The sequence below is a fragment of the Oncorhynchus kisutch genome, linkage group LG21 (assembly GCF_002021735.2).
Source record: "Oncorhynchus kisutch isolate 150728-3 linkage group LG21, Okis_V2, whole genome shotgun sequence".
Lineage (NCBI taxonomy): Eukaryota > Metazoa > Chordata > Actinopteri > Salmoniformes > Salmonidae > Oncorhynchus > Oncorhynchus kisutch.
Genome location: NC_034194.2, coordinates 360,689 through 432,777, shown reverse-complemented (window position 1 = coordinate 432,777; position 72,089 = coordinate 360,689). Strand labels below are relative to the sequence as shown.

The window sequence follows — 72,089 nt, the reverse complement described above, 5'->3', positions numbered from 1 at the left end:
GGTATCCCCCTGTATATAGCCTCCACATTGACTCTGTACCGGTACCCCTGTATATAGCCTCCACATTGACTCTGTACCGTAATACCCTGTATATAGCCTCCACATTGACTCTGTACCGTAATACCCTGTATATAGCCTCCACATTGACTCTGTACCGGTACCCTCTGTATATAGCCTCCACATTGACTCTGTACCGTAATACCCTGTATATAGCCTCCACATTGACTCTGTACCGGTACCTCCTGTATATAGCCTCCACATTAACTCTGTACCGGTACCTCCTGTATATAGCCTCCACATTGACTCTGTACCGGTATCCCCCTGTATATAGCCTCCACATTGACTCTGTACCGTAATACCCTGTATATAGCCTCCACATTGACTCTGTACCGTAATACCCTGTATATAGCCTCCACATTGACTCTGTACCGGTACCCTCTGTATATAGCCTCCACATTGACTCTGTACCGTAATACCCTGTGTATAGCCTCCACATTGACTCTGTACCGGTACCCCCTGTATATAGCCTCCACATTGACTCTGTACCAGTGCCCCTGTATATAGCCTCCACATTGACTCTGTACCGTAATACCCTGTATATAGCCTCCACATTGACTCTGTACCGGTACCCTCTGTATATAGCCTCCACATTGACTCTGTACCGTAATACCCTGTATATAGCCTCCACATTGACTCTGTACTGGTACCCCCTGTATATAGCATCCACATTGACTCTGCACCGGTACCCCCTGCATATAGCCTCCACATTTACTCTGTACTGTAATACCCTGTATATAGACTCCACGCCCCCCTGTATAGGAGGCTATATCCCTAGTCCAGCTACTCCTCTCCCTGGTCCAGCTACTCCTCTCCCTTGTCCAGTTACTCCTCTCCCTGGTCCAGCTACTCCTCTCCCTTGTCCAGTTACTCCTCTCCCTGGTCCAACTACTCCTCTCCCTGGTCCAGACATTATTCTCATTATTCATTTTTCTCTCTCTGCTCCTCTGTGTTGTTCTGTGACCACATTAAACAAAATCCATCCAAAAAGGTACCTTTTTACCTTTTTACTGTGTATTTCCATGAAATTGAAACAACTTCAACACCTGGCTATGTCTCCGATTGAGATTGGAATCCATCATTTTGGTATTGGGTAAGCTTGTATGTAAAGAAAATGAAAGCTTTTTAGAAATGTGTTAAGTGACTACATATTCTGTGAAAACAACATGAATTATGTTGATGGTATGGTCCATAATAGACAGATGTTGTGCTAATTGTGTTTAAAGTTTTGAAAATGTCAATACAGATTGGACAAAGGTGTCACATCTGTTCCTGCCACACCCCCTAGTGGACATCTGGTGTCTCCTTGACCTGCAGGCGCTCCTCCAGGACACACTCTCTCTCTCCCCCTCCCTTTCTGTTTGTTTGTGATTGTGTGGTTGGAGACAGGTGTGTTGGAGCCAGAGCAGATCCCCACCAGCTGCAACCCATTCCATAATCAAGACCTCTACAAATACTCAGTCCTGCCACTTCCACTCTGCCAGATAGTAATCTCTGCTCATTTTTGCTGCTCTGACGCTGTCTCCTGTTCCACATCGCGCTACCCTGTTCTGGATTCACCATACCACTACTCCATTGGATTCCTCTCTGGACCTGTTTACCCTGTTCCAACCCAGCTCACTCCAACCTCAGCCTCCACATCTACCACTCATCTGAGCTTCCCCAGATCTGCACTCCATATCTCCCTGTGTTACAATAAATACCTTGGATCATTCATCCCTGTTTCTTGGTCTGAGTCTGCTCTTGGGTTCCCCTGTGCTGCTCTGCCTAACAAAAAGGATGTTAGCGATTGAAAAATATATATTTAACTAATGTCTCTATGCTGTACTATTAAGGAATTACTTAGACCTTTGCCTTGAGTTTCCAATATTTGTCCCAGCAGGACTTGGAAGCTTCTTGCAATATCAACTTACACTTAGAGAATGTGCCCATTGAACACACATTAATGTGAACACGCACGCACACACACACACAGTCCTAAAGAGGCTTAGGGATTATAGTCTGGCCTGTACAGTACAGAGTCATGTGACACACACATTGAAACGCACATATTTTATTTTTGCATGTGAGTGCATTTGTGAGTGTTTGAAAATATAGGTTTATGTGTAAATGTATACATGCAGTATTTGTTTGAGTTGTTGTGTGCATAGATGTTACGTGTAGCGGAACTGTGTGTGTGGACAGGCTTACCTTTGCACTGTGGGGGGCAGCCCATTAGGGCCTTGATTTGAGTAAGCAGATAAGGAAAAGTGAGCAGCGTCTGTGTGTACAACCTGGTCTTCAGACAGCAGCACAGCCACTTTACCCTCACCTCCATTTTGACATGCCATAGATCAAGGTGACCAGAGACGATCCAGTGTGCGTGAGTAGATCCTTTTAACATGACAGACGGATCCCTACTGTGACACATATAGAGGGCCATTGAGAAAACACACTATCGTGCCACGGTCCAAGCCGGTCAATGACCCCCCCCCCTTCATTTTCCCGCGTTGTAGGGTTTCAGCACACAAGACAGTGACAATCCTGCCTTACACTTCACCCAGCATCCTGGGTGCTAGAATACACATCGCACCACCATGACAGCTACACCTAATATGGCTCTCATATGCACTAGCTACAGTAAGGAATAGATCGTATCACATTACAGTTTTATCCTCACTTGCAGTTATAATGCTTTATAACTTGTTATAAGCACGTATGATCCTTTGTAATGCCTTATTAAATCATTGTGTTGATAAACCACATAGGGAGCAGAAATTACAATGGATCATGTTCACGTTCTGTACGCGTCTCGTGTTTGGTTCATTGGTAATCGTTTCATTATTAAACTCATCTTCTGTACCTGCTTCCTGACTCCCAGCGTATATGTTACAGAATACTACCTAGGAAAAAATGGAAGTAGCTGAGGATAATACCATCTTCCAGACAGTTAAGGACCAGGGTCACCTACTCCACCAATACCACAACCATAACCAGCTGGCGCAACTGGGTACGGCCATGGAAGAGGTTCACCACGTTCTCCACTGCCTCGACACCACAAGCGAGGCTATCCATACCCCTAACAGAAGGCATCTTACCACGGCTTGTCACAGTGGGTCAGCCCCAAGGCTTACCCAGCCGTCCGGCCAGGTCAGCGATACCAGACTGTCCCTTCCGGAGAAGTATGACAATACTCCTTCGAAATATCGTGGCTACCTACTCCAGTGATCCCTCTATTTCACCTATCAGACGGGAGCCCCACCACTAAGGGGCCACAATCATTTCCCTGCTGACCGGGTGGGCGTTGGAGTGGGCTACAACCGTCTAGGAGAGAGGAGAGGAGGAGAGGATAGGAGGAGCTGTGTTCCTATGGCAGGTTCTTGGCTCTGTTCAGGGTGGTATTTGACCTTCCTCCAGAGGGCAGAGAGGGAGGTGAGCAACTTCTCCAACTCCAGCAGGGTGCCCAGATCGCTGCAGAGTACGCCCTCACCTTTCGGACTGTGGCAGCTTCCAGTGGATGGAATGAGCCAGCGCTCCACACTCTATTCCAGAGAGGACTGCGCAAAGTGGTACAGACGGAGTTGGCATGTTGGGATGACAACATATCCTTTGACACAGTCATTGCGCTGGTCATCCGTCTGGATAACCTTCTTCAGGAGCACCAGTGCCCACCTCACCTCTCGCCTCCCTTCTTTGGCTGTCCTGAGGCCGAGCCTGAACCCATGGAGGTAGGGGCCACACACCTCTCCGCGGCAGAGTGGTATCGCCGGATACAGCTGGGGCTCTGTCCCTATTGTGGCCAGGAGGGGAACTAGTCTCAGCAGTGTCCGGTGTGTCCTAACCCGGGTTCCACTATTCCTGTTCCCTCCCTCCGGCGCTCGACTTTGCCGATCTACTAACCACCGTCCATGGCAACTATTATGCAATTGGCCCGTCTAACTCTGCCCCGACTTCGGCAGCTGCACCTGGCTCATCTGACAGCGCTACCTCTGGAGCTGCACCTGGCTCATCTGACAACGCTACCTCTGGAGCTGCACCTGGCTCATCTGACAACGCTACCTCTGGAGCTGTACCTGGCTCATCTGACAACGCTACCTCTGGAGCTGTACCTGGCTCATCTGACAACGCTACCTCTGGAGCTGCACCTGGCTCACCTGACAACGCTACCTCTGGAGCTGCACCTGGCTCACCTGACAACGCTACCTCTGGCGCTGTACCTGGCTCATCGGACAACGCTACCTCTGGAGCTGCACCTGGCTCACCTGACAACGCTACCTCTGGAGCTGCACCTGGCTCACCTGACAACGCTACCTCTGGCGCTGTACCTGGCTCATCTGATAACGCTAACTCTGGCGCTGCACCTGGCTTTTCACCCAGAACCTGGCCCTCTGCCTGCCCTGACCGACCTGCACAGCATCCCTGTGGTCGACCCCGAGGCCGGTGTTGTCCCGCTGCCATGTCCGTTGGTCCTGTGAATACCTGTCTTGTTGTTTTGGGTTTCTTGCTGTGTGTTTTGTGCAATTGTTATTATGGGTCTCGTCCAGTTCATTGTTATTACGGGTCTCATCCCGTGTATTGTTATTACGGGTCTCATCCCATTCACTGTTATTATGGGTCTCGTCCCATGTGTTGTTATTATGGGTCTCGTCCCGTATGTTGTTATTACGGGTCTCGTCCCGTATGTTGTTATTACGGGTCTCGTCCCGTATGTTGTTATTACGGGTCTCGTCCCATGTGTTATTATTACGGGTCTTGTCCAGTGTATTGTTATTATGGGTCTCGTCCCTTGTATTTTTATTACGGGACTCATCCCGTTCACTGTTATTATTGGTCTCGTCCCGTGTGTTGCTATTACGGGTCTCGTCCCATGTGTTGCTATTACGGGTCTCGTCCCATGTATTGTTATTATTGGTCTCGTCCCGTATGTTGCTATTACGGGTCTCGTCCCATGTGTTGCTATTACGGGTCTCGTCCCATGTATTGTTATTATTGGTCTCGTCCCGTATGTTGCTATTACGGGTCTCGTTCTGTGCACTGTTAATACGGGTCTCGTCCAGTGTATTGTTATTACGGGTCTCGTTCTGTGCACTGTTAATACGGGTCTCGTCCAGTGTATTGTTATTACGGGTCTCGTCCAGTGTATTGTTATTACGGGTCTCGTTCTGTGCACTGTTAATACGGGTCTCGTCCAGTGTATTGTTATTACGGGTCTCGTCCAGTGTATTGTTATTACGGGTCTCGTCCAGTGTATTGTTATTACGGGTCTCGTCCAGTGTATTGTTATAACGGGTCTCGTTCTGTGCACTGTTAATCTGTGTCTCGTCCAGTGTATTGTTATTACGGGTCTCGTTCTGTGCACTGTTAATATGGGTCTCGTCCAGTGTATTGTTATTACGGGTCTCGTTCTGTGCACTGTTAATACGGGTCTCGTCCAGTGTATTGTTATTACGGGTCTCGTTCTGTGCATTGTTATTACGGGTCTCGTCCAGTGTATTGTTATTACGGGTCTCGTCCAGTATATTGTTAATACGGGTCTCGTCCAGTGTATTGTTATTACGGGTCTCGTCCAGTGTATTGTTATTACGGGTCTTGTTCTGTGCACTGTTAATATGGGTCTCATCCAGTGTATTGTTATTACGGGTCTCGTTCTGTGCACTGTTATTACGGGTCTCGTCCAGTGTATTGTTAATACGGGTCTCGTCCAGTGTATTGTTATTACGGGTCTCGTCCAGTGTTTTGTTATTACGGGTCTCGTTCTGTGCACTGTTAATCTGGGTCTCGTCCAGTGTATTGTTATTACGGGTCTCGTTCTGTGCACTGTTAATATGGGTCTCGTCCAGTGTATTGTTATTACAGGTCTCGTTCTGTGCACTGTTAATACGGGTCTCGTCCAGTGTATTGTTATTACGGGTCTCGTTCTCTGCATTGTTATTACGGGTCTCGTCCAGTGTATTGTTATTACGGGTCTCGTTCTGTGCACTGTTATTACGGGTCTCATCCAGTGCATTGTTATTACGGGTCTCGTCCAGTGTATTGTTATTACGGGTCTCGTTCTGTGCACTGTTATTACGGGTCTTGTTCTGTGCACTGTTAATATGGGTCTCGTCCAGTGTATTGTTATTATGGGTCTCGTCCAGTGTATTTATTAGAGGTTTTACCTCGCTCTTTTGTTTGGGTTTCATCCCTGTGTGTTTTGTATACGTTTTGGGCTTCGTCCCCGTGCCTTTCATGGAATGTTATGTAAGTTGGGTGGAGTATTAAAAAACCCTATTACGTATTCCTGCACCTGTCTCCAATCATTTATACAACGTGACATCCAATGCCTTGCAAAGAGGGGCACCTATTGATAGATGGGTTAAAAAAAAGAAGAATTTGAATAACCCTTTGAGCATGGTGAAGTTAGGAATTACACTTTGTATCAATACACCCAGTCACTACAAAGATAAAGGCGCACTCAGGGATTTCACCATGAGGCCAATGGTGACTTTAAAACAGTTACAGAGTTGAGTAGCAGTGATACAAGAAAACTGAGGATGGCTCAACAACATGTCTCCACAATACTAACCTAATTGACAGAGTGAAAAGAAGGAAGCCGTACAGAATAGAAATATTCCAACATGCGTCCTGTTTGCAAAAAGGCACTAACGTAATACTGCAAAAATTATTATCCTGAATACAAAGTGTTATGTTTTGGGGCAAATCCAATACATCACTGAGTACACTCCATATTTTCAAGCAAAGTGGTGGCTGCATCATGTTATGGGTATGCTTGTAATCATTAACGGACTGGGGAGTTTTCCAGCGAAAAAAATAAATGGAATGGAGATAAATACAGGCGGAATCCTGACTCAATCTCAATCTGAATCAAAACCTGACTCAATCTGCTTTCCACCAGACACTGGGATATGAATTCACCTTTCTGGAATGCCTTTCGAGAAGACAGTGAATATTCCTGAGTGACCGAGTTAAAGATTTGACTTAACATATGCCTGAAAATCTATGGCAAGACTTGAAAATGGTTGTCTAGCAATGATCAACAACCAATTTGACAGAGCTTGAACAATTTTGAAAAGAATAAGGGACAAATGTTGCACAATCCAGGTGTGGAAAGCTCTTAGAGATTTACCCAGAAAGACTCACAGCTGTATTCTCTGACAAAGAGGACTCTAACATGTATTGACCCATGGGGTTGAATACTTATGTAAATGAGATATATTATATGTATATTGTAATCAAGATACTGTATATTAGTGTTAAGAATTTTTTACAAATGTTAGAATTTTAACCCACTAACATTTACAGACAATTTTCTATAGATTGTAAACAAAAACATGACAAATCCATTTTAATACCATTTTGTAATAACATTTTTGGTAAAAAATCAAGAGGTGTACTTTCTGAATGCACTGTAGTTGTCATGTGGTTGTTGTTAGCAAATATATATATACACTATATACAGTATCATTCAAAAGTTTGGACACACCTACTGATTCAAGGCTTTTCTTTATTTGTACTATTTTCTACATTGTAGAATAATAGTGAAGACATCAAAACTATGAAATAACACATATGGAATCATGTAGTAACCAAAACAGTGTTAAACAAATATATTCTTCAAAGTAGCCACCCTTTTCCTTGATTACAGCTTTGCACACTCTTGACATTCTCTCAACCAGCTTCATGAGGTAGTCTCAAATGTAAAATATCTTTTGATTTGTTAAACATTTTTTTGGTTACTACATGATTCCATGTGTTATTATTTCATAGTGGTGATGTCTTCACTATTATTCTACAATGTAGAAAATAGTCCAAATTAAGAAAATGAGTAGGTGTCCAAACTTTTGACTGGTACTGTATACAACAGTACTGCATGTGGACACCCCTTCCAATGAGTGAATGTGGCTATTTCAGCCACACCCGTTGCTGAGAGATGTATAAAATCGAGCACACAGCCATGCAATCTCCATAGCACAATTTGGAAGCATTTGGTATTTTATTAGGATCCCCATTAGCAGTTGCAAAAGCAGCAGATGCTCTTCCTTGGGTTCCACACAACATTACATATTACAGAACATCAATAGACAAGAACAGCTCAAGGACAGAACTACATGAACTCCATCCATCCAATAAACCTCCCTCTCCTCCATTCTCCTCCCAATTCCTCCTCTTTCCACTGGCTTGCTCCTATACCGACTAGAGTCCTGTCCCAACTAGGTAAGTGAAGATGTTGCCCGGGTCAGAGAGTGCGAGGCTGGGGAGAAAAGGAGCCGGGGGGTGTTGAATTGTGGACACACTGTTCCCAAAGCAGAGCGATCGCACAGCCTTATCTGTGCACTCTAAATCATTCATACAGTACAGCTCGGCCTGGGAGCACATGGGGTCTGTGGCGAAGCTCTGACTGCCTAATCTGCTCCTATATGGTAAAAGCCATCTGTATCCTCCAGCACTGTGAATTATGTAAAAGGCCACAGAATGAGAGAGAAAGAGAGAGGCCATGAGACATAGAAAGAAAGGTAGAGGGAAATGTAAATGGAGAGGGAGAAAGAGGGAACTATAGAGTGAAGAGGGAGGAGTATAGGAAGAGGGGGAGTGAAAGAAAGAATGAAGATTGGAACAAGGAAGAGTGAAGAGAAAGGGAGACCGAAGGAAAGATGTTCAGATTAAAGATAACGAGAGGGAGTATTTTGAAATAGAGACAGGTGATCTGAGAATATTAAGAGATGTACAGATTAAAGGGAAGAGAGGGAGAAGTAGCCTTCAGCAAGGGATAGCTTGAGATAAGAAAGAGGCTGAAATAGAGAGGAAGGGTGATGTATAAGTGAGGGAGAGGTAATGAGAGAGAGATGGATAGAGAATCTGTTCACACACTAACCCCCCCCCCCCCCCCACAACTCTCCTCCATGTTAACAGCCTTACAGCAAGCAACAGTGATCAATAACTTGTGACAGCCCCGACCAACCAAAGCATCTGCTAAATGACTCAAATGTAAATGTAGTGTTCTCCAGCCTCTGAGTGTGTATGTGTGTGTATGTGTATGTATGTGTGTGTGTGTGTATGTGTGTGTGTGTGTGTGTGTGTGTACGTGTGTGTGTGTGTGTGTGTGTGTGTGTGTGTGTGTGTGTGTGTGTGTGTGTGTGTGTGTGTGTGTGTGTGTGTGTGTGTGTGTGTGTGTGTGTGTGTGTGTGCGCACACCAGCCTCCCGCGCACACACACACACCAGCCTCCCGCACTGGCCTCCTGTCATTCAAAAGTAATTATGAAAGCCAAACGCAAGAGCCGAGCCAAGGAGATCCATCATTTATACAATGCCAGGCCCTTTAGTCAGGCAGTAGAACATTTTAAAGTGCATGCACTGGGATTACCTGTAAAACAGCTATCGTTAGCTGCAGCATTTGTTGAGTGGCATCAACGGAGCTTTGAAATCCTTCTGTGCATTTGCTTCCTCTGCTGCTGCTTAGTTGCACAGACACAGGTGGAGAGTGTTTAGGGGGAGGAGGAGGGCAGGGTGGGAGACTAGGAGAAAGTGTGAAGGAGGGAGGAAGATTTTGCTTTGTTCTTCCTTCGCTTTGAAGAGAGAACAAAATGGCTGACAAGTGCTGACACGGCTGGTTGCCATGTGGAGTGGCCAACGCGGATGCCAGGGCTCTGTGTGCCTGCGTTTTGAGGGCTCTTCCGATGTTGTTGGTGTTCTGAGGTTGGTTCTGGGGAAAGAACATAACCTGTCCTGTGTTACTGTGGTTTTTCATCAGGCCTGATCTGAAGCCCGGGTTCAAGGTCTAGTAGGGTTGTGTTCCAAATGGCACCCCGTTACTGAACTATAAAGGGAATACTTTTGACCAAGGCCCATAGGGCTCTGGTCAAAAGTAGTACACTATAAGGGGAATAGGGTACCATTTGGGAAGCACAGAAATTCAGGGCTTGAGAATGTAGGGCATAATAGGGCATAGTAGTAGGGTGTGTACTGAGTAGAAACAAGCAGGTGGGAAGAGGAGGAGGGAAGAGAGAGAGCCAATCAGAATGTCCTTGGAGGAGGCGGGCAGAGCAAATGACAGCGATGGATGCTTGGTATTAAAAACATCCAAAGGTACGGGGCAGTGGCGCATAACTCAGTGGGAAAACACCACTAATACAAGGAATGTCATCCTACTTTTCAGAGGTTTCAAGTTCTACAAACAGTCACCAACACCAACCACCAATTCTGATAGCTCAAACACAGATGACCTTATAGCAGGTAGAGGTGCTCACAGACACAAACAAGATATGATGCTACAAACTGTATTTTTGCATCCAACAGAGACAAAATGGAGGCACTTTGATAGATAATCTCTTAGATTATGCAGGGCTCTTAAAGATTAATGTTAACTGCATAACCAAAATGGATTACTACTTCTGGGAAAGAGAAAGCAAGGCTAAGAGACATGGAGACAGAAAGAGTGACGCTGCTGTACTGAACACATACATTTGTTCTTGGTTTTCTGGTTGTCATAGATATTGAAACTAGCCTGCAATATGTTCTTAGCTGTCGTGGAAATTTCCTGTATTTACCAAATCATGAGAGCAAACCACACACAAGTCAGAGTTATCATAAAGTCCATCTTTAATTATATGAGCTCCATCACAACCCTGTGACTCTCAGATCAATTCAATGTCTATAAATGAATTATCTGAGAGTCCCTTACACATTGCAACTGAGATCCTTTATAGCAAAGACACACATAGCCAGACAGCATTGGCCATGATTTATTGTTCATCTTTGTCTCCTAAACTATGTTCTTTTCTCAAACTCAGAACCATAAAACAAATCCTCATATCAACAGGCATATATCAAATCCACCCCTCCTTGACAAGATCACAGAGACACATTGACTGGCACACAGACATTGTGGAGCCAAGAGATACACGCTTGACCTCTCCCCTCTCTGCGGCCCAAGTAACTTAGTCCTGACAGAGAACAGATAACTGCAACCCTGCCACAGTATTATACAAATATAAACATTCTGATGAGAAGTAACTTACAAAAATATGATGAATATAAAACATCTTACCTATGTTACCAACTAATTCTGATTATTCCCCAACATAGCATTGATGGCAAACAGTAAACATCTTACCTATGTTACCAACTAATTCTGATTATTCCCCAAAATAGCATTGATGGCATACAGTAAACATCTTACCTATGTTACCAACTAATTCTGATTATTCCCCAACATAGCATTGATGGCAAACAGTAAACATCTTACCTATGTTACCAACTAATTCTGATTATTCCCCAACATAGCATTGATGGCATACAGTAAACATCTTACCTATGTTACCAACTAATTCTGATTATTCCCCAACATAGCATTGATGGCATACAGTAAACATCTTACCTATGTTACCAACTAATTCTGATTATTCCCCAACATAGCATTGATGGCAAACAGTAAACATCTTACCTATGTTACCAACTAATTCTGATTATTCCCCAACATAGCATTGATGGCATACAGTAAACATCTTACCTATGTTACCAACTAATTCTGATTATTCCCCAAAATAGCATTGATGGCATACAGTAAACATCTTACCTATGTTACCAACTAATTCTGATTATTCCCCAACATAGCATTGATGGCATACAGTAAACATCTTACCTATGTTACCAACTAATTCTGATTATTCCCCAACATAGCATTGATGGCATACAGTAAACATCTTACCTATGTTACCAACTAATTCTGATTATTCCCCAACATAGCATTGATGGCATACAGTAAACATCTTACCTATGTTACCAACTAATTCTGATTATTCCCCAACATAGCATTGATGGCAAACAGTAAACATCTTACCTATGTTACCAACTAATTCTGATTATTCCCCAACATAGCATTGATGGCAAACAGTAAACATCTTACCTATGTTACCAACTAATTCTGATTATTCCCCAACATAGCATTGATGGCAAACAGTAAACATCTTACCTATGTTACCAACTAATTCTGATTATTCCCCAACATAGCATTGATGGCAAACAGTAAACATCTTACCTATGTTACCAACTAATTCTGATTATTCCCCAACATAGCATTGATGGCAAACAGTAAACATCTTACCTATGTTACCAACTAATTCTGATTATTCCCCAACATAGCATTGATGGCAAACAGTAAACATCTTACCTATGTTACCAACTAATTCTGATTATTCCCCAACATAGCATTGATGGCAAACAGTAAACATCTTACCTATGTTACCAACTAATTCTGATTATTCCCCAACATAGCATTGATGGCATACAGTAAACATCTTACCTATGTTACCAACTAATTCTGATTATTCCCCAACATAGCATTGATGGCATACAGTAAACATCTTACCTATGTTACCAACTAATTCTGATTATTCCCCAACATAGCATTGATGGCAAACAGTAAACATCTTACCTATGTTACCAACTAATTCTGATTATTCCCCAACATAGCATTGATGGCATACAGTAAACATCTTACCTATGTTACCAACTAATTCTGATTATTCCCCAACATAGCATTGATGGCAAACAGTAAACATCTTACCTATGTTACCAACTAATTCTGATTATTCCCCAACATAGCATTGATGGCAAACAGTAAACATCTTACCTATGTTACCAACTAATTCTGATTATTCCCCAACATAGCATTGATGGCATACAGTAAACATCTTACCTATGTTACCAAATAATTCTGATTATTCCCCAACATAGCATTGATGGCATACAGTAAACATCTTACCTATGTTACCAACTAATTCTGATTATTCCCCAACATAGCATTGATGGCATACAGTAAACATCTTACCTATGTTACCAACTAATTCTGATTATTCCCCAACATAGCATTGATGGCATACAGTAAACATCTTACCTATGTTACCAACTAATTCTGATTATTCCCCAACATAGCATTGATGGCATACAGTAAACATCTTACCTATGTTACCAACTAATTCTGATTATTCCCCAACATAGCATTGATGGCATACAGTAAACATCTTACCTATGTTACCAACTAATTCTGATTATTCCCCAACATAGCATTGATGGCATACAGTAAACATCTTACCTATGTTACCAACTAATTCTGATTATTCCCCAACATAGCATTGATGGCAAACAGTAAACATCTTACCTATGTTACCAACTAATTCTGATTATTCCCCAACATAGCATTGATGGCATACAGTAAACATCTTACCTATGTTACCAACTAATTCTGATTATTCCCCAACATAGCATTGATGGCAAACAGTAAACATCTTACCTATGTTACCAACTAATTCTGATTATTCCCCAACATAGCATTGATGGCAAACAGTAAACATCTTACCTATGTTACCAACTAATTCTGATTATTCCCCAACATAGCATTGATGGCATACAGTAAACATCTTACCTATGTTACCAACTAATTCTGATTATTCCCCAACATAGCATTGATGGCATACAGTAAACATCTTACCTATGTTACCAACTAATTCTGATTATTCCCCAACATAGCATTGATGGCATACAGTAAACATCTTACCTATGTTACCAACTAATTCTGATTATTCCCCAACATAGCATTGATGGCATACAGTAAACATCTTACCTATGTTACCAACTAATTCTGATTATTCCCCAACATAGCATTGATGGCAAACAGTAAACATCTTACCTACGTTACCAACTAATTCTGATTATTCCCCAACATAGCATTGATGGCAAACAGTAAACATCTTACCTATGTTACCAACTAATTCTGATTATTCCCCAACATAGCATTGATGGCATACAGTAAACATCTTACCTATGTTACCAACTAATTCTGATTATTCCCCAACATAGCATTGATGGCAAACAGTAAACATCTTACCTACGTTACCAACTAATTCTGATTATTCCCCAACATAGCATTGATGGCATACAGTAAACATCTTACCTATGTTACCAACTAATTCTGATTATTCCCCAACATAGCATTGATGGCAAACAGTAAACATCTTACCTATGTTACCAACTAATTCTGATTATTCCCCAACATAGCATTGATGGCATACAGTAAACATCTTACCTATGTTACCAACTAATTCTGATTATTCCCCAACATAGCATTGATGGCATACAGTAAACATCTTACCTATGTTACCAACTAATTCTGATTATTCCCCAACATAGCATTGATGGCATACAGTAAACATCTTACCTATGTTACCAACTAATTCTGATTATTCCCCAACATAGCATTGATGGCAAACAGTAAACATCTTACCTATGTTACCAACATAGCATTGATGGCAAACAGTAAACATCTTACCTATGTTACCAACATAGCATTGATGGCAAACAGTAAACATCTTACCTATGTTACCAACTAATTCTGATTATTCCCCAACATAGCATTGATGGCAAACAGTAAACATCTTACCTATGTTACCAACTAATTCTGATTATTCCCCAACATAGCATTGATGGCATACAGTAAACATCTTACCTATGTTACCAACTAATTCTGATTATTCCCCAACATAGCATTGATGGCATACAGTAAACATCTTACCTACGTTACCAACTAATTCTGATTATTCCCCAACATAGCATTGATGGCATACAGTAAACATCTTACCTATGTTACCAACTAATTCTGATTATTCCCCAACATAGCATTGATGGCAAACAGTAAACATCTTACCTATGTTACCAACTAATTCTGATTATTCCCCAACATAGCATTGATGGCATACAGTAAACATCTTACCTATGTTACCAACTAATTCTGATTATTCCCCAACATAGCATTGATGGCATACAGTAAACATCTTACCTATGTTACCAACTAATTCTGATTATTCCCCAACATAGCATTGATGGCATACAGTAAACATCTTACCTATGTTACCAACTAATTCTGATTATTCCCCAACATAGCATTGATGGCAAACAGTAAACATCTTACCTATGTTACCAACTAATTCTGATTATTCCCCAACATAGCATTGATGGCATACAGTAAACATCTTACCTATGTTACCAACTAATTCTGATTATTCCCCAACATAGCATTGATGGCAAACAGTAAACATCTTACCTATGTTACCAACTAATTCTGATTATTCCCCAACATAGCATTGATGGCATACAGTAAACATCTTACCTATGTTACCAACTAATTCTGATTATTCCCCAACATAGCATTGATGGCATACAGTAAACATCTTACCTATGTTACCAACTAATTCTGATTATTCCCCAACATAGCATTGATGGCATACAGTAAACATCTTACCTATGTTACCAACTAATTCTGATTATTCCCCAACATAGCATTGATGGCATACAGTAAACATCTTACCTATGTTACCAACTAATGCTGATTATTCCCCAACATAGCATTGATGGCATACAGTAAACATCTTACCTATGTTACCAACTAATTCTGATTATTCCCCAACATAGCATTGATGGCATACAGTAAACATCTTACCTATGTTACCAACTAATTCTGATTATTCCCCAACATAGCATTGATGGCATACAGTAAACATCTTACCTATGTTACCAACTAATGCTGATTATTCCCCAACATAGCATTGATGGCATACAGTAAACATCTTACCTATGTTACCAACTAATTCTGATTATTCCCCAACATAGCATTGATGGCATACAGTAATCATCTTACCTATGTTACCAACTAATTCTGATTATTCCCCAACATAGCATTGATGGCATACAGTAAACATCTTACCTATGTTACCAACTAATTCTGATTATTCCCCAACATAGCATTGATGGCAAACAGTAAACATCTTACCTATGTTACCAACTAATTCTGATTATTCCCCAACATAGCATTGATGGCATACAGTAAACATCTTACCTATGTTACCAACTAATTCTGATTATTCCCCAACATAGCATTGATGGCATACAGTAAACATCTTACCTATGTTACCAACTAATTCTGATTATTCCCCAACATAGCATTGATGGCATACAGTAAACATCTTACCTATGTTACCAACTAATTCTGATTATTCCCCAACATAGCATTGATGGCATACAGTAAACATCTTACCTATGTTACCAACTAATGCTGATTATTCCCCAACATAGCATTGATGGCATACAGTAAACATCTTACCTATGTTACCAACTAATTCTGATTATTCCCCAACATAGCATTGATGGCATACAGTAAACATCTTACCTATGTTACCAACTAATTCTGATTATTCCCCAACATAGCATTGATGGCATACAGTAAACATCTTACCTATGTTACCAACTAATTCTGATTATTCCCCAACATAGCATTGATGGCATACAGTAAACATCTTACCTATGTTACCAACTAATTCTGATTATTCCCCAACATAGCATTGATGGCAAACAGTAAACATCTTACCTATGTTACCAACTAATTCTGATTATTCCCCAACATAGCATTGATGGCATACAGTAAACATCTTACCTATGTTACCAACTAATTCTGATTATTCCCCAACATAGCATTGATGGCATACAGTAAACATCTTACCTATGTTACCAACTAATTCTGATTATTCCCCAACATAGCATTGATGGCAAACAGTAAACATCTTACCTATGTTACCAACTAATTCTGATTATTCCCCAACATAGCATTGATGGCATACAGTAAACATCTTACCTATGTTACCAACTAATTCTGATTATTCCCCAACATAGCATTGATGGCAAACAGTAAACATCTTACCTATGTTACCAACTAATTCTGATTATTCCCCAACATAGCATTGATGGCATACAGTAAACATCTTACCTATGTTACCAACTAATTCTGATTATTCCCCAACATAGCATTGATGGCATACAGTAAACATCTTACCTATGTTACCAACTAATTCTGATTATTCCCCAACATAGCATTGATGGCAAACAGTAAACATCTTACCTATGTTACCAACTAATTCTGATTATTCCCCAACATAGCATTGATGGCATACAGTAAACATCTTACCTATGTTACCAACTAATTCTGATTATTCCCCAACATAGCATTGATGGCATACAGTAAACATCTTACCTATGTTACCAACTAATTCTGATTATTCCCCAACATAGCATTGATGGCAAACAGTAAACATCTTACCTATGTTACCAACTAATTCTGATTATTCCCCAACATAGCATTGATGGCATACAGTAAACATCTTACCTATGTTACCAACTAATTCTGATTATTCCCCAACATAGCATTGATGGCAAACAGTAAACATCTTACCTATGTTACCAACTAATTCTGATTATTCCCCAACATAGCATTGATGGCACACAGTAAACATCTTACCTATGTTACCAACTAATTCTGATTATTCCCCAACATAGCATTGATGGCATACAGTAAACATCTTACCTATGTTACCAACTAATTCTGATTATTCCCCAACATAGCATTGATGGCATACAGTAAACATCTTACCTATGTTACCAACTAATTCTGCTTATTCCCCAACATAGCATTGATGGCATACAGTAAACATCTTACCTATGTTACCAACTAATTCTGATTATTCCCCAACATAGCATTGATGGCATACAGTAAACATCTTACCTATGTTACCAACTAATGCTGATTATTCCCCAACATAGCATTGATGGCATACAGTAAACATCTTACCTATGTTACCAACTAATTCTGATTATTCCCCAACATAGCATTGATGGCATACAGTAAACATCTTACCTATGTTACCAACTAATTCTGATTATTCCCCAACATAGCATTGATGGCATACAGTAAACATCTTACCTATGTTACCAACTAATTCTGATTATTCCCCAACATAGCATTGATGGCATACAGTAAACATCTTACCTATGTTACCAACTAATTCTGATTATTCCCCAACATAGCATTGATGGCAAACAGTAAACATCTTACCTATGTTACCAACTAATTCTGATTATTCCCCAACATAGCATTGATGGCATATAGTAAACATCTTACCTATGTTACCAACTAATTCTGATTATTCCCCAACATAGCATTGATGGCATACAGTAAACATCTTACCTATGTTACCAACTAATTCTGATTATTCCCCAACATAGCATTGATGGCATACAGTAAACATCTTACCTATGTTACCAACTAATTCTGATTATTCCCCAACATAGCATTGATGGCATACAGTAAACATCTTACCTATGTTACCAACTAATTCTGATTATTCCCCAACATAGCATTGATGGCATACAGTAAACATCTTACCTATGTTACCAACTAATTCTGATTATTCCCCAACATAGCATTGATGGCATACAGTAAACATCTTACCTATGTTACCAACTAATTCTGATTATTCCCCAACATAGCATTGATGGCATACAGTAAACATCTTACCTATGTTACCAACTAATTCTGATTATTCCCCAACATAGCATTGATGGCAAACAGTAAACATCTTACCTATGTTACCAACTAATTCTGATTATTCCCCAACATAGCATTGATGGCATACAGTAAACATCTTACCTATGTTACCAACTAATTCTGATTATTCCCCAACATAGCATTGATGGCATACAGTAAACATCTTACCTATGTTACCAACTAATTCTGATTATTCCCCAACATAGCATTGATGGCAAACAGTAAACATCTTACCTATGTTACCAACTAATTCTGATTATTCCCCAACATAGCATTGATGGCATACAGTAAACATCTTACCTATGTTACCAACTAATTCTGATTATTCCCCAAAATAGCATTGATGGCATACAGTAAACATCTTACCTATGTTACCAACTAATTCTGATTATTCCCCAACATAGCATTGATGGCATACAGTAAACATCTTACCTATGTTACCAACTAATTCTGATTATTCCCCAACATAGCATTGATGGCAAACAGTAAACATCTTACCTACGTTACCAACTAATTCTGATTATTCCCCAACATAGCATTGATGGCATACAGTAAACATCTTACCTATGTTACCAACTAATTCTGATTATTCCCCAACATAGCATTGATGGCATACAGTAAACATCTTACCTATGTTACCAACTAATTCTGATTATTCCCCAACATAGCATTGATGGCACACTGTTCCTTTGTTTATATCTAGGTCTTTGCTATGAATATGCATTAGCATCCAATAGCCCCCGTGATATGCAACTTTTCAGGGAAGTTAGGAACCAATATACAAAGGTAGTTAGGAAAGCTAAGGCTAGCTTTTTCAAGCAAAAATGTTCATCCTGTAGCACAAACTCAAAAAGGTTTTGGGACACTGTAAAGTCCATGGAGAATAAGAGGCTATGAAACACTGTCACCACCGATAAATCCACGATAATTGAGAATTTAAATTAGCATTTTTCTACGGCTGGCCATGCTTTCCACCTGGCTACCCCTACCCCGATCAACAGCCATGCACCCCCCCACAGGAACTTGCCCAAGCCTCCCCATTTCTCCTTCACCCAAATCCAGATAGCAGATGTTGTCACGACTTCCGCCGAAGTTGGCTCCCTGCCTATTCGGGCGGTGCTCGGCGGTCGTCGTCATCGGGCTACTAGCCGCCACCGATCCCTTGTTCGTTTGTCTGTTTGTTTTGTCTTATTAGTTTCACCTGTGTCCTGTTGTATGGCTTAATGGGCTTCCTTATTTAAAGTATGTGTACCCGCCCTTGTTTTGTGCGGGATTGTCTTTGTGTTACGTGTGTGCGTTTAGGTAGAGGTGTGTAATTTTCTGGACTTGGCACCCTGTGTTTTGGGTAGTCACTTTAACTGTACGCGCCCTGTGTTGTTGGGCTTGTCTATTTTTGTGCCATATTAAAGAGCACTTTTTCATAGTGGAACTCTCTCCGCCTGATTCCTTCCTCACCCACCTAGTCCCGCGTGACAGAATCCCGCACCAACGCAATGGAATCAGCAGGAGCAACCGCACCTCCTCTCCCATCGATGGAGGAAAGGGTCTTCCATCATACCAGTGTTCTCCACCAGATTGGATCAGCGATGGATCAAATGATGGAGAGGATGGATAGATAGGAGAGGAGTGGCCTTCCCACCTCATCTCCAGCACCCCCTCCTCCAGCACCTCCTACCCCTGCTACCGCATCTGGCTCCGGGGCTCTTCGGCTGGCACTCCCACGGGAGTATGATGGAACGGCGGCTGGGTGTCAGGTGTTCCTCCTACAACTTGAACTTTACCATGCGACCGTTCATCCTACTCTCTCAGGAGAGGAGAGCGTGAGCGTCCTCGTCTCCTGTCTGACGGGACGAGCCCTAGAGTGTGCAAACGAAGTGTGGAATGGCCCAGACTCGGCGAGGGATCACGACCCCTAGTTCACCCGCCAATTCCGAGCTGTGTTTTGTCCTATATATTTGTATTTAATTTATTTGTATTTTTAATCCCAGCCCCCGTCCCCACAGAAGGTATTTTGCCTTTTGGTATGCCGTCATTGTAAATAAGAATTTGTTCTTAACTGACTTGCCTGGTTAAATAAAGGTTCAATTAAAAATACATACAAAAATTGGTTCATAAAAATAAGACACCCAACTTTTTACCTCACAAAATTCAAACACCCCCGTTTCTTGTCTATGCGGTAATACTGCCATGGGAACCAAGTGTTTCTATTCACTTCATTTTCAATGGAAATATGGACAGGGTCTGTTTAGTTTTTTTTGTAGAGGACTTCCAGGTAGGCTCTTCCAGCCAATAGTTCGCAGCTAGCTAGCTAACTAACTCAGTATCGTTTCTCACAACTTTCCAAACATGGATTCACGCAAAACGGGCATTTTATGTTCGGTAAGAGGACGCCACAATAACTGTCAGAAACAGAAGCTGTTCATGCAGCAGGAGTGTTTTGACCACCTGATGTTTTTGAGGAGAGAGTGCAGTTGTTTGATTTTCACCCACCTACTGAGGACGTCGAGTCTCTACGGGTTTGGGTCAAAGCATTGAACTTGAAGAAACCACCAAATCAAAGTAAAATGTATTTGTCACATGCACCGAATACAACAGGTGTAGACCTTAAAGTGAAATGCTCACTTACAAGCCCTTAACCAGCAATGCAGTTTCAAGAAGAAAAAAGATATAACAAACAATTAAAGGGCAGCAGTAAATAACAATAGCTGGGCTATGTACAGGGGGTGCCAGTACAGAGTCAATGTGTGGGGGAACCTATGTCGAGGTAATTGAGATAATTATGTACATGTAGGTAGAGTTATTAAAGTGACTATGCATAGATAATACCAGAGAGTAGCAGCTGTGTAGAAGAGGGGCGGGGGGGGGAATGCAAATAGTCTGGGTAGCAATTTGATTAGCTGTTCAGGAGTCTTTTGGCTTGGGGTGGAAGCTATTTAGAAGCCTCTTGGACCTAGACTTGGCACTCTGGTACCGCTTGCCTTCCGGTAGCAGAGAGAACAGTCTATGTCTAGGGTGGCTGGAGTCTTCGACAAATTTTAGGGCCTTCCTCTGACACTGCCTGGTATAGAGGTCCTGGATAGCAGGAAGCTTGGCCCCGGTGATGTACAAGGCCGTACGCACTACCCTCTGTAGTGCCTTGAGGCTGGAGGCCGAGCAGTTTCCATACCAGGCAGTGATGCAACCCGTCAGGATGCTCTCGATGGTGCAGCTGTAAAACCTTTTGAGGATCTGAGGACCCATGCCAAATCTTTTCAGTCTCTTGAGGGAGAATGGGTTTTGTTGTGCTCTCTTCACGACTGTCTTGGTGTGCTTGGACCACGTTAGTTTGTTGGTGTTGTGGACGCCAAGGAACTTGAAGCGCTCAACCTGCTCCACTACAGCCCCGTCGATGAGAATGGGGGAGTGCTCGGCCCTCCTTTTCCTGTAGTCCACAATCATCTCCTTTGTCAAACTGACCCGATGTGTGTTCCTATCACGTCGTGGACAAGAGACCATCTGAATAGCAACCTTTCCCTGAGATGTGGCTGGGCTATGATCCTCGGGCTGCTACTCGCTAGCTATCGTCACAGATAGGTGTCCTGAATCAGCCAGAAGTTATCTAACTTCTGTCTGACATTGTCTCCCCCATGCCATGACTATCCCCATCATTGCTGTGGCTGGGTTATGATGCTCCAGTACAGACCAGAAGGCTAGCTTGAGGGCAGCCCATCTGATACAGTGTTGCTAGCTAACTAGCCTAGCTAGTTATTCCCTACATTGTTAGCTATCCCCATCATTGCTGGCATGCCACTGGTGATGCTCATGAAATGTCTAACTAGCAAAATGATTAAACGTTCAAGTGTTTTTTTTTAACTAACCTAACCATGACCAGTAGGCTGTCTGTGTATTTAATTCAAATCAAATCAAATTTATTTATATAGCCCTTCGTACATCAGCTGATATCTCAAAGTGCTGTACAGAAACCCAGCCTAAAACCCCAAACAGCAAGCAATGCAGGTGTAGAAGCACGGTGGCTAGGAAAAACTCCCTAGAAAGGCCAATACCTAGGAAGAAACCTAGAGAGGAACCAGGCTATGTGGGGTGGCCAGTCCTCTTCTGGCTGTGCCGGGTGGAGATTATAACAGAACATGGCCAAGATGTTCAAATGTTCATAAATGACCAGCATGGTCGAATAATAATAAGGCAGAACAGTTGAAACTGGAGCAGCAGCACAGTCAGGTGGAAGTTGAAACTGGAGCAGCAGCATGACCAGGTGGACTGGGGACAGCAAGGAGTCATCATGTCAGGTAGTCCTGGGGCATGGTCCTAGGGCTCAGGTCAGTTGAAACTGGAACAGCAGCATGACCAGGTGGACTGGGGACAGCAAGGAGTCATCATGTCAGGTAGTCCTGGGGCATGGTCCTAGGGCTCAGGTCCTCCGAGAGAGAGAAAGAAAGAGAGAAGGAGAGAATTAGAGAACGCACACTTAGATTCACACAGGACACCGAATAGGACAGGAGAAGTACTCCAGATATAACAAACTGACCCCAGCCCCCCGACACATAAACTACTGCAGCATAAATACTGGAGGCTGAGACAGGAGGGGTCAGGAGACACTGTGGCCCCATCCGAGGACACCCCTGGCTCTGTTTAATTGTATTAAACTTGTGGACTCTCTTATGTTTGTTTGACATATGAAGACAGCTGTGGTGATGCAGAGTCTGATCTGAGTGTGCCAATGCCACCGCAGCAGAAAGATTCTGATACTCAATGGGAGGTTCCAGCACTGACTGATCACAGCTATGAGTCAAGAGAACCAGTCAACAAGCGCACCTGCAACAAACAGAGTCATTTACCCACACCATCCTGAAGAATGATAGTGTTGTATACTGGCCTTCATCTTAGTGTTTTCTTTGACCATGTAGCATTTCTGCAGAAATTTATCACGGCTAACTTCAAAATGCATATCACTGATCAAATACTGATAACCTTACAGAAGCCAAAACTGAATCTACTCCAGGGTGATCTTGCTGAACCCTTTGCTGTGTCCCAGGGAGTAGTGAGCAGAATCCTTTCCTACTGGATTGATACAATGGAGAAGCACATGAGGATCTACATTCCATGGCTGCCGAGGGAGACAATCCACAACACAATGCCTCAGCGCTTCAAAGAGAAGTTCCCCAACACCACTTGCATCATCGACTGCTCTGAAACCACTCTTCCAGGGGAGACTCATACAGCCACTGTTATTCCAGCAATACTCTCAAAAATGTGGTTGCCTTGCTCCATGTGGACCCGTTATGTTCATTTCTACTGTATATGGAGGCAGATTCAGTGACAAGTTCTCTACCCAAAACTCTGGCTTCCTGGAATACCTTAGGCCTGGCAATGACGTTATGGCAGACAGGGGCTTCACCATCTGAGATCTGCTGTATGAGAGGAAGGTAAACCTTGTCAAACCAGCCTTCACTCAGAAAGGAGACCAACTGTCTGACGAGGATGTCACAAGCACGAGTAGGATAGCTAATGTACGTATTGTTCGAAAGAACTCTCATTCTGGGGTGATTTTGTTGACAGTTTCCCACTTAATTTGTGACAAACGCTCCTAACCTTGAAGAGGTTTGTCACAGTATACATGTTCAAAGAGTTATCAGACGACTCAAGGTGTTCAAAATCATCTCCCAGACAGTTCCCATCAACCTGACACACAAAAAGTCCTCAGAATATGTCCAGCACTTGTTAACACGCAGGGGGACATCATCCATGAGCAGAGAGAACCTTCATACATCTGAAATGTAACTTTATACACAATCATTTCATCCACATGAGATACTGTGTGTATATATAGTTTCCTATTTCATCTGAATCATTTTAACATGGGAAAAGTCAAGGTGCCTGAATACTTTCCGAATGCACTGTATATATTGTTCCCTGTTTAATCTGAATCGTTTTAATGTACTGTAACTTTGCCTGTTCCTGATAATTACAGGCATCCACTAGGTGCTGCTATCATGCCTTAAATCTGTTTAAAAATGCATATTCTTCAACCCCAACATGTCTCTAACAGACCCTGCCCTGCAACACAAGAACACCCTGCAGTCTCCACCGTTCCGACAGATGATACAAGAATTATCAAGTGCCACACTGTTTTCTTCATTTGTGCCCTTGAAAACCAAACCCAGAATCAAACTGAAAACACATTTGAAACCCTTAGACATGCCTCGTCGTCCTTCATTTCAAAATGTGAAGTATCAAAGAAAATGTCAACAAAGTGGAATTTCTAATTTCATAGTGTTTTCTTACACCATTTGCCAAGTGCAAGATGAGTTACGGTATGCTTAGATAAGTTCATGAAGTGCCATATGAAAAGAACGAGCTATACAAGGTACAATAAAAATATAAGATAAATATGTATGAAGAGAGCTGTACAAGGCAAGACATAAAAAACACCATCAGTACAGAACTTCACATCAAAAGGCACATCAATAACAACCTGCTCGACCTCCCGAGTGGCTCAGTGGTCTGAGGCTGTGCTACCAGAGATTCTGGGTTCGAGCCCGAGCTCTGTTGCAGCCGGCTGCGACCGGGAGGTCCATGGGGCGACGCACAAATGGCCCAGTATCGTCCGGGTTAGGGAGGGTTTGGCCGGCAAGGATATCCTTGTCTCATCGCGCACTAGCAACTCCTGTGGCGGGCCGGGCGCAGTGCACGCTGACCAGGTCACCATGTGTACGGTGTTTCCTCCGACACATTGGTGCGGCTGGCTTCCGGGATAGATGTGCATTGTGTCAAGAAGCAGTGTGGCTAGGTTGGGTTGTGTTTCGGAGAAGGCATGGCTCTCGACCTTCGTCTCTCCCGAGTCCGTACGGGAGTTGCAGCGATGAGACAAGACTGTAACTACCAATTGGATACCACAAATTCGGGGAGAAAAAGGGGGTAAAAACAAAAAAAGATAACAACCTGCTCAGATGGAGCCCAGACAGCAGTTTGCATCTCTCCAGTCCTGGAGAGTCCTGGAGCATGCCCATTTACACCTGCATGTAGTAGCCACGGGGTCAATTAGGTTGCAGCTGAGGAACCCCATCCACCAGCTTCACGTCAGTGAGTTAGCCAGAGAACAGTTCAGTCAGAGACTCACAATTACTCGGAACAGGACATTCTAGAAGTTCTTGAAAGTTTAACACTCTATCTGGGCTTGCAGAAAGTCATGGCTCCTTGACACTCACTACTGTGCCGCTAACAGTTACTCTCCAGACTAAACCCGCAGGTATCATCACAATTAGCTAGCTAGCTAAGTAACTAGCTAACATCAAATGTGTCAGTTATAGAAAGGGCAAGTTATGATAAACAAAAAGCCAGCGAGCTTGCAACCTTCCATAGTATTGCAGCTGCATGACTGCAAGACTTCCCCTGCCCTGCAACACATGAACACCCTACAGTCTCCACCGTGCCAACAGATTACAAGAACCCAGGCAGAATTATGCTGTTTTACTCTGACTGGGCTGGACATCTGCATTGAGGAACACCAAGCTGTCATCCTCAAGAAAGTGAATAAGCACTCGCCCAACTTTGTCACTGTGGAGGTATTGATATGCCTCTGTGCTTTTGTAGCTCCTCATCTCTGACCCATCCACACTGAGCGACAAGACAAAATAATTGAAGATGTCTTCGTAGCTGATATATGGCCATTTTTTCAGATCCTCCTCCTACTCTTGAATAATCTGCGGATGTGGCACAGACTTGAAAGGTTTTTCTTGGTATGATCCCACAACATTTTGACAGAACGTTCAGACATTGTTTTGTTTCCGGGTTCTTAAATAAGGTGAATGCTCAGCTGTCAGCTCAGTCCCAAATGGCAGCCTATTCCATACATAGTGCACTAGTTTTAGAGTAGAGCCCAATGGGCCCTGGGAAAAAAGTAGTGCAATACTGTACATAGAGAATAGGGTGCCATTTTGGACGCAGAGGCAAGTGCAGACCACATGACACCTGGTCTTCAGTGTTGCCACAGAATGTCCTGGGTAGCGAGGATGGCCAGAAGGCCAGTGGGTTCTGTGAAGCAGCTAAAAGGCTTAATTCAGTGCATCAGGGCGCTTTAGCACATCAGCTATCCCGTGATAAGAGCACCATCTGTGTACGACGTCACGTGATGGGTGAGTGACACCAGCCATGGAAGAGGCTGAATCAGAGGAAGAGTCCAAGCAGAATCTTTCTCAGTAGGATGGAATGTGTTTAGTGGTATCACTCCTCACATACACTAAAAATGAGGGGTGGCATGAGTCCGGTGTTGGACAGGCAGACAGTGCAGTGATTAGACTGGATTCCTTACCTCAGTGCGTGTTCATGGCGGAACTACCTACTGGAATGACCTGAGCTCTATTATATCGCTCCAATCAAATCGTCCCTACACCATGCCTGACCCCCACTGAGCTTATGTGTGTGTGTGAGAGAGATGGAGTATTACGCAATAGGGAATCTGTGCATCCGCCAACTGCGCTTTCACTTGATCCACCGAGATGAGCTGAACACAGTTTTAGCATTGTGCAAAAAAGAGGATGTTTTAACGCAAAGCTAGAACTAGATAGTCCATATGCAAGGGCCAAGAGATAAGGGAGGCCGCCGTTTAGCATATTAGCAGTACTCTTCTGACATGAGGCATGAAGCTTGTCTTATTCACAGTTTATGGAGAAAGAGGCGTTGCGTAATCCAATGCATAACTCTCTGATCTATTGTAGCCTACACTGAGGTAGCTTCAATGAAGCCATGAAGGTTTTCAGTTCAGCCTTCATTCTTAAGGAGGACCCTTCGCCTTATGTTTATCAAGGGGTTTGCATGTTCAACTGGCACCAAGGACTGTCATTGTGGCTTAGAAAGTGTGCCCTGCTGTTCTTCTATTGGCAGGATACATCTAGGATGGTTCTGTTCCCGGGTGGAGGTGGGTTGGTATACCATGCTCACTGTCAGTGTATTTACTTGTGTGTATTTAGCCTGTCTGTGTCTGATCTAGGTACAGGTGTTGAATATTAGCATGCGCTATACATGCTATGGTACAAGGGCTGATTCAATGTGTCAATTTGTTTTTACCTATCCCTATCCAATTAACATGTCCAAATAAACTGTCTCGTGATGGATTTGTGAGGGCTATCATAGGCATTTCTGTGGCTGTGTAAGTGTGTTTGTGTTTGGCTGCGACTGCATGACCTTGGGCGATGCAAATCAAAGTTCTGTGGCAGAGGAGACGGGGCAGAGAAAGAGATGTTCTGAGTCAGTGATTCTAAAGAGCGCTCGCTGTTAATCAACACAGCGGTTCGAAGGGGCTGAGGCTTCTCACAATACATTTCTCCTTTTCACACACTCCCCATCCACCACACAATCTGCTCTAGCAGTGGCAGTGCACTACTGGCCCCTCCCCCTAGCAGAAGAAGGATTGGTTATTCAAGATAATTACGCTCTTATAAAACATCTCTGGTGAATTCATGTGGTTGAAAATGCAAGAAATGCCACTATTAACTGTCATGCGGGCTACTATGATGGAAGGGGAAAAATTGAGGCTAGCATTGGAGTTCGGGTTTCATATGTCATTGGTGAATTACCCATACAGTAGCTGTTGGTGTTCATCATTGAAAGACCTCGTTGCTTTCCTGGACCCAGATTAAGAATCTCTATTGAGAGTGCTTTTAGTTCTTGACTAGTCCAGGATCTGTGCCTGGGAAACCGGCCCTAGAGGTTGTCAAATGGTTATCTGACGGGAACTACCTGAAGTTGTAATTATTCTCGTGACCCAATGTACCTAGTCAGCCTACAGTGGCTGAACCCTTTGGAATTATCTGGATTTCTATCTGTTACTATTCTTTACCTTTGAATTTTTGGTTGAGATGGAGATGTGAATCCAGTTCCAGTTTGTCTACAAATTAATATGTTGGATTCACATCTCCACTTCAACCAAAAATCTAAATTTAAGAATAGGATTAAGCCAGTGGCCCAGATGAAACTATTCAAGCATTGGGTACATATCCTTTAAATGTTGATATTTGGTTGCGTTGTCAACCAAACACGATTCAATATCACTTTAGTAATCCAGTAAATAGCCTAAAGTTAAGGCTATTTGACAAACTAATGTTTATTCAACCTTCAAATGAGTAACACATCCATGGCCACATTTTGAGGTTCCTGTTACTAAATATCTACGTATGTACAGTAATCATAGAAAGCGTGCATGTTCAAGATAGCATGCAAACGCCGCCGGTCTGTGGAGATCTTCACAATTACTATAATAATCTGTGCAGAATCTTGAACAGCATTGATCACTGTACCTTTAATGCAATCTCAACTACAAGCCTGGTCATTTGCTGTGCTATTGGATGAAGCACAGTGAGAACACATGTTATTCCCATTTGAGCTTTGTTGTGCTTTCAAATGGTTGAAGGGGCAGTAATAACACATTTAGATGCCAACTAAACCAAAAATCAGGCATCGGGAATTCAACCGTTTTCTCCCTGTCTATTTGAGTGGGTGAATGAAGGTTGAAATCTCATTGAACAACGTCACAAAAAATTATTGCCAACATTTCAAATCAAATCAAATTTTATTTGTCACGGACACATGGTTAGCAGATGTCAATGTGAGTGTAGCGAAATGCTTGTGCTTATAGTTCCGACCATGCAGTAATATATTACATGTAATCTAACAATTTCACAACAACAAGTGTAAAGGAATGAATAAGAATATGTACATATAAATATATGGATGAGTGATGGCCGAACGGCATAGGCAAGATGCAGTAGAGTACAGTATATACATATGAGATAAGTAATGTAAGGTATGTAAACATAAGTGACATTGTTTAAAGTGACTAGTGATACATTTAATACATTCAATTTTTAATTATTAAAGTGGCTATAGATTGAGTCAGTATGTTGGCAGCAGCCACTCAATGTTAGTAATGGCTGTTTAACAGTCTGATGGCCTTGAGATAGAAGCTGTTTTTCAGTCTCTGTCCCAGCTTTGATGCACCTGTACTGACTTCGCCTTCTGGATGATAGTGGGGTGAACAGGCAGTGGCTCGGGTGGTTGTTGTCCTTGATTATCTTTTTGGCCTTCCTGTGACATCGGGTGGTGTAGGTGTCCTGGAGGGCAGGTATTTTGCACCCGGTGATGCATTGTGCAGACCTCACCACCCTCTAGAGAGCCTTACGGTTGTGGGCGGAGCAGTTGCCGTACCAGGCGGTGATACAGCCTGACAGGATGCTCTCGATTGTGCATCTGTAAAAGTTTGTGAGTGTTTTTGGTGAAAAGCCAAATTTCTTCAGCCTCCTCCTACTCCTCACGCTGTCTGTGTGGTTGGATCAATTCAGTTTGTCCGTGATGTGTACGCCGAGGAACTTAAAACTTTCCACCTTCTCCGCTACTGTCCCGTCGATGTGGATAGGGGGGTGCTCCCTCTGCTGTTTCCTGAAGTCCACGATCATCTCCTTTGTTTTGTTGACATTGAGTGTGAGGTTATTTTCCTGACACCACACTCCGAGGGCCCTCACCTCCTCCCTGTTGGCCGTCTCGTCATTGTTGGTAATCAAGCCTACCACTGTAGTGTCGTCTGCAAACTTGACGTTTGAGTTGGAGGCGTGCATAGCCACGCAGTCATGGGTGAACAGGGAGTACAGGAGAGGGCTGAGAACGCACCCTTGTGGGGCCCCAGTGTTGAGGATCAGAGGGGTGGCGATGTTATTTCCTACCCTCACCACCTGGGGGCGACCCGTCAGGAAGTCCAGGACCCAGTTGCACAGGGCAGGGTCGAGACCCAGGGTCTCGAGTTTGGAGGGTACTATGGTATTAAATGCTGAGCTGTAATCGATGAACAGCATTCTCACATAGGTATTCCTCTTGTCCAGATGGGTTAGGGCAGTGTGCAGTGTGATTGCGATTGCGTCGTCTGTGGACCTATTGGGGTGGTAAGCAAATTGGAGTGGGTCTAGGGTGTCAGGTAGGGTGGAGGTGATATGATCCTTGACTAGTCTCTCAAAGCACTTCATGATCACGGAGGTCACCTCTCGTGTCTGAGCCGTTGAATTGCGACTCTATTTTGTCTCTATACTGACGCTTAGCTTGTTTGATTGCCTTGTATTCGGTCATGTTACCGGTCGCCTTGCCCTGATTAAAAGCAGCGGTTCACACGAATGCTGCCGTCAATCCACGGTTTCTGGTTGGGGAAATCTTTAATAGTTGCTGTGGGTACAACATCACCGATGCACTTGCTAATGAACTCACTCACCGAATCAGCGTATTCATCAATATTATTGTCCAACGCCATGCGGAACATATCCCAGTCCATGTGATCGAAGCAATCTTGAAGCGTGGAATCAGATTGGTCGGACCAGAGTTGAACAGACCTGAGCATGGGCATTTCCTGTTTCAGTTTCTGTCTATAGGCTGGGAGCAACAAAATGGAGTCATGGTCACATTTTCCGAAAGGAGGGCGGGGCAGGGCTTTGTACGCGCCGTGGAAGTTAGAGTAACAATGGTCCAGGATTTTTCCATCTGGGTAGCGCATTCGATATGCTGATAAAATTTAGGGAGTCTTGTTTTCAGATTAGCTTTGTTAAAATCCCCAGCTACAATGAATGCAGCCTCAGGATATGTGGTTTCCAGTTAACATAGAGTCCAATGAAGTTCATTCATGTGTCTGCTTGGGGGGATATATACGTCTGTGATTATAATCGATTCTCTTGGTAGATAATGCGGTCGACATTTGATTGTAAGGAATTCTAGGTCAGGTGAGCAAAGGGACTTGTCACGTTCTGACCTTTATTTCCTTTGTTTTGTATTTCTTTAGTATGGTCAGGGTGTGAGTTGGGTGGGCAGTCTATGTTTGTTTTTCTAGGTTTTGGGTATTTCTATGTTTCGACCTAGTATGGTTCTCAATCAGAGGCAGGTGTCATTAGTTGTCTCTGATTGAGAATCATACTTAGGGAGCCTGGGTTTCACTGTGTGTTTGTGGGTGATTGTTCCTGTCTCTGTGTTTGCACCAGATAGGACTGTTTAGGTTTTCGCACATTTCTTGTTTTGTTAGTTATTTCATGTCTAGTTCCTTTATTAAAGAACATGAATAACCACCACGCTGCATTTTGGTCCGCTTCTCCTTCACCACAGGAAAACCCTTACAGAATCACCCACCACAACAGGACCAAGCGGCGTGGTAACGGGCAACAGCAACAGCGGCGCAAAGAGGAATGGACATGGGACGATGTATTGGACGGCAAGGGTTGCTACACCTGGGAGGAGATCCCGGCGGGAAAGGATCGCCTTCCATGGGAACAGGTGGAGGCAGCTAGGAGAGCAGAGGCAGCCGGAGAGAGGAGCCGGCGATATGAGGGAACACGGCTGGCAAGGAAGCCCGAGAGGCAGGCACCGTGTTATGCTATGGAGCGCACGGTGTCCCCAGTGCGGGTGCATAGCCCGGTGCGGTACATACCAGCTCCGCGTATCGGCCGGGCTAGAGTGAGCATTGAGCAAAGTGCCATGAAGCCGGCTCTACGCATCTGGTCCCCAGTGCGTCTCCTTGGGCCGGCTTACATGGCACCAGCCTTGCACACGGTGTCCCCGGTTCGCCTGCATAGCCCAGTGCGGGCTATTCCACCTCGCCGCACTGGCAGGGCGACTGGAAGCATTCAACCGGGTAAGTTTGGGCAGGCTCGGTGCTCAAGAGCTCCAGTGCGCCTTCACGGTCCGGTCTACCCAGTACCACCTCCACGCACCAGCCCTCCGGTGGCAGCCCCCCAGACCAGGCTGTCTCTCCGTCTCACCCCTACAGGTGCTCCCGCCTGTCCAGCGCTGCCGGAGCCTTCCGCCTCTCCAGCGTTGCCAGAGCTTCCCGTCTGCCCAGCGCCTTCTGAGCTACCTGTCTCTCCAGCGCCGCCTGAGCCACCCGTCTGCCCAGCGCCGCCAGTCTGCCCAGCGCCGCCAGTGCCGCCAGTCTGCCAGGGGCCGCCAGTGCCGCCAGTCAGCCAGGGGCCGCCAGTGCCGCCAGTCAGCCAGGGGCCGCCAGTGCCGCCAGTCAGCCAGGGGCCGCCAGTGCCGCCAGTCAGCCAGGGGCCGCCAGTGCCGCCAGTCAGCCAGGGGCCGCCAGTCAGCCAGGGGCCTCCAGTGCCGCCAGTCAGCCCAGAGGCGCCAGAGCCCCTCAGCCCAGAGCCGCCAGAGCCCCTCAGTCCTGAGCTGCCCCTTTGTCCCGAGCAGCTGCCCCTCTGTCCCGAGCTGCCCCTCTGTCCCGAGCAGCTGCACCTCTGTCCCGAGCAGCTGCACCTCTGTCCCGAGCTGCCTCTCTGTCCCGAGCTGCCCCTCTGTCCCGAGCTGACCCTCTGTCCAGTGGGGTCATTGGGAGGGGTTGCCATGGTTAGAGAGCCACGGAGGCGGACAATGAGGCTGACTAAGACAATGGTGAAGTGGGGTCCGCGTCCCGCGCCAGAGCCGCCACCGCGGACAGACGCCCACCCAGACCCTCCCCTATAGGTCAAGGTTTTGCGGCCGGAGTCTGCACCTTTGGGGGGGGGGATACTGTCACGTTCTGACCTTTATTTCCTTTGTTTTGTATTTATTTAGTATGGTCAGGACGTGAGTTGGGTGGGCAGTTTGTTTTTCTAGGTTTTGTGCATTTCTATGTTTCGGCCTAGTATGGTTCTCAATCAGAGGCAGGTGTCATTAGTTGTCTCTGATTGAGAATCATACTTAGGTAGCCTGGGTTTCACTGTGTGTTTGTGGGTGATTGTTCCTGTCTCTGTGTTTGCACCAGATAGGACTGTTTAGGTTTTCGCACATTTCTTGTTTTGTTAGTTATTTCATTTATTAAATGTTCTTGTTTTGTTAGTCTAGTTCCTTTATTAAAGAACATGAATAACCACCATTTTGGTCCGCTTCTCCTTCACCACAGGAAAACCCTTACAGGACTTGAATTCCTGTATGTTGTTATGATCACACCACGTCTCGTTAATCAAAAGGCATACCCCCCCCCCCTTCTTCTTACCAGAGAGATGTTTGTTTTCCTGTCGGCACGATGCGTGAAGAAACCAGGTGGCTGTACCGACTCCGATAGCGTGTCTCGAGTGAGCCACGTTTCCGTGAAACAAAGAATGTTACAATCTCTGTCTCTCTGGAAGGCAACCATTGCTCGGATTTCGTCTACCTTTTTGTCAAAAGGCTGGACGTTGGCAAGTAGTAAACTCGCCAAACGTTGGGATGACTGTGGGCAGGGGATGCAGTGATAATTTAGGTAGAGGCGAATATGTGGTTATAAGAGTGTATCTGTAAATACATTGTGGGTCTGACACATATTTGTTTCTGGACAAACGCAAAGATATTGTTTCATCGATGATCAGATGGGAGTGACAGGCAATTCAGTGAGGTACTGAAGGGTAACAAAGATATTGTTTCATCGATGATCAGATGGGCAATTCAGTGAGGTACTGAAGGGTAACAAAGATATTGTTTCATCGATGATCAGATGGGAGTGACAGGCAATTCAGTGAGGTACTGAAGGGTAATGAAGTGCTACCTAGTCCAGTATGGAAAACAATACTTCACATCATTTCACATTGAGGTAAGCATAACTTATATAAAAACACTTGCAATTTTCAGAACATTGCATCCCCTTTTTCTGCACTGTAATTCCCATTTGAACTATCAATAGAACTACTGCAATCGCAGTCTATTGGGACTGCGCGAAACCAAATGTTGACAGTCACCTCTCAATCTCCAAGAAATATGATTTCCTTTCCTTCTTCAGCTATTGAAAGGGCTCTTTGAAAAGAGAACTGGAGACCAACTGGAGAGGCACTTTGGGCATTTTGGTCTCTTAACATAACGATGTGTCAGCTGAGCTTCTGTCACATTTCTCCTCACCTCTCTGCTCTCTCCAGCTGTGCCGTTGTCTGATGTCCGTCCTCCTCATGAATATTCACGACCACACATCCGTCAGTCAGAAACAGGGAGCCAAGTGCAACTGGGCATGCAGAGTCTCACAAACTACTTGTTCTGCTGACATTTAATTGTGTCCCCTCTGACAGAACTGCAAAGAGATGGTGCTTACTAAGCAATAACAAAGCTTACTTTTCCAGAATATGTTGGATGGTTAAGAAAGCACTTTTCTGATGTTTGTTTTGTTGTTCACAACTGCACTGAGACATCTCTGGAACACTGACATGATATCATGAAGAAAAAGTTAGACTTTCAATATGTCTGAATGTTTCCGCAAGCCCACGCATAACTTTTCCAATAACATTCAGGAAACATTGTCTTTTGATGTCATCTCACATCCATCTCACAACCAGGGAGGTGTGCTCTTCACCTCTGCTAGGCAATTACCAATTAGTGTTAGTACTTCAGTCTCCCCTGGTTTCTCAGCGGCAGCTATAAGCAGTGGTTGTGTCAGTGGTGGTCTCGTCTGCAAAACTAAGACCGTTGCAGAAACAAAGACTGTTCTGCCAAGTTGTTCTGCAGAGTTCTCTGAGGAAGGAAAGAGAGAAGGGCTCCTCACCACTCTCACTTGAGTATCTTACCTAGTTATTTTATGATTATCTAATTTTGCTGTTTTGTAGCTTTGGCAACTACGTGTGTGTTTTCTATTAGGGATGCACCGATATCAAATTTTGGGCTGATACCGATATCTGATATTTTCCTTGCCAAAAAAATCTGATACCGATAACCGATATTTAAAAAAACTTGCAGCATTTTAAGCATTCTAGTACAGTTAAACAATTGAAATAAACACACTATCGTGTCTGGACTATCATTAAATGTGAAGAATCCGAATTCGACTCTTCAGATATTTTCATATCTTATCAAAATAGTCGCTTATTAATGAATTATTATTACCTCATTAGTTCTCATTACTGAACATTGCAAAACCTTTGATATCTGCACAAACCCTAGCCTAAATGATGAATCAGCGATATACAAATTGGCTTAATTATTTATTTACTATTTAACTAAATAATCACAGAAATATATAACAAACATAACAAACAAACATGGTACAAAGAAAAAGTCCCTCGCGGACGAAGCCAATATGGCGGATTGGTAGACAAAGGAAAGGGGTGAGGACTGAGAAGGAGGGGGAAAGACAAAAGGGTTTCACTGCACACGGTTCATAATTGTATTCATTGAAATGCTAATCCTTTGCAAATGAACGGAAGCTCATTGAAGTAGGAAGTTTACATACACTTAGGTTGGAGTCATTAAAATTAGTTTTTCAACCACTCCACAAATGTATTGTTAACAAACTAGAAGTAATTTTTCCAACAATTGCTTACAGACAGACAGATAATTCCACTTATAATTCACTGTATCACAATTCCAGTGGGTCAGAAGATTACATACACGAAGTTGACTGTGCCTTTAAACAGCTTGGAAAATTCCAGAAAATTATGTCATGGTTTTAGAAGCTTCTGATAGGCTAATTGACATAATTTGAGTCAATTGGAGGTGTACCTGTGGATGTACTTCAAGGCCTTCCTTCAAACTCAGTGCCTCTTTGCTTGACATCATGGGAAAATCAAAATAAATCAGCCAAGACCACAGAAAATAAATTGTAGACCTCCTGTCACGTTCTGACATGAGTTATTTTGTTATGTCTTTGTTTTAGTATGGTCAGGGTGTGAGTTGGGTGGGTTGTCTATGTTCCTTTTTCTATGATTTGGGATTTCTGTGTTTCGCCTGGTATGGTTCTCAATCAGAGGCAGCTGTCATTCGTTGTCCCTGATTGAGAACCATACTTAGGTAGCCTGGTTTCACTTTTGAGTTGTGGGTGATTGTTTCCTGTGTCTGTACCATACGGGACTGTTTCGATTTTCATTTGTTCATTCACGTTGTTATTTTGTATTTTTGTAGTGTTCCGTTTTTTATGTTAAAATGGACACTAACCACGCGGCACATTGGTCCTCCGATCCTTCCTACTACTCCTCTTCGTCAGAAGAGGAGGAGGACAATCGTTACACCTCCACAAGTCTGGTTCATCCTTGGAAGCAATTTCCAAATGCCTGAAGGTACCACGTTCATCTGTACAAACAATACTACGCAAGTATAAACACCATGGGACCACGCAGCCGTCATACCGCTCAGGAAGAAGACGCATTCTGTCTCCTAGAGACTAACATACTTTGGTGCGAAAAGTGCAAATCAATCCCAGAACAACAGCAAAGGACCTTGTGAAGATGCTGGAGGAAACAGGTACAAAAGTATATATATCCACAGTAAGACGAGTCCTATATCAACATAATCTGAAAGGCCGCTCAGCAATGAAGAAGCCACTGCTCCAAAACCGCCATAAAAAGCCAGATTACGGTTTGAAACTGCACATTGGGGACAAAGATCATACTTTTTGGAGAAATGTCCTCTGGTCTGATGAAACAAAAATAGAATGGATTGGTCATAATGACCATCGTTATGTTTGGAGGGAAAAGGGGGAGGCTTGCAAGCCCGAAGAATACCATCCCAACCACGAAGCACGGGGGTGGCAGCATCATGTTGTGGGGGTGCTTTTCTGCAGGAGGGACTGGTGCACTTCACAGAATAGATGGCATCATGAGGTAGGAAAATTATGTGGATATATTGAAGCAACATCTCAAGACATCAGTCTTCTTTGAGGAAAAGATTATGATTATTAGAAAGCAAATTACGGACTCCTCTTTAAATCTGCGTATTCCTTCAAAGCTCAGTTGTCCTGAGTCTGCACAACTCTGCCAGGACCTAGGATCAAGAGAGACGCTCAAGTGTTTTAGTACTATATCTCTTGACACAATTATGAAAATAATCATGGCCTCTAAACCTTCAAGCTGCATACTGGACCCTATCCCAACTAAACTACTGAAAGAGCTGCTTCCTGTGCTTGGCCCTCATATGTTGAACATAATAAACGGCTCTCTATCCACCGGATGTGTACCAAACTCACTAAAAGTGGCAGTAATAAAGCCTCTCTTGAAAAAGCCAAACCTTGACCCAGAAAATATAAAAAACTATCGGCCTATATCGAATCTTCCATTCCTCTCAAACATTTTAGAGAAGGCTGTTGCACAGCAACTCACTGCCTTCCTGAAGACAAACAACGTATACGAAATGCTTCAGTATGGTTTTAGACCCCATCATAGCACTGAGACGGCACTTGTGAAGGTGGTGAATGACATTTTAATGGCATCGGACCGAGGCTCTGCATCTGTCCTCGTGCTCCTAGACCTTAGTGCTGCTTTTGATACCATCGATCACCACATTCTTTTGGAGAGATTGGAAACCCAAATTGGTCTACCCGGACAAGTTCTGACCTGGTTTAGATCTTATCTGTCGGAAAGATATCAGTTTGTCTCTGTGAATGGTTTGTCCTCTGACAAATCAACTGTAAATTACGGTGTTCCTCAAGGTTCTGTTTTAGGACCACTATTGTTTTCACTATATATTTTACCTCTTGGGGATGTCATTCGAAAACATAATGTTAACTCCTACACAGCTGTACATTTCAATGAAACATGGTGAAGCCCCAAAATTGCCCTTGCTAGAAGCATGTGTTTCTGACATAAGGAAGTGGATGGCTGCAAACTTTCTACTTTTAAACTCGGACAAAACAGAGATGCTTGTTCTAGGTCCCAAGAAACAAAGAGATCTTCTGTTGAATCTGACAATTAATCTTAATGGTTGTACAGTCGTCTCAAATAAAACTGTGAAGGACCTCGGCGTTACTCTGGACCCTGATCTCTCTTTTGAAGAACATATCAAGACCATTTCAAGGACAGCTTTTTTCCATCTACGTAACATTGCAAAAATCAGAAACTTTCTGTCCAAAAATTATGCAGAAAAATGTATCCATGCTTTTGTCACTTCTAGGTTAGACTACTGCAATGCTCTACTTTCCGGCTACCCGGATAAAGCACTAAATAAACTTCAGTTAGTGCTAAATACGGCTGCTAGAATCCTGACTAGAACCAAAACATGTATCATATTACTCCAGTGCTAGCCTCTCTACACTGGCTTCTTGTCAAAGCAAGGGCTGATTTCAAGGTTTTACTGCTAAGCTACAAAGCATTACATGGGCTTGCTCCTACCTATCTCTCTGATTTGGTCCTGCCGTACATACCTACACGTACGCTACGGTCACAAGACGCAGGCCTCCTAATTGTCCCTAGAATTTCTAAGCAAACAGCTGGAGGCAGGGCTTTCTCCTATAGAGCTCCATTTTTATGGAACGGTCTGCCTACCCATGTCAGAGACGCAAACTCGGTCTCAACCTTTAAGTCTTTACTGAAGACTCATCTCTTCAGTGGGTCATATGATTGAGTGTAGTCTGGCCCAGGAGCGGGAAGGTGAACGGAAAGGCTCTGGAGCAACGAACCGCCCTTGCTGTCTCTGCCTGGCCGGTTCCCCTCTTTCCACTGGGATTCTCTGCCTCTAACCCTATTACAGGGGCTGAGTCACTGGCTTACTGGGGCTCTCTCATGCCGTCCCTGGAAGGGGTGCGTCACCTGAGTGGGTTGATTCACTGATGTGATCATCCTGTCTGGGTTGGGGGTCATCCTGTCTGGGTTGGCACAGACAGGATGACCCCCCCCCCCCCCCCTTGGGTTGTGCCGTGGCGTAGATCTTTGTGGGCTATACTCAGCCTTGTCTCAGGATGGTAAGTTGGTGGTTGAAGATATCCCTCTAGTGGTGTGGGGGCTGTGCTTTGGCAAAGTGGGTGGGGTTATATCCTTCCTGTTTGGCCCTGTCCGGGGGTGTCCTCAGATGGGGCCACAGTGTCTCCTGACCCCTCCTGCCTCAGCCTCCAGTATTTATGCTGCAGTAGGTTATGTGTCGGGGGGCTAGGGTCAGTTTGTTATATCTGGAGTACTTCTCATGTCCTATTCGGTGTCCTGTGTGAATCTAAGTGTGCGTTCTCTAATTCTCTCCTTCTCTCTTTCTTTCTCTCTCTCGGAGGACCTGAGCCCTAGGACCATGCCCCAGGACTACCTGACATGATGACTCCTTGCTGTCCCCAGTCCACCTGGCCGTGTTGCTGCTCCAGTTTCAACTGTTCTGCCTTATTATTATTCGACCATGCTGGTCATTTATGAACATTTGAACATCTTGGCCATGTTCTGTTATAATCTCCACCCGGCACAGCCAGAAGAGGACTGGCCACCCCACATAGCCTGGTCCCTCTCTAGGTTTCTTCCTAGGTTCTGGCCTTTCTGGGGAGTTTTTCCTAGCCACCGTGCTTCTACAACTGCATTGCTTGCTGTTTGGGATTTTAGGCTGGGTTTCTGTACAGCACTTTGAGATATCAGCTGATGTACGAAGGGCTATATAAATACATTTGATTTGATTTGATCAGTCATGAAGTTAAAGCTTGGTCGGAAATGATCTTCCAAATGAACAATGACCCCAAGCATACTTCCAAAGTTGTGGCAAAATGGCTTAAGGACAACAAAGTCAAGGTATTGGAGTGGCCATCACAAATCCCTGACCTAAATCCTATAGAAAATTTGTGGGCAGAACTAAAAAAGTGTGTGCGAGCAAGGAGGCGTTAATGGATTTCGCCAAGAAATCTCACAGAAATGTTCTTACTCTTTCAAATGACTGCTCGACTTGTTGACATTGTGGGCTAGGTTAGGAATGCTGTGTTGCACGTGTAGCGCTATATTTTTAATTGCGTCATTATGTTATATAGGTATGTACGTCAGCTTTGACATCGGTTTTGCACATCGGCGTTAAACTAGACATCGGGCCGATGTTGGCATTTTTAGCTAATCTCGTTCGATTCTGATATGCTTACCGATATATTTTGCATCCCTACTTTCTACACCTTTTCGCTCTTCTCCCTGTAGGCTTTACAGATGCTACCCATCCCTTGGCTGCAACCATTCTAATTTAATGTACCCTGCGCACACAACCCATGTGGAAATCTTGCTGACTCCAGCTGATATCTTTTCATCTGACTACGTCTCATAGTCCAAGAGCAGCTGGTCGTAGCGGTGGTGGCACAGAGCTACTCATTTCTCCTAAATTGAGATGTTCTCTTTTCTCCCTCTCTCACCTGTCTATCTGCTCATTTGGATTCCATGCTGTCACTGTCACTTGTCCACTAAAGCTTGACATTGTTCTCATTTATCGCCCACTAGGTGCCTTTATAGAGTTCCTCAATGTGCTTGACACCTTGATGAGTTCATTTCCTGATGATGGCTCACCGCTCTTCGTACTTCGCGACTTCAACCTCCTGATATTTGCCTTCGAGTAATTTCTTTCCAAACCTTTCTTTCACCTCCTTGTCTCGTTTGACCTCACCCTTTCCCAATCCCCTTCAACTGAAAAGGCAGGCAATATGCTTCAACTCATCTTACGAGAGGCTGTTCACGTACTAATCTCACTGCAACCCCTCTCCAGGTATCTGATCACTACTTTGTTTCCTTTTCTGTTTTCTTTCTTCCTTTCCTCCAACCCTAGCCGGTTTTCACTCTCTCTCTCCCACTACCCTCAACCTCTTATCCTATCATCGCTCCCTTCTGCTAAATCCTTCTCCCTCCTGTCACCTCATTGTGCCTCTTCAAACCTTCTCTCCTCTCTTTTCGCATCCTATGACTCGCACTGTCCTCTTTCCTCGCGGCCGGCTCGGCATTCCCCTCCCTCCTCCAATCTCCACCCCTCCCCCTCCCTCCTCCCTCTCTGTGGACAACTTTGTCAACCACTTTGAAAAGAAGGTTGTCGACATCCACTCCTCATTCACTCAGCCTATTGAGTCCACTGGTCCCACTCACACAGAACTACTCTATGCCTTGATCGCTTTCTCCCCTCTCTCTCCAGATGAAATCCTTCAACTACTGCGGGCCGTCCGACAACCTGTCCGGTCGACCCATGCAAATGATAACATACAGACACCCAGGCATACACAGTCATACACAATGAAATGCATAAACAAGCACAGACAATATGTGGAAAGCTCTGTCAGCTCTCGGGTGGCTGCAGTTGCGGCATGTCATCGAACTGCTTCCTGTGACGCGTCAGTCACAACAACGGCGCTGCATCTCATTAACAGTTCCCACTCAGGATTATACTTTGATGCAAAAACAAGACCCATTCAGTGTGATTTTTAGCATCAGCCACAAACAGTAGTGCCTTCAGAAAGTATTTAAAAAACAATTGAATTGAGATTTGATCAGTGGTGGAAAAAGTACCCAATTGTCATACTTAGGTTAAGATACCTTAATAGAAAATGACTCAAGTAAAAGTGAAAGTTAACCAGTAAATTACTTGATTAAGTCGAAACGTATTTGGGTTTAAATATACTTAAGAAACAAAAGTAAATGTAATTCCTAAAATATACTTAAGTATCACATTTTTATTACATTTTTTAATGTAACCTTTATTTAACTAGGCAAGTCAGTTAAGAACATATTTTTTATTTTCAATGATGGCATACCCCGGCCAAACCTGGACAACGATTGTCCAATTGTGCGATGCCCGGGACTCCAAATCTTGGGCGGATGTGATGCAGCATGGAAGGAAGGAAAAGTATAAATACTTTCAAATTCCTTATATCTTTAAATTCCAGCCTCTGGTAAGACAAGGGGTGGCGGCCTATGCATATTTGTAAACAACAGCTGGTGCACAAAATCTAAGGAAGTCTCAAGGTTTTGCTCGCCTGAGGTGGAGTATCTCATGATAAGCTGTAGACCACACTATTTACCAAGAGATAGCTGCCTATATACCACCGCAGACCGATGCTGGCACTAAGACCGCACTCAATGAGCTGTATACGACCATAAACAAACAGGGAAACGCTCATCCAGAGGCGGCACTCCTATTGGCCGGGGATTTCAATGCAGGGAAACTTAAATCAGTTTTACCTCATTTCTATCAGCATGTCACATGTGCAACCAGAGGGGGGAAAAAAACTCTAGACCACCTTTACTCCACGCACAGAGATGCGTACAAACCTCTCCCTCGCCCTCCATTTGGCAAATCTGACCATGATTATAACCACCTGATTCCTGCTTACAACAAAAACTAAAGCAGGAAGTACCAGTGACTAGATCAATAAGAAAGTGGTCAGATGAAGCAGATGTTAAGCTACAGGACGGTTTTGCTAGCACAGACTGGAATATGTTCCGGGATTCTTCCGATGACATTGAGGAGTACACCACATCAGTCATTAGCTTCATCAATAAGTGCATCAAGGTTGTTTTCCCACAGTTACTGTAAGTACATACCCCAACCAGAAGCAATGGATTACAGGCAACATTCGTACTAAGCAAAAGGGTAGAGCTGCCGCTTTCAAGGGGTTGGACTCTAACCCGGAAGCGAATAAGAAATCCTGCAATGCCCTCCGACGAACCATCAAACAGGCAACGCGTCAACACAGGACTAAGATTGAATCGTACTACACTGGCTCCGACGCTCTTCAGATGTGGCAGGGCTTGCAAAGGGAAGCACAGCCACGAGCTGCCCAGTGGCACGAACCTACCAGATGAGAATTTACTTCTATGCTCGCTTCGAGGCAAGTAACACTGATACATGCATGGAAGCACCAGCTGTTCCGGACGGCTGTGTGATCACGCTCTCCGTAGCCAATGTGAGTAGGACCTTTAAACAGGTCAACATTCACAAGGCTGCTGGGCCATACGGATTATCAGGATATGTACTCTGAGCATGCGCTGACCAACTGGCAAGTGTCTTCACTGACATTTTTAAACTCTCCCTGACTGAGTCTGTAATACCAACATGTTTCAAGCAGACCACCATAGTCCCTGTGCCCATAAACACTAAGGTAACATGCCTAAATGACTACCGACCCGTAGCACTCACGTCTGCACTATGAAGTGCTTTGAAAGGCTGGTCATGGATCACATCAACACCAATATCCCAGAAACCCTAGACCCACTCCAATTTGCATACCGCCCCAACAGATCCATGGATGATGCAATCTCTATTGCACCCAACACTGCCCTTTCCCACCTGGACAAAATAAACACCTATGTGAGAATGCTATTCATTGACTACAGCTCAGCGTTCAACACCATAGTGCCCTCAAAGCTATTCACTAAGCTAAGGACCCTGGGACTAAACACCTCCCTCTGCAAATGGTCCTGGACTTCCTGATGGGTCGCCCTCAGGTGGTAAGAGTAGGTAACAACACATCCGCCATGCTGATCCTCAACACAGGGGCCCCTCAGGGGTGCAAGCTCCAACTCCATCATCAAGTTTTCAGATGACACAACAGTGGTAAAAGTCAGAGACCTGGCCGTGTGGTGCCAGAATAACAACCTATCCCTCAACGTAACCAAGACTAAGGAGATGATTTTGGACTACAGGAAAAGGAGGACCGAGCACGCCCCCATTCTCATCGACTGGACTGTAGTGGAGCAGGTTGAGAGCTTCAAGTTCCTTGGTGTCCACATCAACAACAAACTAGAATGGTCCAAACACACCAAGACAGTCGTGAAGAGGGCACGACAAAGCCTTTTCCCCCTCAGGAAACTAAAAAGATTTGGCATGGGTCCTGAGATCCTCAAAAGATTCTACAGCTGCAACATCGAGAGTATCCTGACTGGTTGCATCCCTGCCTGGTACGGCATTTTCTCGGCCTCTGACCGCAAAGCACTACAGAGGGTAGTGCGTACGGCCCAGTACATCACTGGGGCTAAGATGCCTGCCATCCAAGACCTCTACACCAGGCGGTGTCAGAGGAAGGCCCTAATAATTGTCAAAGACCCCAGCCATCCCAGTCATAGACTGTTCTCTCTACTACCGCATGGCAAGCAGTACCGGAGTGCCAAGTCTAGGACAAAAAGGCTTCTCAACAGTTTTTACCCCCAAGCAATAAGACTCCTGAACAGGTAATCAAATGGCTACCCAGACTATTTGCATTGTGTGCCCCCCCCAAATCCTCTTTTTACGCTGCTGCTACTTTCTGTTTATCATATATGCATAGTCACTTGAACTATACATTCATGTACATACTACCTCAATTGGGCTGACCAACCAGTGCTCCCGCACATTGGCTAACCCGGGCTATCTGCATTGTGTTCCACCAACTGTCAACCCCTCTTTTACGCTACTGCTACTCTCTGTTCATCATATATGCATAGTCACATAACCATATTTACATGTACATACTACCTCAATCAGCCTGACTAGACGGTGTCTGTATGTAGCCTCGCTACTTTTATAGCCTTGCTACTGTATATAGCCTGTATTTTTACTGTTGTTTTATTTCTTTACTTACCTATTGTTCACCTAACACCCTTTTTGCACTATTGGTTATAGCCTGTAAGTAAGCATTTCACTGTAAGGTCTACCTACACCTGTTGTATTCAGCACACGTGACAAATAAACTTTGATTTGATTTTCTATCGTATCGTCTGAGATCCCCAAAGATTGGAAAGCTGCCGCTATTTCGCAACAAAGCATCCTTCACTCATGCTGCCAAACATACCCTCGTAAAACTGACCATCCCACTGATCCTGACTTCAGCGATGTCATTTACAAAATAACCTCCTACACTCTACTCAACAAATTGGATGCTGTCTATCACAGTGCCATCCGTTTCATCACCAAAGCCCCATATACCACCCACCACTGAGACCTGATTGCTCTCGTTGGCTGACCCTTGCTTCATACTCGTCGCCAAAACCATTGGTTCCAGGTCATCTATAAGTCCTTGCTAGGTGATGCCCCGCCTTATCTCAGCTCACTGGTCACCTGTAGCACGCGCTCCAGCAGGTATCTCTCACTGGTCACCCCCAAAGCCAATTCCTCATTTAGCTGCCTTTCCTTCCAGTTCTTTGCTGCCAATGACTGGAGCGAATTGCAAAAATCCCTGACGCTGGAGACTCATCGCCCTCACTATCTTTAAGCATCAGCTATCAGAGCAGCTTACAGATCATTGCACCTGTACATAGCCCATCTGTAAATAGCCCATCCAACTACCTCATCCCCATATTGTTATTTATTTGATTAGTTTGATTTATTTTGCTCCTTTGCACCCCAGTATCTCTACTTGCTTTAAGCATCAGCTATCAGAGCAGCTTACAGATCATTGCACCTGTACATAGCCAATCTGTAAATAGCCCATCCAACTACCTCATCCCCATATTGTTATTTATTTGATTAGTTTGATTTATTTTGCTCCTTTGCACCCCAGTATCTCTACTTGCTTTAAGCACCAGCTGTCAGAGCAGCTTACAGATCATTGCACCTGTACATAGCCCATCTGTAAATAGCCCATCCAACTACCTCATCCCCATATTGTTATTTATTTGATTAGTTTGATTTATTTTGCTCCTTTGCACCCCAGTATCTCTACTTGCTTTAAGCATCAGCTATCAGAGCAGCTTACAGATCATTGCACCTGTACATAGCCCATCTGTAAATAGCCCATCCAACTACCTCATCCCCATATTGTTATTTATTTGATTAGTTTGATTTATTTTGCTCCTTTGCACCCCAGTATCTCTACTTGCTTTAAGCATCAGCTATCAGAGCAGCTTACAGATCATTGCACCTGTACATAGCCCATCTGTAAATAGCCCATCCAACTACCTCATCCCCATATTGTTATTTATTTGATTAGTTTGATTTATTTTGCTCCTTTGCACCCCAGTATCTCTACTTGCTTTAAGCATCAGCTATCAGAGCAGCTTACAGATCATTGCACCTGTACATAGCCCATCTGTAAATAGCCCATCCAACTACCTCATCCCCATATTGTTATTTATTTGATTAGTTTGATTTATTTTGCTCCTTTGCACCCCAGTATCTCTACTTGCTTTAAGCATCAGCTATCAGAGCAGCTTACAGATCATTGCACCTGTACATAGCCCATCTGTAAATAGCCCATCCAACTACCTCATCCCCATATTGTTATTTATTTGATTAGTTTGATTTATTTTGCTCCTTTGCACCCCAGTATCTCTACTATCTTTAAGCATCAGCTATCAGAGCAGCTTACAGATCATTGCACCTGTACATAGCCCATCTGTAAATAGCCCATCCAACTACCTCATCCCCATATTGTTATTTATTTGATTAGTTTGATTTATTTTGCTCCTTTGCACCCCAGTATCTCTACTTGCTTTAAGCATCAGCTATCAGAGCAGCTTACAGATCATTGCACCTGTACATAGCCCATCTGTAAATAGCCCATCCAACTACCTCATCCCCATATTGTTATTTATTTGATTAGTTTGATTTATTTTGCTCCTTTGCACCCCAGTATCTCTACTATCTTTAAGCATCAGCTATCAGAGCAGCTTACAGATCATTGCACCTGTACATAGCCCATCTGTAAATAGCCCATCCAACTACCTCATCCCCATATTGTTATTTATTTGATTAGTTTGATTTATTTTGCTCCTTTGCACCCCAGTATCTCTACTTGCTTTAAGCATCAGCTATCAGAGCAGCTTACAGATCATTGCACCTGTACATAGCCCATCTGTAAATAGCCCATCCAACTACCTCATCCCCATATTGTTATTTATTTGATTAGTTTGATTTATTTTGCTCCTTTGCACCCCAGTATCTCTACTTGCTTTAAGCATCAGCTATCAGAGCAGCTTACAGATCATTGCACCTGTACATAGCCCATCTGTAAATAGCCCATCCAACTACCTCATCCCCATATTGTTATTTATTTGATTAGTTTGATTTATTTTGCTCCTTTGCACCCCAGTATCTCTACTTGCTTTAAGCATCAGCTATCAGAGCAGCTTACAGATCATTGCACCTGTACATAGCCCATCTGTAAATAGCCCATCCAACTACCTCATCCCCATATTGTTATTTATTTGATTAGTTTGATTTATTTTGCTCCTTTGCACCCCAGTATCTCTACTATCTTTAAGCATCAGCTATCAGAGCAGCTTACAGATCATTGCACCTGTACATAGCCCATCTGTAAATAGCCCATCCAACTACCTCATCCCCATATTGTTATTTATTTGATTAGTTTGATTTATTTTGCTCCTTTGCACCCCAGTATCTCTACTTGCTTTAAGCATCAGCTATCAGAGCAGCTTACAGATCATTGCACCTGTACATAGCCCATCTGTAAATAGCCCATCCAACTACCTCATCCCCATATTGTTATTTATTTGATTAGTTTGATTTATTTTGCTCCTTTGCACCCCAGTATCTCTACTTGCTTTAAGCATCAGCTATCAGAGCAGCTTACAGATCATTGCACCTGTACATAGCCCATCTGTAAATAGCCCATCCAACTACCTCATCCCCATATTGTTATTTATTTGATTAGTTTGATTTATTTTGCTCCTTTGCACCCCAGTATCTCTACTTGCTTTAAGCATCAGCTATCAGAGCAGCTTACAGATCATTGCACCTGTACATAGCCCATCTGTAAATAGCCCATCCAACTACCTCATCCCCATATTGTTATTTATTTGATTAGTTTGATTTATTTTGCTCCTTTGCACCCCAGTATCTCTACTATCTTTAAGCATCAGCTATCAGAGCAGCTTACAGATCATTGCACCTGTACATAGCCCATCTGTAAATAGCCCATCCAACTACCTCATCCCCATATTGTTATTTATTTGATTAGTTTGATTTATTTTGCTCCTTTGCACCCCAGTATCTCTACTTGCTTTAAGCATCAGCTATCAGAGCAGCTTACAGATCATTGCACCTGTACATAGCCCATCTGTAAATAGCCCATCCAACTACCTCATCCCCATATTGTTATTTATTTGATTAGTTTGATTTATTTTGCTCCTTTGCACCCCAGTATCTCTACTTGTACATTCATCTTCTGCACATCTATCACTCCAGTGTTTATTTGCGAAATTGAAATTATTTCTCCACTACGGCCTGTTTATTGCCTTACCTAATCTTATTTAATTTACACACACTGTATATAGACTTTTCTATTGTGTAATTAACTGTGTGTTTGTTTATTCCATGTGTAACTGTGTTGTTTGTGTCACGGCTGTTGAATAAGGTGGTCCAAGGTGCAGCGTGGTGAGCGTACATATTCTTTATTTAAGATGACGCCGAAAAAAACAAACACTACAAACAAACCGTGAAGCTAAAGGCTATGTGCCCTAAACAAAGTCAACTTCCCCACAAAGAATGGAGGGAAAAAGGGCTACCTAAGTATGGTTCCCAATCAGATACAACAATAGACAGCTGTCCCTGATTGAGAACCATACCCAGCCAAAACATAGAAATACAACATCATAGATATCAAAACATAGAATGCCCACCCCAAATCACACCCTGACCCAACCGAATAGAGACATTTAAAGGCTCTCTGAGGTCAGGGCGTGACACACACTGCTTTGCTTTATCTTGGCGAGGTTGCAGTTGTAAATGTGAACTTGGCTTACCTGGTTAAATAAAGGTGAAATAAAAAATATAGAAAAAATATATATACTATATGTAGGAATGTCTTGTGTCCGTCCTACCTGTAGTGTTGGTACATTGAATATTCCTCATCTGCATATATCATAAATTGCTATTGCAAATAGAAGTATTATGTTCAACAACTGACATTTGCAGATATTATTTTGACAAACACACCTTGGTGCTTACAATTAATTCTCTATTGTCATAGATTTGGTGGGCATTGTGATATGACTTTCTTTAAGCACGCACTGATGAAACTGTCACTTCATATTTTTTTCTTGAAGTCTCCAAACACTACATTTATTCACTCTGTGATAGGGTTGGATCCTATATGCTACTTTTATTATTGTCCTGTAAATGATTCAGTGCCTATAATTTACGCTGTGTGTGGAATGGGCATAAAGGAATTTACCTCTACTACTAAATTACTACTAGATTATAGTGATAAGGAAAACAGCATACACATTTGGCCTGTGCATTTATTTGCCTATAACTAATCAGAATCCCATTATGTTTACATAAAAAAAGAGAGTACTTCAAAATGAGAAGATCCTGCCATGGAAAAGATGACTGGGTGGACATAAAGTGGAATGGAGGAGAAATAACTCCCACCATGCAGCAGGACACCTTCAGCTGTGGGGTCTTTGTAATGCAGCTTTGATAGTTATATTTTCAATAATGAGTAGCTGTTATGTGACAATTAGGTCAAAAACTTTATTTAATTTTTTGGTGGAGATGGTCTGTAAAGCTTACAGATTTAAGTCTAATAGCATGAGATGAAAGTAGACAAACATCAGAGTGTGCGATTTGAGGTCACTAGGTCACAAGACCAAGGAGCTATTGAAATTCTAAATTTAGAAAAATTCATGTAAAATCATGTGAGATGAAAATGGACAAACTAAAGGGTGTGTAATATAGAAGGATAGTCAGTGGACATTCTGAACCTTGTTTGAGTCCAGTAATTCATTTGACCAATGAGCTATTGAAATTCCAAAATGTAAATTAATAATTTTAAGTGCGAGATGTAAATCAACAACAAAAAATGTGTGCAATGTGTGTCTATGTCATCGGCGTAGCTAGAAACAGGTTTTAAAGCTTTAGGAGTAGTGGTTAAATAGCAAATGAAATTTGAAAAATTTGATTTGTCACTATGTTGACGGTCCCTACCTGCTGTTGGTGCAGGTAAGGAAAACTGCAGGCGAATATCCATCGAATAATCAAACTGAAACTATTTTTACCTCAGTTTTTGTTAAAATGGCATTACAAATGAGCCACACAAAAGCATTGGAATAAGAAAATAAAACATTATTCATATATATTAATAGGCCACTAAATGTCCCCATCATCATAAAGAACAACGACATTCGCATGAAACAGCCCGACATTTTAGCTTATGTATAGGCTACCTGAAGCCCATTGGACCATATTAACATATTTGACATTGCTAAATGAGCAGGGCAGGGTTCTGTGTGTGGTGACATTCCGGCTTATAGGAGAATCAATATCCATTCATCCCAGTGCGGATAAATGGAATGTAGCCACTGGTACCATTCAATTCTCTCTTACTGTTGTCAATAAAGAGATCTGTCAAGGAACGCACCACTTGATCTGAGAGGTGTCGGCTGTTAAATCGCAGCAGTGACACTATATGCAATTGCGTTATTCCCATTTCCAATAGGTAGAATGAACTTTAAATAGTATCCAATCAGAGGAGAGCTCCTCTGGCATATAAAAACCTAGCGAAGCTGATTCATTCTGGACAGCATTATTAGCTTTGGTGTGTCTTTCCCAAAGAAAAACGTCCTACGGTAGGTTTATTTATTTGTTACGTTGTATAAATGCATAATTATGTCATCATATTTGCAGAACTGTTAGGTGTCTAATGTGCGTTGTATTTAATACATGTATTGGTTAAATAGGCTATATGATAATGGCAAAACGTTTGGAATATAGGATGAACAAAGACTGGTATTTTTAGACTGCATCTCGGGAAAGCGCATCTAACCCTAGAGAAATGGGGAGACGTCAGTGATTTGGTTTCACTCAAAACGATTACATCGAACTGACATGTACAATATTTCACCCTGGTTAAAATCGTCAACTAGTGTAGAGGGGTGTAATTTTCCGTTTGGCATAGCCGTTTACACGGAAGAGACCGCAAGGTCGTGGTCTATCTGCAAGGTCTTATCTGGTGCTGGACATCACGCATTCGGTTGCTTCAAACTAATGTGAACAGTATTGCCTCGCACTGTAACCGACATATTTTGGATTAACGTGGATGAATATGCATTCTCTTTGTTGGACATTTTTTATATTTTAGAGAAAATAAATTGCTATATTTGGGCACCGATTGTATGTTGCGTATACCCTCTCAGATTATGAGGAATTGGCACGCAAATGGCAGGAATTTGTTTGCTACCTCAAAACCAGGTGTCGAAATAGCCGACCAATGCGTACAGTAACTTCTCAAGTCTTGTTCGACCCTGTTCCTATTAGTTATTCCATTTGCCGGGTCTAGGCTCTTGGCCACTGACACCTCATCGTTTCATCCTTGCGCACAGGTGAACGCAGTCATGCCTTTCGGTAACACCCACAACAAGCTGAAGATGAGTTACTCCGCGGAGCAGGAGTACCCCGACCTCAGCCAACATAACAACCACATGGCCAAGGTGCTCACCCCAGAGATGTACGCCAACCTGCGGGACAAAGAGACTCCAAGTGGATTTACCGTGGATGATGTCATTCAAACTGGAATTGATAACCCAGGTAAACAGCCCGAGCTTGCCTACGTTGGTCCTAAACAGTCTTATGCCGCGTCGAGAGGGCGAAAGGTTTAGTTATAGCCTACCCACTCATCCGGTGCTTGGATTTTGCAATGTCAGCCATGAACCGAGTGAAAAACCTCTGCTGTTGAAACGGTGACCTTGTTACCAAGTGCCTGTGATGTGGCCACTAATGCAATGTTCAGTATAATAATAGGAATTCATTATTTGTGGCCCTGTCGAGCGCATTGTTCCAGTTAACAATCAATGCATTAGGACTGACATGGGATCCATGGCCATACACCAATTTATTCCAATTTGTCACAGCAGCATCACCAACGATCTTTGTTGAGCAAGGTCAAGTTCACTATTTGTCTGCAGGTGACATTACAGGCTAAATTGATGCCTTGCATTTTATTCCCCTCTGTTGGCCTCTGTTGGGTCACATGTCCATTTCACAGCGGAATTATTGACTTTGAATTGTAATGTAGGCCTTTAATTTGATGTCTATTGTGAGGCCCTACTACAACATCCAGTGTAAGCGGCAACCAGCTAAAGATGTGTACCGGTATGCAAACTAGACCTGGGTTTAAATACTATTTCAAATACATTCACATTGAGTAGTAGCATATAGTTGTTTTTTATTTGAAAATACAAGTAGTTGAATATTGGAATGTGTATTGGCATGCATTTAAAATAAATTTAAAAAAAAAAAGATTTATACTCACACACTCGGGCCCTACATTGGGAGTATTTTAAATACATCTATTTGTCATTTAAATACTTGTGTATTTTCAATTTTAAACCCAGGTCTGCTGCAAACCTTAGTCACCTCAACTTAAAATTTTTCTTAATCAGAACATGTACAGCATTATGAATGTCAACCCAAATTTGTATTAATGCCCAATGGCTTCAGTGTAGATGGTGTTATTCTGACAGCTTGCAGCTGAAGGGTGGCTAAAGCTATTACTGGAACTAAGACCAATGTGACTGCTGGCACAGCTGACAATTTTGAATACAATTACAAAACCAATTACTGTCAACCAACTGCATTTTTGTCAGTGAAACTTTCACTTGGATGACGTCAACTGTTGGCACCATTGGCTGGCATTTTTATTCCTTCACCCTGTCCCTGTTTTATTCAAGGTCACCCCTTCATCATGACAGTGGGCTGTGTGGCCGGAGATGAGGAGACGTACGAGGTGTTCAAGGAGCTGCTGGACCCCATCATCGAAGACCGCCACGGCGGATACAAGCCCTCAGACAAACACAAGACCGACCTGAACCCAGATAACCTTGTGGTAAAGGCACACAATGTCCACACACTCGGAATCGCCTCACACCCTGGTTCACCACATACACACTCCCAAGGTTGTCCTACATGAGTCAACAACAATTTGGGAAATTAATTTGTCAATGAAAATCCATATTGGGCATAATGGCCACACAACCCATTATTTTCAAACCTCCATGTAGCCCAACCCTGGTTTAGTCGATATGAAATGTCCATACCTGTTAGCTTTCATGCTAATTGCTAACACGACGGTTGTTGTTTTGGCAGGGTGGGGATGACCTGGACCCCAACTTCGTCCTGAGCTCCAGAGTGCGAACTGGCAGGAGTGTCCGCGGCTTCTGCCTCCCCCCACACTGCAGCCGTGGGGAGCGCCGTGCCATTGAGAACATGGCAATCGAAAGTGCGTAACCGAGCCCTGTCCTCTTCCATGCCTTGAGTCCTGCTGCATTCCCTTTGTGACACTGCCCCCTGACAGCACTGAGTGGAACTGTCTTAATTAGACTATTGAAGTCATGCCACACTGCAATTGACTTGCTGCTCTTGACTGGCATTGGTTAAGACTTAATTATTCCAGATGTGTTTTATATAATGGCAAGTTGTGTTAAAGTACCCAATTGTCAAAGTAAAGCTACCTTCATAGAAAATGATTCAAGTGAAAGTCTTCCAGTAAAATACTACCTGAGTAAAGTATGTGGTTTTAAATGTACTTAAGTATCAAAAGCAAAATGTAATTGCTAAAATATACTAAAGTATAAGGACTTTGGAATGATTTATATTAAGCAAACCAGTCAGTACAATTTTTATTTACAGATTGCCAGGGGCACACCATAATTGAAGCATTTGTGTTTAGGAAAAAAAAAAGGATGACCACTCATGTAGGCTTACTTGTTTTACTGACTTTCTCGTTTTTTTGCAGGTCTAGCCTCACTGGATGGGGACCTCAATGGCCAGTATTACGCCCTGAAGAACATGACAGATGATGAGCAGCAACAGCTGATTGATGACCACTTTCTGTTTGACAAGCCCGTGTCCCCCCTGCTGTTGGCGTCCGGGATGGGCCGTGACTGGCCTGACGGCAGGGGCATCTGGTGAGTTCCCCGGGCACCACAGCAGAGTTTTCTCCATGTAGACGTCAAATGGCTTCCTTTTCCTTTCATGATGGCAGATGAATAAAGGGACTTAGTCTGGCATTCTCCTGCCACTCAGCTTTTCTAGTGAATTCCTCCCATGGTCTGTCGGTGTTCACTAAGGAAGGTGCAGTAAAGGATAAAATGGTGCCGGAGAATGCTGACGTTTTACATGTCCCCAACCAATTGTTTTTGTTTACTTGCATTATTTGCAACTTTTCAAAAATTATTTTGTACACGATGTTGCCGCTACCAGAATATTGGCAGAATATTCTTTGTCCTTTGACAAGTCTGATGAGCCCAACGCGACTGATTTACTGCTTTCTCGGGAACAGGCCCAGATCCCCGTGATTAGTGTGGAGAAAAAGGGGCCAGAGGGCATACTGACTTCTGAGAATTTGTAGGCGATTGAATAAACCCCCACTTCCATTCTGCTAGCAAATCTGCAATCTTTGGAGAATAAAATTGATGACCAATGCGGAAGATTAAACTACCAACGGGACAATCAAAACTAATCTCTTATGCTTCACGGAGTCGTGGCTGAACGACGACACTATCAACATACAGCTGGCTGGTTATACGCTGCACCGGCAGGATAGAACAGCGGCGTCTGGTAGGACAAGGGGCGGCGGTCTATGTATTTTTGTAAACAACAGCTGGTGCACGTTATCTAAGTCTTGAGCTATTGCTCGCCTAAGGTAGTGTGGTCTACAGCTTATGAGATGCTCTATCTACCTAGCGTTTTCATCTGTATTTTTCATAGCTGTTTACATGCCACCAGAGGAGGAGACTGGCATCCGAAGAACCATCACAGGCAAAGCGTCAATACAGGACTAAGATTGAAACGTACTACACCGGCTCTACCGCTCGTCGGATGTGGCAGGGCTTGCAAACCATTAGACTACAAAGGGAAGCACAGATGAGAGCTGCCCAGTGGCACGAGCCTACCAGACCAGCTAAACTACTTCTATGCTCGCTTCGAGGCAAAGACCACTAAAATATGTATGAGAGCACCAGCTGTTCCGGGAAGATTGTGTGATCACGCTCTCTGCAGCCGATATAAGACCTTTAAACAGGTCAACATTCAAGGCCACAGAGCACGACGGATTACCAGGATGTGTACTGCGAGCATGCACTGACCAACTGGCAAGCGTCTAAACTGACATTTTCAACCTCTCCCTGTCCGAGTCTGTAATACCAACATAATGTAAGCACACCACTATATTGCCTGTGCCCAGGAACACTAAGGTAACCTGCCTACATGACTACCGACACGTAGCACTCACGTCTGTAGCCATGAAGTGCTTTGAAAGGCTGGTCACGGCTCACACAAACACCATTATCCCAGAAACCCTAGACCCACTCCAATTTGCAAACCGCACCAACAGATCCACAGATGCGATATCTATTGCACTCCACACTGCTCTTTCCCACCTGGACAAAAGGAACACCTATTTGAGAAATGCTACTCATTGACTACGGCTTAACGTTCAACACAATAGTGCCCTCAAAGCTCATCACTAAGCTAAGGATCCTGGGACTAAACACCTCCCTCTGCAACTGGATCCTGCACTTCCTGACAGGCCGCCCCCAGGTGGTAAGGGTAGGCAACACATCTGCCACACTGATCCTCAAAACAGGGCACCCTCAGGGGTACGTGCTCAGTCCCCTCCTGTACTCCCTGTTCACTCATGACTGCACGACTCCAACGCAATCAAGTTTGCCAACGACAAGTGGTAGGCCTGATCACCGACCGCAACAAGGCTGCCTATAAGGAGGTCAGAACTGGCCGTGTGGTGCCAGGACAACCTCTCCCTCAACGTGATCAAGACAAAGGGTTGGCAGGTATCCTAGTGGTTAGTGTTGGACTAGTAACCGGAAGGTTGCAAGATCAAATCCCTGAGCTGACAAGGTAAAAATCTTCCAAGGCCGTCATTGAAAATAAGAATTTGTTCGTAACTGATTTGCCTAGTTACATTAAGGTTAAAAAATGTGGACTACAGGAAAGAGGACTGGGCATGCCCCCATTCTCATCGAGGCTGCAGTTTGAGATCTTCAAGTTCCTTGGCATCCACATCACCAACAAACTAACATGGTCCAAGCACACCAAATACAGTCGTGAAGCAGGTACGACAACCTATTCCCCCTCAGGAGACTGAAAAGATTTGGCATGGGTCAGATCCTCAAAAGGTTCAACAGCTGCACCATCGAGCGCATCCTGACTGGTTGCATCAAGGCCTGATATGGCAACTGCTCTGCTTCCGACCGAGTGTAGTGCGTACGGCTCAGTACATCACTGGGGCCAAGCTTCCTGCTATCCAGGAACTCTACCAGGCGGTGTCAGAGGAAGGCCCTAGAAATTGTCAGACTCCAGCCACCCTAGTCATAGACTGTTCTCTCTGCTACCGCACGACAAGCAGTACCAAGTCTAGGTCCAAGAGGCTTCTAAACAGCTTCTACCCCCAAGCCATAAGACTCCTGAACAGCTAATCAAATGGCTACCCAGACTATTTGCATCCCCCCCCTTATTTACACCACTGGTTCTCTCATCTATGCATAGTCACTTTAACTGCTCTACCTACATGTACATATTACCTCAACTAGCCGGTGCCACCATACATTGACTCTGTATATAGTCTCGCTATCGTTATTTTGCTGCTGCTCTTTAATTACTCATTACTTTTTCTGATTCTTATCTGTATTTTTTTAAATGCATTGTTGGTTATGGGCTCGTAAGTAAGCATTTCACTGTAAGGTCTACCTACACCTGTTTTCGGTGCATGTGCCAATAAAATGGACGCTAGTTGACCTCTTCAATGGTCAAAATTTACTGGAGGCCCCATCTACGATTCTACAATCCCCATTACATACTCTAAAACAGGGCTCTCCAGCCCTGTTCCTGGAGAGCTACCCTTCTGCAGATATTTGGTCACATGCCAATTATGAGTCATCTAATTATTAGAACCAGGTGTGCTAGATTAGGGTGAGTGTGAATACCTACAGGATGTTAGCTCGCCAGGAACCAGCTTGGCGTGCCCTGCTCTAACATAGTGAGATGCAGTTATGTTCTCTGTTGTGGGTCATTAAAGGAGGCTCTGGGTCGAAGTTCCTCTAGGTACAGATCTAGGACAACCTCCCCGAATCCTAACCATTAGTGGTGGATTTATTCTTTAATCTACCCAAGATCGGCGTCTAACTTCACCCTACACTGGAGTACCAGCTGGAGGGTGCCTTCAGTGAGAGTAAACATGATCGTTATGTATAATGGCGTCTCATTCCAGCCAATGTTGAACTAATATGTTGATTTTTGTTGACAGGCACAATGATGGCAAGACCTTCCTGGTCTGGGTGAATGAGGAGGACCATCTGCGGGTCATCTCTATGCAGAAGGGCGGCAATATGAAGGAGGTGTTCCACCGCTTCTGCACAGGCCTCACAAAGGTATGTGACGTGCACTCTGCTTTCTAGGATGTCAAATATGTTAAGCCCAAGGCTCAATTCTACAACGTAATGTGAAAGAACATGTGCAAACTACGTCGCTGGGGTTAATTGCATTTGAATGCAGTCAATTTGTGAGTCTACTTAAAATGCTATGCAAAATGGCACTTCAAAAACTGTTGCAGAAAAGGGGGCAATAGTTTTAAACTTTAAACAGTCCCCCAACACTGCAGTTGCTTTCTCAACACAACTTCTAACCTTTGGTCCCTTACCTCACGGTTTCCTCTGACCACTTCAGATTGAGAGCCTGTTCAAGGACAAGGGCCATGAGTTCATGTGGAACGAGCACCTGGGCTACGTGCTCACCTGCCCCTCCAACCTGGGCACGGGGCTGCGCGCCGGCGTGCACGTCAAGCTGCCCAACATGAGCAAGCACGAGAAGTTCAGCGAGGTCCTCAAGAGGTTGAGGCTGCAGAAGCGTGGCACAGGTACATCCATTTTGAATACACCAACTCTATTAGGAAATGTAGATGGGACATTTTGTCTAGCAGTTATTGGGATTAAGTGAATGTGGAGCAGATCTGGACTAGTCTCTCTACGTTTGATTTATTAACCAATGGTTGTTACTGTAGGCTGGTAAAACATTGTGCAGTCAAGATGTCAATGTTTAATTGAATCGGAATCTATGTACTTGACAGTTATGCTAATCCAACATGCCTCTAAACCTTTGGCTGTAACTGTGGCTGCAATTCTCCTAAATGTGGATAAGACCTAGTGGAAAGTGTTAACTATCCACTGAATAGGGCCAGGATGGCCAACTGTCCTCCTGGGGAGCTACACTGCTGCCGGAATTTGATCAGCCCTACTCCTGTTTTGGCAAAGTAGCTGCTCCTCGGGCCTCATAACTGTGCACCACTTCTGAAAAGACTGCACACATACAAAAATATTGAGATTTATAAACTTAGTTTACGTCCGTCATACATCAGACTTGTCCTGAAACTGCATGCGTGAACAAGCATTAAAACACTACCTGCCCATCGTTCCCTTTTTTATGGTGACAACACAGCCCTTATTTGCTGGATGTATTGGAATTAGGCCAAGGCAGTTTCTAAAGAAAATGGCCAACTACATCAAATGTCTCTCTGGAGGTGTTGGAATTAGGCCAAGGAAGTTTCTGAAAAAAAGATTTGCAAATTGTTGGACCTGTAAACATGTTTCGTTTTTCCCGACCCTAAATATGCTGCACTGCCGGCAAATTCTGAAACATTGTCTGTTAAACTACAGTAGTCCTACTTAGTGGTAGCTGACACACTTCAAAGCAAAAAAAGTCAACTCTGTTCATTTACATTCTACTGTTATAAATCACACTCCCTTTTCTAATGCATAGAGCAGAACACTTCAAATAGCTTATCAGACCCAATTTAAATGAGGCATGCCCATGGTAATTTGTTGTAGGCTAAAGCATATGACAATTATATTTATAAATTGTTTTCTTGAAACATTTGCAATTCCAGTAGGTTAAGATGTGCAGTACCCTAAAATGGAAGTTGGAAAAGGTGAACCTTCTGTTCTACCCTTAAACTGCGCTCGATTGCATTGCATGGAGCTAAATACTTAAGACAGTGTTTCAAATATTTACTACTGTAAAGTGGGTCCAATTTAATGTAGGCATTTTAGGCTATTTCGAGTATGAAACAAAGGTACATTTATTATAGAAATGGATGCCTATTTCCAACTTTTAGAATGCAGAGATGTGAAACATTTCTTCACGAATGGCAAATGATTGCAGCTTAAGGCTGCCTGTTTATTTTTTATCAATAAGCATGTCATATCCCCCACTTGCACAAAATGGTAGGCTACTTGCAATGCAATACTTCAACCACTGGAAACTATGCATACACATGGTCTATAGCGGGATCATCAACTAGATTCAGCCATGGGCAAAAACTTAGTGGGTTTTGGTTGGGGGTGGCCAGAACATAATTACAAATTTGTAGACTGCAAGCCCAAACCCCAATATTTGACTAACAATCATTTCAAACCTTCCTTACATTTTCTACATGATCATGTCTGTGTGGGAGTACTTAAACAGGTTTACAAATCTAAATCAATTGGTGCAGATTTCCTTGTTTTTAGTCTCATGTCCAACAATGCAAGTGTCCTCTCAGAACTTGGGGGCCAAATAAAACCACCCATGGGCTGCCAGTTGGGGACCCCTGGTCTAAAGTCTGCAGGACGTTAAGCTAAGCACATTCTCACGTCAAATTCCATGTTATAAATGTTTACTTTTGAGTGAACTGGAGCATGCATATGTGTATTTTGTGCATATGCAACATTTTGTGGAGCCCCCAGGACTTAGATTACAGTAGCTGAAAGGCATTAAAGTAGGGCTGCCTGGAACTAAAACCTGCATACCCACTGGCTCTCCAGGAGCAGGATTGGCCTATCACCCCTAGTTGCGGAGAAGCCAACCGTATCAGCACCATTTGGCTCAGCTTTTCTTTGGTACCGCCCCCCTCCAGGTGGTGTGGACACTGCAGCAGTAGGCGGTGTCTTCGACATCTCCAACGCAGACCGTCTGGGCTTCTCCGAGGTGGAGCTGGTGCAGATGGTTGTCGACGGCGTCAAGACCCTCGTCGAGATGGAAAAGCGCCTGGAGAGCGGCCAGTCCTTCAACGACCTGATGCCCGACCAGAAGTGAACACGCTCTCTCAAACCTTCTAACTTCTTACCTCGTCACCAATATCTCCCCCTTGTTTCCATAAACAATCTTCACTACATCAAGGAAATGCACTCTGCCCGACACGTTTAGTGACACAAGTTAGATGAGTCTTCATCTGTGTGATGAAGGATTTTGTATCAAATGCAATCTTTTTGCAGATGGCTATTAACACCTGAAATAAAAGTCTCTTCGGCCCATGGAATGTGTTTGTCACTTTGAGCAAGTGATTTGTTTTGACATTGTCATGAATGAGTCATTTCTAATACTTTTTCTGTGCTTAATTACACTTGCAAACGTACTGTAGCTCAATTGACAAAGGGAAATTCTGATGCAAACCAAAAGCATGGTGTCTATAGATGCATTGTATTCTGACTGAATTCCCTTAGTGTACCACCTTTTGCAATTGTTACCCTTCCAATGAGCTTATCATATAAACTACAACGCGAAAAGTACTGTTCACTTCCCTTTTAATAATTTCAGAACAGGTAACAGCCATTCAGTTTTTTCTTCATTCTTACTCTCCCCAATTCACTTAAACTATTTATTTTATTTCCCATGGACTTCACCAGAGTACCCCCTAGTGGCTGGAATACAACTGTATTAAGCCCCTTACAAACTTTGAACGTTGTTCAACCCGTCAGTTCCAAGAGGAACATCTACCCTTTTCCTGAATAGCAATAGAGCTAATCAATTTGTAAATTAGAGAACGGTGCGATGTAAATGAGTAAGCCATTTGGTTAGGCTCCATTTTAACACTGGAGACATGCTGCAGTATGACTGGTTTCACATGTCATCTCTTCCAGAGGTTTATGAAATGCTGGTCTTAACAGCTACATATGAGCCCTGTATCAAAAGGTATAATAAACAGATATATATATATAGGGAACATAAGGTTGAATATATCATGACATTTCAGCTATATCTGTCTCCATTTCACCTTGGCCATTGTTGTGGGCCTGCCCTCCCCTCAACAGCCTCAAATAGGCTATTTCATGTGGGGGTTGGGCGGCAGCCACACGCATCTCACATTTATTACATTGTTATATATTGCTACTATAAAAAAAATCACATGTTATATTATTAATTTCAAACAACTATTAGTATGAGAAGAACTTACCAGTCCAAAGCGATGTCCTCTCCATTCAAAAAATATTCCTCCATTTGGGAATCGCTAAATGAATCGTCCTCCAACAATCTGTCTCACTTTCCCGATCAATTTCTTCTAAAATTGTGTGTACATCTGTATATCTAGACTTAGATTTAGCTTTCCCTGACTTAGTCGCAAACTGATATATAAACAGTTGAAGATGCGCTTTACCAAAACAACACTGTGCGTAACATGCGTTGCTCTTTCCGGTATGAATCTTCAATGGCGAATGACCCTCTTTACGCCGGAGTTTACTACATGGGTTGGTCTTCCAACACAAACATTACACATTACAACATTACACATCTACCCAGCTAGATTTCAAGACGATCAGTGGTCATTGGGTTAAAATACAGTCAATCAACGAAACAGCGGTCCTATCATAGGTGCACAATGATGTCATTACTTGTCTTCAAATCGGTTACTTTCAGTCAATACGTCTCGCGAAATGACCCATCAGGTTTGGTTGTGTTACACACACTAAATGTGACTTTTCCAGTCATGTTTGGTTTCATTGCAATCAACTGGTTGTGTTACAAACAAACCAGTTGATTGCAACGAAACCAAACATGACTGAAAAAGTCACGTTTAGTGTGTGTATTTACATCGAATGTGTCCTCGAAAATGGAATGAGACGGAATTCACGACACAAGCGGTTCACAAAATGTTTCGTGTTAGGCTATAAAAATGGATTTTATCAAATTTAATTGCAGTTTGATTTTGTTACGCCTGTGCTGGTTGAAATAGTTGTTTTTTTATGCTCTATCCTCAGATAATCGCATCGTATTCTTTCGCAGTAAATCCTTTTTTTAAAACTTGGAATGAAATTGAGACCCAAGCTATAGGCTTCTGTAGCCATGTGCAAGTGATAGTATAGTACCAAACATAGTTCATTTGTTTTAATTATCCCCAGACTTAATGTTTCGTTAAATATTAGTCATTATCGGTAGCCACCGTCAGTTAAATCTACATGTGACTGACTTGTTCCTTTGCATTTCTTTCCTCAAGTTAATGTGGTTGTTCCTGAGGATAGCTAGCAATGATGGATCATTAGGCTAACGTATTTAGTTGTGCAATTTGGGACATGTAGTTGATTTGAATCATTACGGAACGCAGACCATAAGTAACAGTTTGAGCCTGGTTCACAACGACGGGACCATCATTGAAGATTATGGTTGAGTTAAACGACTACTGTTCAACCCCTATTGTACACTTCTTACCTTACAATATTTCATGGCTTGAACAATTGAATGTCAACTTCCAGGATGAATCAAACCATAAATATACACGATCGGTATTTTTTATCTACCAATTGGTGAAGACAGTTTACATTGTCTTTATTTTAAACTGTTCTCCATAAATTAGAATTAAAAAGTACACAAAATATAAAGTGATGGCTTTAGAGACTTAGTGAAAATCTGTAGGCTAGAAAGTGGGGTTTTAAGCGGTTTAATTGTCTTCAGCGCATGTAAGAATCATGCCTGTTACACAACTTAAGTTCGAATACTAACTACTGAAATGTACGCCTTATTCTATTGGGGCCCAATATAGACTTCACAGTAAATCCTGCCCATGTGGCACTACGCGCAGGCTAGAGCAACCACTCAAAGTATTTGATCCCAGGTCTTGAGTCAGAGTAACATCACTACTCTGGACGGTTCTGACTTATATGTGGACAACTATAAATACCTAGGTGTCTGGTTAGACTTGAAATTCTCCCAGACTCACATTAAGCATCTCCAATCCAAAGTTAAATCTAGAATTGCCTTCCTATTTCACAACAAAGCCTCTTTCACTCATGCTGCCAAACAGACCCTCGTAAAACTGACCATCCTACCGACCCTCGACTTCGACGATGTCGTTTACAAAATAGCCTCCAACACTCTACTCAGAAATTGGATGCAGTCTATCACAGTGCCATCTGTTTCGTCACCAACGCCCCTTATACCACCCACCATTGCGACCTGTATGCTCGCGTTGGCTGGTCCTCGCTACATATTTGTCGCCAAACCCACTGGCTCCAGGTCATCTATAAGTCTTAGCTAGGTAAAGCTCTGCCTTAGCTCACTGGTCACCATAGCAACACCCACCCGTAGCACGTGCTCCAGCAGGTATATTTCACTGGTCATCCCCAAAGCCAACACCTCCTTTGGCCGCCTTTCCTTCCAGTTCTCTGCTGCCAATGACTGGAACGAATTGCAAAAATCACTGAAGTTGGAGACATATCTCCCTCACTAACTTCAAGCATTGGCTGTCAGAGCAGCTTACCGATCGCTGCAGCTGTAAATAGCCCGTCCAACTATCTACCTCATCCCCATATTTGTTTTTTTTTGTTGCTCTTTTGCACCATCTGCACATCTATCACTCCAGTGTTAATTGCTAAATTGTAACTACTTCACCACCATGGCCTATTTCTATTGTGTTATTGATTGTCCCATGTGTAACTTGTTTGTGTCGCACTGCTTTGCTTTCTTGGCCATGTCACAGTTAAATGAGAACGTGTTCTCGACTGGCCTAACTGGTTAAATAAAATAAAAAATAGGCTGATGCAGTAGAGTACAATTTAGTTCGAATAATTTTATAGGATTAGTTCTCATAAGCCTTGTTATGAATTTGTTAACAGCTGAATGTTCATCTTTGACTAATTATTTCGATACGATTAAGACATATCTAGCTACAACATTTTGGTATCCACTGAACCTTATGATCTGAGAATGTATTCATATTTATAGCCCAAACTGTTTAACATAACTAACTGCCTTCGGGACCACGATGATTATTGTTAGCATGTGTGATACTGCTGTGTACTCTAGCTCTTCAGGACCAGCTGGAGACCCCTGTCATACAGTGATACCTAGTGGTCCCATTTAGGGGAGCCTACCGGTGGGGGAAGTCATTGAATTCAACAGAACCCATGGTAACACCCACTGTAGCCAAAGCATTAAGACATCTGTTAAACACAAACCAGCTCAGTAACATAACAGCTGTGAGCACAGTTCACTCAATGACTCAGCATGCGTCCCAAATGGAACCCTATTTCTTATTCCAAATGGGCCCTGTTCAAAAGAAAATGCATTACAAAGGGGGATAGGGTGGCATTTAGGACTCACTACAGCCCTGCTAAAAGACCGACAACTGATGGGGCCAGAAAGCTACAATCCAGAGTTATGGAGCTGTTCTTGAATACAGTGACATAGATCTACAGTACATCTGAAGATCAACACATGCTTATCCAGATATCAGGTCATTGAAAGCAGAGCAATAGGCATTCTATTTCGATTCCCAATCTGCGGCACTACATCCATTTTTGGACTTTAAAATGCATGATACATACCCATTGATTCTTGAAGAATATAACTTAAATTCCTCACAAGCTTTGTTCAACTGTCGTGCTCCATCAGAACCCAAAATATGCCTGTTTTCTGTTTGTAAACACACTCCATAGCCTCAAAGCATGGCTGGTCAGTCCCCGCTTGCGTCATTTAATGGTACAAATGAATCAATGTGGCGTGAACACAACCAGTCATGATAGTTTCAACTGATTGTCAAGCAAAACACTTAAAGTAGGCTATCTGTGCATGTTCGTCCACTCCAAAATAATCCAAACAGTGCAAAGCATGTGCCATTTAAAGAATTTTAAACATGTCTATTTCCAAACACAAAGTGTGCCCAGTGACATTCTTGCTGACAAATGTACCTTTTTTTTGTAGCCTGAAACTGTCCCGGGATGGTCACCCTCACACATGGTCAATTATCATGACTAGGCTACAATGTGTAATAGGCCTACCGGTAGCTAGTGATGTAGTGGTAAAAAAAAAAATTGGTGGATAAACTCTGATTGCCGGTGGCGTGAACTTACGCTCCATATACTTTCAATGCATTTTTCTGAAAAGGGAGGGTCAACTGCGTTTAGTTGTGTTACCCTCTAAGCTGAGGCAGTTTTACACACAGAACAGGTAGCCTACATTAATATAATACACAAGTTGAATTCAAATGTGTTTACACCCTAATTCATGAGTTAATGCCTGGAGTCTTCACAGATTGTGTGACATAAAAGACTACCTTTCTTTCCTTATGTTAATGACATTTAAGACAGTCTTATTTGTCATTAATTTAATTAGAACCCTGTACGATTCCTGGATCGTGGAGATGTCGGAAAACGCATTGTAACTATGCCGATGTAACATTTCATTATGTTTCTCTGTGAAAACAGTTCTAACGGGCACCCAAATCCAAAATAATGTAGGCCTACGCCATTGCTAAATCAAATGCTTCTAACTGAAAGAGTCAACTATCATTAATGTTGGGATGTTTTGGATGCGCATTGGTGTCTAGCCGTAGGCTAGTTGTCTAGTGATATTGGTGTCTAGCTGTAGACTAGTTGTCTAGTGATATTAGTGTCTAGCTGTAGACTAGTTGTCTAGTGATATTGGTGTCTAGCTGTAGGCTAGTTGTCTAGTGATATTGGTGTCTAACTGTAGACTAGTTGTCTACTGATATTGGTGTCTAGCTGTAGGCTAGTTGTCTAGTGATATTGGTGTTTAGCTGTAGACTAGTTGTCTAGTGATATTGGTGTTTAGCTGTAGGCTAGTTGTCTAGTGATATTAGTGTCTAGCTGTAGACTAGTTGTCTAGTGATATTGGTGTCTAGCTGTAGACTAGTTGTCTAGTGATATTGGTGTTTAGCTGTAGACTAGTTGTCTAGTGATATTGGTGTCTAGCTGTAGACTAGTTGTCTAGTGATATTAGTGTTTAGCTGTAGGCTAGTTGTCTAGTGATATTAGTGTTTAGCTGTAGACTAGTTGTCTAGTGATATTGGTGTCTAGTGATATTGGTGTTTAGCTGTAGACTAGTTGTCTAGTGATATTGGTGTCTAGCTGTAGACTAGTTGTCTAGTGATATTGGTGTTTAGCTGTAGGCTAGTTGTCTAGTGATATTGGTGTTTAGCTGTAGACTAGTTGTCTACTGATATTGGTGTCTAGCTGTAGGCTAGTTGTCTAGTGATATTGGTGTCTAGCTGTAGACTAGTTGTCTAGTGATATTGGTGTTTAGCTGTAGGCTAGTTGTCTAGTGATATTGGTGTCTAGCTGTAGACTAGTTGTCTAGTGATATTGGTGTCTAGCTGTAGACTAGTTGTCTAGTGATATTGGTGTTTAGCTGTAGGCTAGTTGTCTAGTGATATTGGTGTTTAGCTGTAGGCTAGTTGTCTAGTGATATTGGTGTTTAGCTGTAGGCTAGTTGTCTAGTGATATTGGTGTTTAGCTGTAGGCTAGTTGTCTACTGATATTGGTGTCTAGCTGTAGGCTAGTTGTCTAGTGATATTGGTGTTTAGCTGTAGGCTAGTTGTCTAGTGATATTGGTGTTTAGCTGTAGGCTAGTTGTCTAGTGATATTGGTGTCTAGCTGTAGGCTAGTTGTCTAGTGATATTGGTGTCTAGCTGTAGGCTAGTTGTCTAGTGATATTGGTGTCTAGCTGTAGACTAGTTGTATTGGTGTTTAGCTGTAGACTAGTTGTATTGGTGTTTAGCTGTAGGCTAGTTGTCTAGTGATATTAGTGTTTAGCTGTAGACTAGTTGTCTAGTGATATTGGTGTCTAGCTGTAGACTAGTTGTCTACTGATATTGGTGTCTAGCTGTAGACTAGTTGTCTAGTGATATTGGTGTTTAGCTGTAGGTTAGTTGTCTACTGATATTGGTGTCTAGCTGTAGACTAGTTGTCTAGTGATATTGGTGTTTAGCTGTAGGCTAGTTGTCTAGTGATATTGGTGTCTAGCTGTAGACTAGTTGTCTAGTGATATTGGTGTTTAGCTGTAGACTAGTTGTCTACTGATATTGGTGTTTAGCTGTAGACTAGTTGTCTAGTGATATTGGTGTCTAGCTGTAGACTAGTTGTCTAGTGATATTGGTGTTTAGCTGTAGACTAGTTGTCTACTGATATTGGTGTTTAGCTGTAGACTAGTTGTCTAGTGATATTGGTGTTTAGCTGTAGACTAGTTGTCTAGTGATATTGGTGTCTAGCTGTAGGCTAGTTGTCTAGTGATATTGGTGTTTAGCTGTAGGCTAGTTGTCTAGTGATATTGGTGTCTAGCTGTAGACTAGTTGTCTAGTGATATTGGTGTCTAGCTGTAGACTAGTTGTCTAGTGATATTGGTGTTTAGCTGTAGGCTAGTTGTCTAGTGATATTGGTGTTTAGCTGTAGTGTAGTGATATTGGTGTCTAGTGATATTGGTGTCTAGCTGTAGACTAGTTGTCTAGTGATATTGGTGTCTAGCTGTAGACTAGTTGTCTAGTGATATTGGTGTCTAGCTGTAGACTATTTGTCTACTGATATTGGTGTCTAGCTGTAGACTAGTTGTCTACTGATATTGGTGTTTAGCTGTAGACTAGTTGTCTAGTGATATTGGTGTTTAGCTGTAGGCCAGTTGTCTAGTGATATTAGTGTTTAGCTGTAGGCTAGTTGTCTAGTGATATTGGTGTCTAGTGATATTGGTGTTTAGCTGTAGGCTAGTTGTCTAGTGATATTAGTGTTTAGCTGTAGGCTAGTTGTCTAGTGATATTGGTGTCTAGCTGTAGACTAGTTGTCTACTGATATTGGTGTTTAGCTGTAGGCTAGTTGTCTAGTGATATTGGTGTTTAGCTGTAGGCTAGTGATATTAGTGTTTAGCTGTAGACTAGTTGTCTAGTGATATTGGTGTCTAGCTGTAGACTAGTTGTCTACTGATATTGGTGTTTAGCTGTAGGCTAGTTGTCTAGTGATATTGGTGTTTAGCTGTAGACTAGTTGTCTAGTGATATTGGTGTTTAGCTGTAGACTAGTTGTATTGGTGTCTAGCTGTAGACTAGTTGTCTACTGATATTGGTGTCTAGCTGTAGACTAGTTGTCTACTGATATTGGTGTTTAGCTGTAGACTAGTTGTCTAGTGATATTGGTGTTTAGCTGTAGGCTAGTTGTCGACTGATATTGGTGTCTAGCTGTAGACTAGTTGTCTACTGATATTGGTGTCTAGCTGTAGACTAGTTGTCTAGTGATATTGGTGTTTAGCTGTAGGCTAGTTGTCTAGTGATATTGGTGTTTAGCTGTAGACTAGTTGTCTAGTGATATTGGTGTTTAGCTGTAGACTAGTTGTCTAGTGATATTAGTGTTTAGCTGTAGACTAGTTGTCTACTGATATTGGTGTCTAGCTGTAGACTAGTTGTCTAGTGATATTGGTGTCTAGCTGTAGACTAGTTGTCTAGTGATATTGGTGTTTAGCTGTAGGCTAGTTGTCTAGTGATATTGGTGTCTAGCTGTAGACTAGTTGTCTAGTGATATTGGTGTCTAGCTGTAGACTAGTTGTCTAGTGATATTGGTGTTTAGCTGTAGACTAGTTGTCTAGTGATATTGGTGTCTAGCTGTAGGCTAGTTGTCTAGTGATATTGGTGTTTAGCTGTAGACTAGTTGTCTAGTGATATTGGTGTTTAGCTGTAGGCTAGTTGTCTAGTGATATTAGTGTTTAGCTGTAGGCTAGTTGTCTAGTGATATTGGTGTTTAGCTGTAGACTAGTTGTCTAGTGATATTGGTGTTTAGCTGTAGACTAGTTGTCTAGTGATATTGGTGTTTAGCTGTAGACTAGTTGTCTACTGATATTGGTGTTTAGCTGTAGACTAGTTGTCTACTGATATTGGTGTTTAGCTGTAGACTAGTTGTCTAGTGATATTGGTGTTTAGCTGTAGACTAGTTGTCTAGTGATATTGGTGTCTAGCTGTAGGCTAGTTGTCTAGTGATATTGGTGTTTAGCTGTAGGCTAGTTGTCTAGTGATATTGGTGTCTAGCTGTAGACTAGTTGTCTAGTGATATTGGTGTCTAGCTGTAGACTAGTTGTCTAGTGATATTGGTGTTTAGCTGTAGGCTAGTTGTCTAGTGATATTGGTGTTTAGCTGTAGTCTAGTGATATTGGTGTCTAGTGATATTGGTGTCTAGCTGTAGACTAGTTGTCTAGTGATATTGGTGTCTAGCTGTAGACTAGTTGTCTAGTGATATTGGTGTCTAGCTGTAGACTAGTTGTCTACTGATATTGGTGTCTAGCTGTAGACTAGTTGTCTACTGATATTGGTGTTTAGCTGTAGACTAGTTGTCTAGTGATATTGGTGTTTAGCTGTAGGCCAGTTGTCTAGTGATATTGGTGTCTAGTGATATTGGTGTTTAGCTGTAGGCTAGTTGTCTAGTGATATTAGTGTTTAGCTGTAGGCTAGTTGTCTAGTGATATTGGTGTCTAGCTGTAGACTAGTTGTCTACTGATATTGGTGTTTAGCTGTAGGCTAGTTGTCTAGTGATATTAGTGTTTAGCTGTAGACTAGTTGTCTAGTGATATTGGTGTCTAGCTGTAGACTAGTTGTCTACTGATATTGGTGTTTAGCTGTAGGCTAGTTGTCTAGTGATATTGGTGTTTAGCTGTAGACTAGTTGTCTAGTGATATTGGTGTCTAGCTGTAGGCTAGTTGTCTAGTGATATTGGTGTTTAGCTGTAGGCTAGTTGTCTAGTGATATTGGTGTCTAGCTGTAGACTAGTTGTCTAGTGATATTGGTGTCTAGCTGTAGACTAGTTGTCTAGTGATATTGGTGTTTAGCTGTAGGCTAGTTGTCTAGTGATATTGGTGTTTAGCTGTAGTGTAGTGATATTGGTGTCTAGTGATATTGGTGTCTAGCTGTAGACTAGTTGTCTAGTGATATTGGTGTTTAGCTGTAGACTAGTTGTCTAGTGATATTGGTGTTTAGCTGTAGACTAGTTGTCTAGTGATATTGGTGTTTAGCTGTAGACTAGTTGTCTACTGATATTGGTGTTTAGCTGTAGACTAGTTGTCTACTGATATTGGTGTTTAGCTGTAGACTAGTTGTCTAGTGATATTGGTGTTTAGCTGTAGACTAGTTGTCTAGTGATATTGGTGTCTAGCTGTAGGCTAGTTGTCTAGTGATATTGGTGTTTAGCTGTAGGCTAGTTGTCTAGTGATATTGGTGTCTAGCTGTAGACTAGTTGTCTAGTGATATTGGTGTCTAGCTGTAGACTAGTTGTCTAGTGATATTGGTGTTTAGCTGTAGGCTAGTTGTCTAGTGATATTGGTGTTTAGCTGTAGTCTAGTGATATTGGTGTCTAGTGATATTGGTGTCTAGCTGTAGACTAGTTGTCTAGTGATATTGGTGTCTAGCTGTAGACTAGTTGTCTAGTGATATTGGTGTCTAGCTGTAGACTAGTTGTCTACTGATATTGGTGTCTAGCTGTAGACTAGTTGTCTACTGATATTGGTGTTTAGCTGTAGACTAGTTGTCTAGTGATATTGGTGTTTAGCTGTAGGCCAGTTGTCTAGTGATATTGGTGTCTAGTGATATTGGTGTTTAGCTGTAGGCTAGTTGTCTAGTGATATTAGTGTTTAGCTGTAGGCTAGTTGTCTAGTGATATTGGTGTTTAGCTGTAGGCTAGTGATATTAGTGTTTAGCTGTAGACTAGTTGTCTAGTGATATTGGTGTCTAGCTGTAGACTAGTTGTCTACTGATATTGGTGTTTAGCTGTAGACTAGTTGTCTAGTGATATTGGTGTTTAGCTGTAGGCCAGTTGTCTAGTGATATTAGTGTTTAGCTGTAGGCTAGTTGTCTAGTGATATTGGTGTCTAGTGATATTGGTGTTTAGCTGTAGGCTAGTTGTCTAGTGATATTAGTGTTTAGCTGTAGGCTAGTTGTCTAGTGATATTGGTGTCTAGCTGTAGACTAGTTGTCTACTGATATTGGTGTTTAGCTGTAGGCTAGTTGTCTAGTGATATTGGTGTTTAGCTGTAGGCTAGTGATATTAGTGTTTAGCTGTAGACTAGTTGTCTAGTGATATTGGTGTCTAGCTGTAGACTAGTTGTCTACTGATATTGGTGTTTAGCTGTAGGCTAGTTGTCTAGTGATATTGGTGTTTAGCTGTAGACTAGTTGTCTAGTGATATTGGTGTTTAGCTGTAGACTAGTTGTATTGGTGTCTAGCTGTAGACTAGTTGTCTACTGATATTGGTGTCTAGCTGTAGACTAGTTGTCTACTGATATTGGTGTTTAGCTGTAGACTAGTTGTCTAGTGATATTGGTGTTTAGCTGTAGGCTAGTTGTCGACTGATATTGGTGTCTAGCTGTAGACTAGTTGTCTACTGATATTGGTGTCTAGCTGTAGACTAGTTGTCTAGTGATATTGGTGTTTAGCTGTAGGCTAGTTGTCTACTGATATTGGTGTTTAGCTGTAGACTAGTTGTCTAGTGATATTGGTGTTTAGCTGTAGACTAGTTGTCTAGTGATATTAGTGTTTAGCTGTAGACTAGTTGTCTACTGATATTGGTGTCTAGCTGTAGACTAGTTGTCTAGTGATATTGGTGTCTAGCTGTAGACTAGTTGTCTAGTGATATTGGTGTTTAGCTGTAGGCTAGTTGTCTAGTGATATTGGTGTCTAGCTGTAGACTAGTTGTCTAGTGATATTGGTGTCTAGCTGTAGACTAGTTGTCTAGTGATATTGGTGTTTAGCTGTAGACTAGTTGTCTAGTGATATTGGTGTCTAGCTGTAGGCTAGTTGTCTAGTGATATTGGTGTTTAGCTGTAGACTAGTTGTCTAGTGATATTGGTGTTTAGCTGTAGGCTAGTTGTCTAGTGATATTAGTGTTTAGCTGTAGGCTAGTTGTCTAGTGATATTGGTGTTTAGCTGTAGACTAGTTGTCTAGTGATATTGGTGTTTAGCTGTAGACTAGTTGTCTAGTGATATTGGTGTTTAGCTGTAGACTAGTTGTCTACTGATATTGGTGTT

General features: G+C 42.8%; 1 protein-coding gene across 1 annotated transcript; it reads left to right on the top strand.

The window, feature by feature from the left end:
- Positions 1 to 50,445: 50,445 nt before the first annotated feature.
- LOC109880238 (creatine kinase B-type) lies at positions 50,446 to 60,386 on the top strand. The gene is made up of 8 exons (XM_020472465.2): positions 50,446 to 50,614; positions 51,368 to 51,572; positions 52,715 to 52,869; positions 53,130 to 53,262; positions 53,779 to 53,950; positions 57,307 to 57,430; positions 57,726 to 57,915; positions 59,950 to 60,386. Exons 2-8 carry the CDS (start codon positions 51,380 to 51,382, stop codon positions 60,126 to 60,128), a joined length of 1,146 nt encoding a protein of 381 aa, XP_020328054.1. The 5' UTR covers positions 50,446 to 50,614; positions 51,368 to 51,379; the 3' UTR covers positions 60,129 to 60,386.
- The last annotated feature ends 11,703 nt before the right edge of the window (positions 60,387 to 72,089 follow it).

What these genes read in the sequence shown, in the direction of transcription:
- LOC109880238 (XM_020472465.2), top strand. Translation starts at nt 51,380, where the DNA reads ATGCCTTTCGGTAACACCCACAACAAGCTGAAGATGAGTTACTCCGCG. An exon ending in TGAACCCAGATAACCTTGTG is followed by an intron (nt 52,870 to 53,129) that starts GTAAAGGCACAC and finishes TTGTTTTGGCAG; the next exon opens with GGTGGGGATGACCTGGACCC. An exon ending in TCTGCACAGGCCTCACAAAG is followed by an intron (nt 57,431 to 57,725) that starts GTATGTGACGTG and finishes TGACCACTTCAG; the next exon opens with ATTGAGAGCCTGTTCAAGGA.